Consider the following 72089-nt stretch of genomic DNA (forward strand, 5'->3'; position numbering starts at 1 on the left):
GCTTACAGCTCCAGTTAATAATTCCTGGGTGTGACAGTGTTTAACCTACAAACTACTTTGGAAATCCTCTTGCCTGCCTGAATAGGTTTTTCCGGCCACATGTGATTGTTCAGAGCCTCCCAACTGTGAGAGGCAGGAGATGTTCTAAACTGTCTAAACACAGAGTCCTTTGAGTAGTTAAAAGATTGATTAGAAATTGTATTGGTGAAGGGTTTTTCACTTACTTATTGGGCCAATGTTTGCTGCTAAGTCTCCATACTCCTTACCTACTGTGTCCTTGGCAGTGTATTGATTGATATAATGTGTGTATAGAAATGTAAGTAGTAGCCTCAATGTTTGTAACCTTGGACCCTTGAGTTAATTCTTTTCTTGATTGAGCCCACCTCACCTTTGCCCTATAGGAATGCAGCTTTGTCCAATGCTTTTTTTGGAGGCTGGTGCCTGACTTTGGAATAATCACCTTTAGAGAAAGATAAGTTTCTTAAAATGTTAACAGGCCTCCTGGCCAGAAGATGATGTAATTCACCTGAACTTTTGCATATGATAAGTTTGAAAGCCTGGCTTCGATTAGGACCAGGAGCTGCTGTCCTTGCATGACTCCACCCCTTCCCCCATTATCCTCTATGCACAATTTAAGGTATAAAAACTACTTTGGAAAATAAAGTGTGGGCCTTGTTCACCAAAACTTGGTCTCCCCATGTCACTCTCTCTCAAATTCTGCCTGAGTCTCCATCTGGAGCGCAGAACCCTCCATGCTTGCTAATTATGCCTGGGCTTCTAAGACCCGACCGGGGAGGCCTCAGTGTCTCCTCTCCTTCGGGAGAAGGAAGGACACCTGCGGCCGACGTAAGTGGTGCAAACTTCTTGTCTTGAAGTTTTATTGGTCTCCCACGTAAACCAAGCTACTCAGCCTCTTTTCTCCACTGAATTTCCTCACTGAGCTATCCTCATTCTATTACTCTTTATATCTTTGATAAATATTTAAATAAATAGGTCACCTATGCCGTCTCTCTGAATATCCTGGATCAGCCGGGGCTGGACCCCGGCAGTAAGTAATGCTGCTATTAACATGGGAGGGCAGATATCTTTTTGAGACACTGTTTTTATCTTCATTGGATATATTCTAAGAAATAGAATTGCCAGATCATACCATATAACAGTTCTGTTTTCTTTTTCTTTCTTTTTTTTTTTTTTTTTTTTTGAGGATCCTTCATACTGTTTTCTATAGTGACGGCACCAACTTACAATTTCACTAATAGTGCACACATGTTCCCTTTTCTCCACATCCATGCCAGCGTTTGTTTTCTCTTGTCTATTTAATAAAGGCCATTCTAACAGGACTGAGGTGATATCTCATTGTGGCTTTAATTTGCTCTATCCTAATGAGGCCACCTCATGAGAAGAGTTGACTCATTGGAAAAGACTCTGATGCTAGGAGGGATTGGGGGCAGGAGGAGAAAGGGACGACAGAGGATGAGATGGCTGGATGGCGTCACCGACTCGATGGACGTGAGTTTGAGTAAACTCTGGAAGTTGGTGATGGACAGGGAAGCCTGGCGTGCTGTGATTCATGGAGTCACAAAGAGTCAGACACGACTGAGCTACTAAACTAAACTGAACTGAATGACTAGTAATGTTGAGCATCGTTTTATGTACCTAATAGCATTTCATATATCTTCTTTGGAGAAATATATACTCAGGTTCTTAGCTCTATTATTTTAAATTGGGATATTTTTGTCTGCTTTTTTTGCTTGTTTTTTGTTGTATGTATTCCTTATATATTTTGTATATTAACCCCTTATCAGCTATGTGGTTTGCAAATATTTTTTTTCCGTTCTGCAATTTCTTTTTTCAATTTGTTGATGACCACTTCTGCTTTGCATAATCTTTTTAGTTCAATGTAGTCCCACTTGTTTATTTTTATTTTATTGCTTCTACATTAGGTGTCATAAAAAAACATTACAAGATCCAGGTCAGAGAGCTTTATTCCTGCTTTTTCAAGCAGTCTTGTTGTTTCAGGTCTTACATTTAATTCTTTTATATATTTTAGTTAATTTTAGCAAGTGCTGTAAGATATTGGTTCTGTTTCATTCTTATACATGTGAATATCCCAGGACCGATTAATGAAAAAACTATCATTTTTTCCAATGAGTATTCTCAACTTTCTTGTCAAATATCAGTTGACTATATATAGTCGGATTTATTTCTGTGCTCTTGATTCTGTTGCACTCATCTGTTTGTTTTATAATAGCACCATACTATTTTGGGGGCAGGAGGAGAAGGGGACGACAGAGGATGAGATGGCTGGATGGCATCATTGACTCAGTGGACATGAGTCTGAGTGAACTCCGGGAGTTGGTGATGGACAGGGAGGCCTGGCGTGCTGCGATTCATGGGGTCGCAAAGAGTCGGACACGACTGAGTGACTGATCTGATCTGATACTCTTTTGATGACTATACCTTAAGAGTATAGCTTCAAATCTGTAAGTGTGATGACACCTGCCTTGTTCTTTTCTCAGAATTTCCTTAGCTATTCAGGGTTCTTTGTCATTACACATAAATTTTAGGAGTTTTTTTTTTTCTAATTCTATAAATATTTAATTGGAATCTTGATAAGTATTGCATTGGAATCATAGATGCCTTTGGATAGAATAGGCATGTTAATAATATTAATTCCTCCTGGACCTAGGTATCTTTCCCTTTTTTTGTGTTTTATTCAATGTCTTGTAGTTTTTAGATTAGAGATCTTTTATCTCCTTAGGTAAATATATTTCTGTGTACTCTTGGTGCTATTATAAATATATATATATATATATATATATATATATATATATCATTGCCAATAGAGAATATTTTACTTATTTCCTGCAAATTTTGATGCCTTTTATTTCTTTTTTCTTCTGTGATTTTCCCAGCTAAGACTTTTGATACTGTGTTGAATAGGTGTGGTGAGAATATGCACCACTGTTTTGTACTTCTTTCACCATTGAGTATGATGTTAGCTGTGCATTTGTCATATAAGGTCTTTATTCTATTGAGGTATGCTCCTTCTATGCCAAATTTATAGAGTCTTTATGAGGAATGGATGTTAAATTTTGTTGAGAGACTTTTTTACATCTATTGAGATTATCATATAACTATTTCCTTTCATTCTGTTAAAGTGAGGTATTAATTGATTTGTGTATATATATATATATATACATATATATATATATATATATATATATATATAGTATTGATTTCCTTCACTAGATGCCAGCTCTGGGATGGGCCACGTCTGTTTCTTTTGTTTGTTTGTTTGTTTTTTAATTGGAGGCTAATTACTTTACAATATTGTGGTGGTTTTGGCCATACATGCACATGAATCAGCCATGGGTATACATGTGTTCCCCATCCTGACCCTGCTTCCCACCTCCCTTCCCATCCCATCCCTCAGGGTCATCCCAGTGCACCAGCCCTGGGCACCCTGTCTCATGCATCGAACCTGGATTGGGGATCTATTTCACATATGATAAAATACATGTTTCAATGCTATTCTCTCAAATAATCCCACACTTGCCTTCTCCCACAGAGTCCAAAAGTCTGTTCTTTGCATCTGTGTCTCTTTTACTGTCTCGCATATAGGTTCATCATTACCATCTTTCTAAATTTCATATATATGCATTATTATGCTGTATTGGTGTTTTTCTTTCAGACTTACTTCACTCTGTATAATAGGCTCCAATTTCATCCACCTCATTAGAACTGATTCAAATACATTCTCTTAAATAGCTGAGTAATATTCCATTGTGTATATGTACCACAGCTTTCTTATCCATTCATCTGCCAATGGATGTCTAGATTGCTTCCATGTCCTGGCTATTATAAACAGTGCTGTGATGAACACTGGGGTACACGTGTCTCTTTCAAGTCTGGTTTCCTCAGTGTGTATGCCCAGCAGTGGAATTGCTGGGTCATAAGGCAGTTCTATTTATAGTTTTTTTTTTTTTTTTTTTTAACATGCAATCTGTTTATTTTTTTTTTATTTTAGTAAATTAAACATCTCAAAAGTTTCTCAGTTTTAATTTCCAAAGGAGTAAATAACAACAGGTATAATCTACATAAATGTGCTTTGACATCTTCAATAATTTTTAATAAATGAAAGGGGTCTTAAGGTCAAAAATTTGACAACTGCTTTAGTAAAGAATATATATATATATATATATATATATATATATATATATATATTTTTTTTTTTTTTTTTAACTTTAAATATTGTATTGGTTCTGCCACACATCAACATGAATCCACCATGGACATACACGTGTTCCCCATCCTGAACCCCACTCCCACCTCCCTCCCCGTACCATCCCTCCAGTTTTTTAAGGAATCTCCACACTGTTCTCCATAGTGGCTTTACTAGTTTCCATTCCCAGCAACAGTGTAAGAGGGTTCCTTTTTCTCCACACCCTCTCCGCATTTATTGTTTGTAGACTTTCTGATAGCAGCCATTCTGACCGGCGTGAGATGGTACTTCATTGTGGATTTGATTTGCATTTCTCTGATAGTGAGTGATGTTGAGCATCTATTCATGTGTTTGTTAGGCATCTGTATGTCTTCTTTGAAGAAATGTCTGTTTAGTTCTTTGGCCCATTTTTTGATTTGCATATATTGATGCATACTTGCATCTCTGGGTAAGTCCCACTTGATCATGGTGAATGATCTCTTAATGCCCTACTGAATTCAATCTGTTAGTATTTTATTGAAAAATTTTGCATCTATATTTTCCAGGGATATTGACCCATAATTTTTGTTTCTAGTAGTGTTCTGGTTTTGATATCGAGATAATACTAAACTCATAAGATGAGTTTGGGAGTGTTTCATTCTCTATGATTTTTTTTTTTTTTTTTGGAATAGTTTAAGAAATAGTGGTGTTAATTCTTCTTTATATGTTTGTTAAAATTCATCTTTGAAGCAATATGATTCTGCTCTTTTCTGAGAGACTTGTTTAATGATTCAATCTCCTTAAGAGTAAATGGTAGATTCAAATTTGCTATTTCTTCCTGATTCAATTTTATAAGTTGTATGTTTTTTAAGAATTTTTCAATTTCTCCTAGGTGATCCTATTTGTTGACACATTGTTGCTCATCTTTCAAAGTTTTTGATTACTAACTCAATTCTTTGTGTATTGGACAAATATTGCATGGTCTGTTCATATTATTTCTTTCTAGTTCAGTTTTGACAGGCTTTATGATTCTAGGGAATTATCCATTTCTTCCATGTTATCTACCTTTTTTTTTTTTTTTTTACTTTGATGCCATATATCTTTTCATAGTAGTCTCACTGGTTTCTTTGACGTTCTCTCTCTCTCCCTCTCTTTTTTGATCTTCATTTTGTTATTTTATACTGCAATCTTTATTGTTTCCTTCTCTTTCCTAACTCTGGGTTTGCTTTGCTCTAATTTTATTAATTCCTTGAAGTGCAATTTTAGGTTTTTTATTTGTGATATTTCTAATTTCTTAATATATGCATTTGTCACTATAAACTTTCCTCTCAGAACTGCTTTTGCGATGCCCCTAGGTTTTGGTGATTTGTGTTTCTATTTTCAAATGACTTTAGATATTCTTTGATTTTCATTTTGATTTCTTTGACCTATTGGTTGTTTTGAAGTGTGTTGCTTTGTTTCCACATATTTGTAGATTTTTTTCAGTTTTCCTGTTGATATCTGGTTTCATATTAGAAATGTGTGGTCAAACAAGATACTAGATATTATTATTTCAATCTTTTTACATTTGCTAAGATTTATTTTATGTCTTATATGATCTATCCCTGAGAATGTCTTGTGTGTACTTGAGAAGAATATGCATTCTGCTGTTGTTGGATGGAATAATGTATAAATGTCTTTTAGGTTCACTTGCTATAATGTATGGTTTAAATCCATTGTTTCTTTCTTGGTTTTCTGTCTGGATGATTCATCCATTTTTGAAAGTGGGGTATTAACATTTCCTGGCTTCCCTGGTGGTTCAGTGGTAAAGAATCTGCCTGCCAATGCAGGTTTGATCACTGGGTTGGGAAGATTCCTTGGAGAAGACAATGGCAACCCACTCCAGTATTTTTGCTTGAGAAATCACGTGGACAGAGGAGCCTGGTGGGCTACAGTCCATGGGGTCGCAAAAGAGTTGGCCATGACTTAGGGACTAAATAACAATGAATTAAATCCCCTGCTATTATTGCATTGCTGTCTATTTCTCTCTTCAGAACTATTGGTGTTTACTTAAAATATTTAGGTACCTCAATGTTTGGTTTGCACATATTTATGATTATTACATCTTCTTGATGCATTAATTCTTTTAATGAAGCATATCTTAACTTCTCTGTCTCATGTCCTTTCTTTACTTAAACTCAGTTTTGTCTGATATAAGTATAGCTACCCCACTTTCTTTTGGTTTCCACTTTCATATCTTTTTTAATCTCTTCACTTCAGGTTTATGTGTGTTCTTAAATCTGAAATGGGCCTCTTTTAGGCAGTATATAGTTGGGTCTTGTTTTTCTTTTTTAAACCCATCCAGTCACTATATGACTTTTGATTGATAAGTTCAATCCATTTATATTTATACTAATTATTGCTAAGTAAGAACATATTTATAACATCTTATTAATAACTTTCTGACTATTTTGTATTTCCATTGTTTTGTTTTCTCTCTGTCTCTACATACTTTTATAAATTGGTTAGTTTCCATGGTGGTATTCTTTGTTTCCCCTTTCTTTGTCTTTTGTAGATCTAGTCTAGGTTTCTGAGTAGTCCATTTCCAGTTAATAGCAACTTATCTTTGCATGCCTATAAAAGCTCCACTCTTTTACTCTTTTCATATAATTGATGTTACAATTTACTTCTTTTTATGCCATGTATTTGTTTATAATACAATTTATGGTAGCTATAGTTATTTTTTCTACTCTCTTCCTTTTTTTTTACTATAATTGAGCAATTAATACAACATCCTAATATAGAGTTATGGTTTTCTGAATCTGACTTTCATCTTTACCAGTGTGTCATGAACTTTCACAGGTTTTCCTGCCACTGATAAGTGTTTTTTTCATTTCAGCTTGAAGAATTTTCAACATTTCTTTCAAGGCAGGTCTAGTGGTGGTGAACTCCCTCAGCAATTGACTGGGGAAACATTTATTTCTTCCTCTTATCTGAAAGATACCATTGTCAGATAAAGTTTTCTTGGTTGGCAATTTCTATCTTTCAACATTGGATATATCATTCCACTCACTCCTGACCTTAGAGTTTCTGCTGATACTCCAGTATCTTCTTTTTTTTTTTTTTTTTTTGCAGGATCTTCTCTTTTGCTTCAGAAGCAAAGCTGAGAGAAAGATATTGGGGTGAGAGTGATAGCCTAATTATAGCCTACCCCTACGAAGGAGCAGTTGTTCTATTATTCCTTGAAGATGTCCAAAAAGGCAAATTTAAGCCCTTAAATAAGGGCTATGACTATAGATGAATCAGAAAATTTTCAGTAAGGAATTAGATGAAGAGAACCTAGCCAAAAAAAGTAGAAGAAATATGGTCTTGGAAAAATCAAGTAAGTGGTTAAGACTGAGGAAGTACTGCTGAAGAAATGGTCTGTGTTCAAGAAAGTTATAGTTCACCTCCCACCCCTCAAACACACATCACATCCTTTAATTGTTGAGGAATAAATAAGTTGAAAGAGCCACACTTACTTGAGAATTCATCTTTTACTTTTTTCCCCTCAAAATATAGTACAGTGATGGCAGTGGGATCACTTCTGAATTGGCTTCAGGAAGGCACATAGGAGGAATGCACTTTATTTGAGGACATTTAAAGTGTGGGCAAATCCCATATTTAAATCCCATTATGTTCTTGAAGTCTACTAAAACATCAGAAATTTCTTCTTGGGAAATCCTTTACCACTTTCTAGGAAAATTTCTCTGCAGCAGTCAAAATGTGTAATTTATAACAACTTTGTTATTTCAGAAGACACTTGGGCCTCCTGAAAGGAATATAGTGAGATGAGAGAGTTGCTAAAGTGGAAGGAAGATAACTAAGATGAGAGGAGAGCCAGAGACAATTGCCCTGACTTCACTTTTTGTTTTATTTCATTGTTTATGGAAATATGTTTTGCTAAGAGCAGAAGGATACAGTGAATGATAGCTTTTCCTCTGCTAAACCATACGGAAAATCAAAATATTGAGTCTTAAAAACTCTTAAAACTAAATAGAAAACATTCTTTCTTTCTCCTCATCTCCTTTTCTTCCCAAAAGACTATACTCTAACAAGTACAAGTATTTAAGTCATTAGAATAACTTGGTCAACAAGTGAGGATAGGGAATAATCTTAGCAGAGTGTGGATAGTAAAGATTCTGTTTATGGGAAGAGTGGAGGGCAAGTGTAAGGTAGGTTGGGGAAGTGGTTTATCTTTCCATTTGAAAATAGTATGCAACACTCCAGAGAGAAAGGGAGAGTAGAGCCTCAGAGAACTTACTATCCATGTAGTTGAGAATACTGACAAAGATTCTCAATTACATCAGTTTGCTGAAAAACTGGCTATATATACATGGAATTCTGGGGACAGAAATTTTTATGCAAATACAAAGACCATCTTTATTATAAAAATGTGTATTATAAATTATAAATATAAATACATTACAAATCAACATTTTCACAGTGTATTGGGAATAAAAACAAAAAGATGATATAAAAATGAAGTTGCACAAGAGTTCCACTTATGCACCCTTTCAGACCAATATAGTTTGTTCTGTTGTCCATAGGGCAGATGGTTCCTTTTCATGGAATTACAGGTTAACAGAATTAGTTGCTTAACCAAGTGACAATGAAAATGTATACACCATTTTAATATAATAATAATAACAATAATGAGAATAATAATAACATGGAAATCACTCCAATCAGTCCCAGATGCCTTGGTGGAGTCTGTACTGGCCTTAGAATAGTATGTCTGGAGCAAAGCTGGACCAAAAAAATTACTGAGGACTCTAGAGGCTACATGACTGGCTGCCTCTAGACCTTACTCTGGCTTGTGAATGTAGCCTGATAGTTGCCACTTAAAAGTAAAAAAATAACTTGTATCTTTTTGTTCTGGCCTAAACTTAGTATAGGCCAGGTATTAGTATAATAAATAGGTATTTGTATATATGTATGTATATATATATATATGGCATCCCCATCATGGTAAGCAAAGTAGGTATTTATTTACCATATGTAATCTGAAAGGCACTGCTCTAAGACCCACTTTCTTCAAAATATCGTTCTTTCTAGTCTGTTTCAGTGCTTTTAATCACTCCATTAAAACAAAATATTTACACTTTGAGATAAAATTCATCCCTAAGGCCTAGAATTCAGATATTTTTAGGCAAATTAATATTAAGCTAACATTAGTCCTTAGTACCTTAGTGTGAATAGACTGATCAGTTACTGACTAGAACAAGGGAATAGAAGACAAAGCATATTCATGGTGAAAAGGGGTTAATAAAGTAAATCACAACATTAAATACAAACTTAGATGGGCAAACCTGAAGAGAAGTGGTAGTTCTTAGCTAAGCAGCATAAGAACACTGGACACTTGTTCTCTCTGTACTTTTCTCAAATGACATAAATAATTTTCAAGGACTCCTGGACTGCTTCATAAATGGGCTCTAACCTCAAAATTTCCTCTAAGAAGTTCAGTAATCTCCTGGAAATATTTTTTCCTCTTTAAGATAACAGGTATGTTTAAAGTGAAATTAATACATTAATGAAATTAAATCACAGGTCTCCCCCAAATGACCCTAAAAGTGTAGTTCATGATAATATAGAAACTAGTAAACACATATTATATAGACAAGTTTCTCATTACAAGTACCCACAAAATTATTACTTCTGATCCCATTACAACACTAAATTATGGTCAAACACAAATCACTTTAAAGCAAATAGACTAGACATAGTTACAGTTACTCATTTTAAAACACAATTTACCACTTTTTTAGAACTCATTTAGCACATCCTTACCATGAACAATTAGGAGATAGATACATACACTATTGCTAGCAGTAAAAAGTCAGTCTTCTAACAGGATAATATTTTCATAACAAAGTACAAGCAAATCAACACTTGTCTAGAGAAAAGATTAGAAATTTTTCCATTCATCTAAGATATTAGAATTCACTTTGATTTCACTAATCCCCCCAAAAGTCTTAATAGCATAACTGTGTGTCTAAAATAACTCCTTTCCTGTATATATGATGGAGCTCTTCTTTGATTTTCACATTCCTTCCAGGCCAGAATTATCTGTGTTATATACCTCACAGATTTTAATTAAAGCATGTTTTAAAAGTTAGAGCTGTTTGCCAAAATATTTTTCAAAGTATTCTAATATTTAAGACCTCAGGTTTAATTGCTACTCATATTCTAGGTCTGTTTCTTGCATACTAGATCTAAACAGGTATTACTAGGCAAGGCATTTTAACAGGTGCCCGATGTCGCCAAAATTAATCTTCTGCACTTTTCTCAACAGGGGAGAAATTGACTTTCCCAGTTGCCTTGGAAGAGGCTGTACTGGCCTTAGAATAGTATGACTGGAGCAAAGCTGGATCAAAAAAATTACTGAGACAGGCATGAGTCTACATGCCTGTCTGCTTCTAGATCTTACTCTGGCTTCTGAATGTAGCCTGATAGTTGCCACTTAAAAGTAAAAAATAACTTTTATCTTTTTGCTCTTGCCTAAACTTAGTGCACTGTTTCTTGTATAGGCTCAGAAAGTGCAGTAGCCTCTCAGGTATCTCAATGTCACTCTAGAAGCATAGTGGACACTTTCTTTATTTGAAAGATATATATGTCTTTAAAGGTGCTGTCTGGAAATAGTTTAAGAGAATCAGAACTGTGATTATCATGCATATGCTTTCTCCTGGACCTTTAAAGACAATGTGGGTCACATTATATGAACTTTGATAAGCTACCTGCCCTGGATAGATTAAATATGGCAATTTATACAGTCATAGACAGTATGTGAATTAGTTTCTTATTCTTATTTTAAACATATCAGAGGCCTTAGTTCAGATTTTCATTCTATTAATCGATGTCATAGATGATTTTTCATACTGATACTTAAATGAAGGAAATAGCTATTTGAGTCTTCAGACTCAAGAGTATAATCACATATAGAAGATCAAAATGGTCCATGTTTATAACACTGTTTCACAAAATAATATATTGCCTATCCTACTTAAAGACAACTGAAAAAAAAGACAACTAAAACATGATATTGGGATATAAACTGTGATTACTAGTATAAATAGACAACTACATTGTTTCTAAATATAAAGAAATTCAGTGTCCATTGTAACAAAACCAAGTGCTTAAAATGAGTTCAAGCTAATTATCTCTCTGTATCTTAGGTTCACAGATAAAACTACTGACTCCTGCTGAAAGCATGTGCATATAGTATGTCACTGAAATTTTAGAGCTTAAATCTTAAAGACTTTATGATAAATTACTACAAGGACATATCAACATTAATGATAGTGGAATATAATGCTCTAAATAGATTGTGTTATGAAGACATGAAATCTTCATATAGATAAGATAGAGCATAACTGAAAAGCTTTGAGTGCTTGCTGTGATTACTTCCCAGTAGCTAGGAGTATTGCAAATATGTTCTAATATACTTCAGTTCACATCCATTTTTTTTTTAATTTAACATAATTCAGTTGACACGATTGATGTGGTGTGGTTGCTCACAAGTGATTTTGCATGGAGTTTTATGTTATCATGCAACTCTTGTCTTGAAAGCCGTCTTCTGAACTCATCAGTGGTAAAGTAGTATATGATTGGGTCAAGGCAGGAATTCAGACTAGCAAGACACAAGGCAACAGAATGAAATATTAGAATCACCCTTCTGGCTAGGCAGCTTTTAATTTCATTGGACTTGACCAGGAAATCTAAAGGAAAACTGAAGTGATAAGGTGCAAAGCAAATTAGGAAAACTCCTGCACATATTAGAATCATCTTCAAGGCTTTCTTTTTCTCTCCAAGGTCTTGTGCAACAGGATATTTATCTTGCAGTGATAAAACTGTTTTCCAGGTGCAAAACAGGACAATCAGAAGAGGAGTGATAAACCCAATCAACTCGCCAATGGTCATCATGACAACAGACTGAGCTAGATTGACATTCCTGGTAGGAAGATCCACAAAGCATTTGGTTCTGTGGCTAGGGGTGTCATCATTGCTTCTGAGGAGAGGAAATAGCAGACAAGCAAGGCAGATTATCAACCAGCCAGAAATGCTGATGTATAGGTCATACTTCTGTTTACAGTCATGGAAGCGAAAGGGGTACAGGAGAAACCAAAATCTCCGCACACTGATGCAGACTAAGAAGTAGATGCTTGCATACATGTTGACATACTTCAGATAGAAACAAAACATGCAGAGGCCAGACCCGAATGGCCAGTCATGATTCAAATAGTAAAAGATCCTCAGGGGCAAGGAGAGGACTTGTAGTAAGTCAGCAATGGCCAGGTTTATCATAAATATCACAGCCCGTTTGGTTTCTTTCATATAGCCATAAAATACCCACAAGGCTAATATGTTCCCTATGAGACCTGGCACAAGAATGACAGTGTATGTCACAGCATAGATGAAGTATCGGGAATCTGTGTTGTCTCTATTGATCTCAGCACACGTGTCATTAGCAGTCATGTTTGTTTCTAGAGAAGCTGCCTTTGCTAAATGGTGGTTAAAAATCTAAATTTACAATCTACTACTGCTCTTTCTGAAAGATTGATCATCGATGGGCTGGAGAAACTGAATATAGAATAACTTCCTTTTTATTGCATTGGTCAGAGCTTCTAAACATGATTTGGGGGCTTTTCAAAGAACTACCTGCATGTTTGCTTTGAATTTGTCTACATTAACTACCTGGAAGTCTAATGTGCAAGCACAGATGACAAGCTATTATAACTTCCCCTTCTTGTTACTCAGTTAAAAGGCCTTCTGAGACATTATGAGGGCTGATCCTCTCCCATTTGGATCATGAATGTGCCATATAGAAGCTCTTCAAATTCCCATACGATGATAGTCATCTCTTTACTGGTGTTTGGCAGGTTGTTTTTCTCTTTTTTTGGCTCACATAGAAGAAAGGTTTACTCTAGTACTTAGTGTGTCTGCAACTCTTCAGAGATGATTGACTTGGATGGGTCAGCTTCCTGGGACTTTCTCAGTTATGTGTTGAAAACAAAGTCAGAACTGCAAATGAAAAAAAAAAAAAGAAAGCCAATTATTATCTTGCAAAAATAATAAATTTTTAAAAGTTAATTACAATTTTAATTTAAAAAATCTTGTTTTTGCAAAAACAAAAAAAGCTTATGTGTAGAAAAATCTATTACCATTAATGGAAAGTTCTGACATGAGTAAGGGTGATAGACACAAGTTCCATAAGGCACTTTAGAATCACAAGAGAGTATAGCTAGAAGGAATCTGAGAAGTAATCTAGCTCCTTACTACTCAAAATATGATACATGACTCAGCATTACTTAAGAGTTTATTAGAAATGCAGAAGAATCTCAAGTCCTACCTGGAACCTGCTGCATAACAATCAGCAATTTAAGAAGAACCACAAGTGATTCTTAGGCATGTTAACATTTGAGAGGCTCTGATATAGACCACAAACATCACTGATTATCAGACTCACCTGGGGAAGTTTAAAAAAAATTATAGCTTTCCTTAGACTTCCCAGTGTTTCCCCCAGAAATTCTGAGTCAGTGTTTAAGGCCTGGAATTTGTATTTTTAAAAGATCTCTATATAATTAAGATACAGCCAACCCAGCATTTGTCCTTGAATCATCATTCAGAGGCCACTGATTTGGTTCAAATATTTCCCAGATGTCTGAAAATAAGTGGGCAACTAGCCTCTCTTTAAATACTTCCATTAACATGGGTTATTAAGACACTTTTCAATTATGCAAGACAACATCAGTACAAAGATTCAAAATTTCCAGAAAGTTGACCCAGTTAGGTCCACAATCTTTGTTCTAAAACAAATTTTAACTTAAGGGCATGGATAGTTACCTCAAGGCTGCTGAAATCCAGGAGGACGTAACTGACTTTAAAGATATGAGGGAAGAACAGAAATGAAATAGGAATTATAAAACATCCTGCTTTGGATTATCAAATCCATGTGGCTTGAAGTAGGCTTGATTCAGCCCCTGAAGGAATTATTATTGTTATTATTTTGCCTCAATTGCCTGGTAAGTAGAACAGCACATTTTGTTCAAGATATGTTACATACTTTAATTAAACATCCTGATGAATGATATGAACTAGGCATGCAGATTGATGAGGTTAAATACTTCAGATTTCTCATATAAGGAAATAGAGAGATGGTGTCATAAAACACAAAGAAGCATGACTGTAATAATAAAAGTTGATGCTGAAAGAGTGGTTAAAATTAGATTGTTTAGCCTCCAAACTGAAATATATCTTTGAAATATTTTCACAGGTAGTGACTTTGATTATGTGGCAGGCAAAATTAGGTGGACGACCAAAAAATCACAAACCCTGGTTTTTCAACCTCCTTTTAACTGTTTATGTATAAAAGTCATGTGTGCATGTATGCTTAATTGTGTCCAACTCTTCAACCCTATGGATTGTATCCCATCAGGCTCCTCTGTCCATGGGATTCTCCAGACAAGAATACTGGAGTGGGTTGCCATGCCCTTCTCCAGGGGATCTTCCCAACCCAGGAGTTGAACTTGCATCTCCTGTGTCAAATGCATTGAAAGTGGGTTCTTTATTCACTGAGCCACTGGAGAAGCCCATATATAGAAATCATCACCTGCTAATGTCACTGATTAGAAATCAGAAGTTAAAAAATATATCTAGTAACCTCTAACGAACATTCACCTCTCCTATCACAGTCAGTGGCTTTAAATCTACATGTCAATCTTGAGCAGTCGCTCTTTTCCTGAATATATATCACCTCTTCTTTTGGACATTTTATCATCATCTCAGAATTCAACTTATGAAAATGAAGCAATATCTATTTATACAAAATCCATTTCCTTCAAGGATGTGTACAAATGCACTATTTTATACATTCCTAGTGAATATTTTAGTTTCCAATATTGACTAAAGAGCAGTCTAATTATACTTACCATCTTAAAATGTTGACAAATTTTTGCTCTTGAAGCTCTTATTTCTGGGAAGTGATCCTGGATGAGGACATAATGGTAGTTCCTATTATAAGATCTATAGGTGCTATTATAGACTCTTGTATAATGTCTACAATAAACATTATATATGTACTAAAATGAAATATGGCATATCTTGTCAGATCATGTTGTGTCTTTGATAAATCTCCTAATGTATTTTCATCTCACTCAGAGAAAAAATAAAAGTTCTTACAACAAACAGCCTATGTCACCTATCCGATCTGGCCCCTGGTTACTCTTCTGACCTCACCTTCTATGATTCTCCCCTTTGAACTCTGCTCCAGCAATTCTATCATTCTTGCTGTGAGGTGAACAGACCAATAATATTTTCATCTCAAAGCATTTGAATTGGCAGTTTCCTGTACCTGAAATGCTTTAACCTAGTTATGTATGTGCCTTACTTCCTTGCCCCCTTCAGATCTTTACCCAAGTGGAACATTTTCATGAGTTTTTCTTTCCCCTATCTGCCTATTTAAAACTGAAGCTCACCTCTAACACTTCCTATCTCCCTTTAGTATTTATTTTACTCATTTCCAGTCATAACTACCATACTCTTTGATTATTACTTATTTTGTTTTCATATATTTTCCCTACTAGAATGCAAAGTCCAAGATAACAAGGATTCTTGTATATTTTGTTTACTTGCCTTAAAACAGCACCAAGGACTGTGGAAAACACAAGTAAGTGCTCAGTATTTATTCAATGAAATACTTTCAGTAAATAAAATCATTTGACTATAAACATCAATGTATCTTATACAAAAATCATCATCCCTCGAAACTTCAAACCAGTTTTTACTCCTGACTTCTTCACTGCTGTTAAGCTCATCCATGTTTTCCCAGGTTGTCTCAAAGTCTTGGAGGCATTGACTCGTTGTCATTTGTTTTCCATTTCCAAACTGGTTCCTGAGGGGAAGATAGTGTACTATGGGGGAAATAACATATGTTTAGGAGTCAGAATTATTTGAGTTTAAATTCTTGCTTTTTAAATTAATAGCTGTGCAACTTTGGTTGTATCATTAAACTTCTCCAATTCTTTAATTTCTCATTGATAAATGAGAATAATCATAGTACCTAACTTAGAGAGTCAATGTGATAATTGAGCCACCCTACATAATAAATTCTCCAAGCCATGCTTCAGCAATACGTGAACCGTGAACTTCCAGATGTTTAAGCTGGTTTTAGAAAAGGCAGAGGAACCAGACATCAAATTGCCAACATCCACTGGATCATGGAAAAAGCAAGAGAGTTCCAGAAAAACATCTATTTCTGCTTTATTGACTATGCCAAAGCCTTTGACTGTGTGGATCACAAAAAACTGTGGAAAATTCTGAAAGAGATGGGAATACCAGACCACCTGACCTGCCTCTTGAGTAATCTGTATGCAGGTCAGGAAGCAACAGTTAGAACCGGGCATGGAACAACAGACTGGTTCCAAATAGGAAAAGGAGTATGTCAAGGCTGTATATTGTCACCCTGCTTATTTAACTTATATGCAGAGTACATCATGAGAAACGCTGGACTGGAAGAAGCACAAGCTGGAATCAAGATTGCCGGGAGAAATATCAATAACCTCAGATATGCAGATGATACCACCCTTATGGCAGAAAGTGAAGAGAACTAAAAAGCCTCTTGATGAAAGTGAAAGTGGAGAGTGAAAAAGTTGGCTTAAAGCTCAACATTCAGAAAATGAAGATCATGGCATCTGGCCCCATCACTTCATGGGAAATAGATGGGGAAACAGTGGAAACAGTGTCAGACTTTATTTTGGGGGGCTCCAAAATCACTGCAGATGGTGACTCCAGCCATGAAATTAAAAGATGCTTACTCCTTGGAAGGAAAACTATGACCAACCTAGATAGCATATTCAAAAGCAGAGACATTACTTTGCCAACAAAGGTCCATCTAGTCAAGGCTATGGTTTTTCCTGTGGTCATGTATGGATGTGAGAGTTGGACTGTGAAGAAAGCTGAGCACCGAAGAATTGATGCTTTTGAACTGTGGTGTTTGAGAAGACTCTTGAGAGTCCCTTGGACTGCAAGGAGATCCATCCAGTCCATTGTGAAGGAGATCAGCCCTGGGATTTCTTTGGAAGGAATGATGCTAAAGCTGAAACTCCAGTACTTTAGCCACCTCATGTGAAGAGTTGACTCATTGGAAAAGACTCTGATGCTGGGAGGGATTGGGGGCAGGAGGAGAAGGGGACGACAGAGGATGAGATGGCTGGATGGCATCACTGACTCAATGGACATGAGTCTGATTGAACTCCAGGAGTTTGTGAGGGACAGGGAGGCCTGGCGTGCTGAAATTCATGGGGTGGCAAAGAGTCAGACACGACTGAGCGACTGAACTGAACTGATAGTACATAAGTGCTTAATTACCAACATTCTTATTTTTACTACTTTCTGCAACTGCATTATTTTTCATAATCATATTATTCCTTAAATTGCATTGTTTTTACTCTAGTTCAGGCGTTTATTAATTTATCTCTCTACCTCTTCCTTTATCTTTTTCCTTTAAATGAGATCCTTAAAAAGCACTAATGGCTTCCTTTTGCCCAACAAATTACAAAATACATAGTCTGGAAATCAATGGCTTCCTGGAAATCAATAGAGTGCCATCAACGTTTAAAATTTTGTCTTCCAGTGTTCTCATGTGCCAAGAACTCCAGCCAAACTGAGCTCCATACCATTCAAATTGACTTTTTCTTCCTCAACAAATAGATTTTGCTCATTCTGTTGCCCAGCTTGGAATATCATTTTTTTGTTTTGCATAGCAGTCCTACTTATTTATGAAGACCTCTCTCAAATTTCCAGTTCTTCATGGAAACTTTATTGTTGTTGTCCTAACTCCTTTTAAAATCCCCATTTATACTTCCATTAAAGCATATACTTCTGCTTTTTGGTTAGTAACTCGTTTTATTTATGCCTCTGCCCCTTTTCACCCCACTCTACCACAACAAGGCCAGAAAATTCTTGAAGTCTGGGGTTTAGTCTTATGTACTTCTATATCCTCTGGAACACTTAGAACTATGTCTTGAATGTATTGGGTTCATCCAATATTTATTAAGCAAATAGTTATTCAGCATTTATCATTTGCCAGGCAATGTGCTTGCTACTTTCACTTTTGAAAATCTTCAGAGTCAAATAGCTTACAGTATTTCCAGGAAACCTGCCCAGCAACTGTGTCTAAGAGCTGAATACAGTTCAGTAAGCAAATACTTTTAGAAAGTCTTTACCTGGTTAATTCTTCTAGAGAGAATGTTCCATCAGAATTTTTATTTTAGAAAGAGGTATTCTGTATACATACCATATCTAATCATGTTCCCAACTTCCCTTATCTCTGGCATCTATGACTCCCCAATAGGCCAGATACATGAAGGGAGGAAATATCTTTGTGTGGACAGACAAAGCAGCTATCTACAGTTATTATTTTACTGGAAAGTTTCACTTAGCCAAGTCTAAATGTTTCTTTTCAGATCTGAAGCACAGTTCCTCTCCAGCAGATTGGGCATCTTGTTCCTCTGCTCTGAGTAGTGCACTTTTAATTATTTGGAGAAAGAGGGAAGGTCATCACTCAATTTCACATCACCAATGATAATGCCCAGTCATGTTGCTTTTTCTCAAATATCATAGTTCACAATCACTTCTCATCCTAGAGACCAGGGCATACCAACTGATATTTGATTGGGGGACTGCAGAAGGTGTTGAAATCTGTACTGATAATTAAAACTTAGTTTAGCCACTATCCACTTTCTTGTTTCTGCCATTCATTAAAAAACTTAGTTTTTTCTTAGACAGCTCTCATGTCTTAGGGTCTTGCTCTTATCCACGTGATTTATAGGTGTCTATGTTTAGTCTTTCCTTTTTTCTTAAACAAAGCTTCTCAAAATATGATCCCTGGGCAAACATAGTGCATATAACTTTCTATTTAAAATACAAGTAACCATTTTACAAAGTTCAATTCTACACATTACATTTAAAATATTTTCAGTTTTATAGAAGTGATGAGAAGATCACAAGCTGTTATGGTGGGAAAACTGTACGTATTTCCTGTTCTCAGTGCTGACAGGGCTGTGGGGATTTTCCTCAGCTCTTTTGAATGTTCACCTTGTGTCTGAGGCCATACATGAGCATTTGGGCAAGAAAGTTTTTTTTTTTTTAAGTAAAATTATAAGCTTCCAAAAAATAAACTAAGGTCCAAGATAATCAAGTCTTTCTGCCCACCACCCCCCCCTTTTTTTTTTTTTTTTTTTTGCAGCTCTTTCTTGCAATTTTCTGTTTGAGAGTGTATCCAAACAAAGTATCCAGTGCTTCACATGATTAATAGTCTGTGAAAGTGGATAAGTAAACCAGTCCATTCTGAAGGAGATCAGCCCTGGGATTTCTTTGGAAGGAATGATGCTAAAGCTGAAACTCCAGTACTTTGGCCACCTCAGGTGAAGAGTTGACTCATTGGAAAAGACTCTGATGCTGGGAGGGGTTGGGGACAGGAGGAGAAGGGAACAACAGAGGATGAGATGGCTGGATGGCATCACCGACTCGATGGATGTGAGTCTGAGTGACCTCCGGGAGTTGGTGATGGACAGGGAGGCCTGGCGTGCTGCGATTCATCGGGTCGCAAAGAGTCTGACATGACTGAGTGACTGAAATGAACTGAACTGAAACAAACCTTATGAGTTTTAGTAAAAAGGGCAAGCATGAAGTCGAAAATTAAACCAGTCTCCAGGACCTCAGTCCAGGGTTGGCCTTGCTTTGAGATGTAGGTAACTACCTACTGTGATGTAAATTCACGAATTGCCCAAACTCCTTGCTTTAAGAAAGAAGAAAGAAAAAGCCCTTTCCCATTTGTTGGCTGGAGTCCAAACTCCTTTTTCTTAAGGATAAGCCTTTTGCCTTATACAGAGAGTTTTGGCTTGGGATATCAGCCTCCCACCTTTAAAGATAGAGTCCTGTAATTTAAACCTAGTAACTTTTCTTGAGGAATGTCACTACTTCATACAAACTCAGAATTTCTGGATCATGTTGTAATAGACCTCAGAACTTTTGCATCCTTTGCCTTTCTACTCAGTGTATCTGATGTTTCTGGTCTTGGTACTTAGTAATTTCAACTTTCCACCATTACTTGTGTTTTACTTGTAATTTGGAGCCATTTCTCCACACTATATTATTCAAAGTGTATAGTATTTTGTTTATTAAAAGGAAAGTAAATGTGGAAGCTTCTCAGAAGACACTGGGGTCTTCAGAAACTTCATAAAGGATCCTTATGAAAAATTATTTAGAATTAAATTTTAAATACTAAAGTACAAATGGCAAAAAGGAATTAGTTAGCCCTCAGTAAAAAGCCCTAAAAAGTACTCATAGAGACTTCAGTAACTACTCTGAAAAATTACCAGAGAACATTTGATATCCCAAGAACAAGGCAATTAATCTGACAAAGGGCAATCTTAATTTTGAATTTTAAATGGCAGATAATGTATATTGTCCAAGAAGTGACCATATACCAGGAACAATTACTGTGGTCCTACACTTCTCCTTTCAGCAGCAACAAACTGAGTCTTCTGGAAACTCTTGGCTCTTAGAGATATCTTTCTAATTATTGACACTAAAGTGTCACTGAAAAGGAAGATTATTGGATTCCTTGACTAATTTTCTAACAGTGACAGAAATGCTATGACAGGTACATGTCCCTTGGCTTTAGATGGAAGCAGAGAGGATGGCACATAACTGCTAATGCATCTTCTTCCCATATTCTTCTTTTTTTATAAGCCACCACATTTGAGAAAATAATTATGAATATAAAATGTTAGTAGAGTAGGTATATGTTTCCTTTGCTTTGTCTCCAAAAGGAAGAGTATGGGGGTGTTAAGTGGGGCAAGTCCCAGACCAAACTCATAGACTCTTGTGTCAAATCTACTCTACTCATGATCTAAGAACAAGGTAATGACATATTCACCTGGAGGTCACTGTAGCCCAAATCTGGAATAAGGATGCCTCAGGTACAAAATATCAAACATCAGATTATTCTGTAGGTCCTCACCAGAACTGTTGTCATATATGTTGGAGATGGCATCATATATATGTTGATTGAAAACAAATAGTGAAAATTGGGTAATATAGAACCCTTTCATATGACACTCTTTTCATCCCACACCAGTCTTTAAAGTACTGAATTCACAAATATCCAGACATTTTACTTTTCTCTAAGACAGGGCTGAGGTGTCCTAGAAGGATCACAGACTCCATCTGAAGTTAAGCCTGGGATTATGTCAGCCCCTGGAGCTTGATGCATGGCCAATAGTTGATTGGAATTTTGTATATTTGTTTTCATTTCATAATGCTCTGTTAGTAAATAAGGTAATTTTTCAGTGAGTGGAAATATTTGTAAGATTGGTATATAATGAAGAACAAGTCAATGTCCTTCATTAATCTTATTCTTTGGCTTTAAAAGCAGATCTATAGCATTCACTGTTTTCTAGCAGTCTGTAGTAGTTGAAAAGCATAAAAAAGAAACCCTGAAAATCCCTTCTTCCAAAGTCTTTTGCAGATGTTATTACAGAAAGATGATTAGATTCTATTCTGTCTTGACTCAAAACATAGTGTTCATACGTAAAATGAATAGGTAAGCAAATAAAGAATACCCACCAGCAGCTGCAAACTTTTTGTACCTTTCTAGCATAGTATCAGTAGCACTTAGCAGTATTTCAGGAGGAACAAACATTCATATTTTATCTCTGTTTACAACATTTTAGCATAAGCAATAGCCCAACTTCCTTTTTATTATGTTAAATAGCACACCTTTCTTATTTTAGATGAACATATTTCTACAGATATCTTTATCAGATACAGGATAAAGCAAATCATGAACTTATGCAAAATCTTTCAAATATTCACACTGATGGTTTAAAATATCTGACATTCAAAGCTCTATTTTGTCTCTTTAGCATGATCTCTTATTATACTCTTCCAAATGTCTTAGGCTTTCACCATGCCAGGCTGACCTTGAATATATTGTGTACCTTTTAATGTCTCTCTCTCTCTTTCTTTTAATTTAGTCTGAAAGTTTTTAAGGTCCAGTCCCCCACCCTCATTTTCCCACTTTGAAAAAAAAAAAATCTTGATAGAAAAGAGAATTTTGATAATTTCATTTCTTCCTCCAAGACTCTGAGTCATTCAGATTGGAATTAGCTCTCCTTCCCAGGTGGCACTAGTGGTAAAGAACACTACTGCCAGTGCAGGAGACACAGGAGGCTCGAGTTCGACCCCATTTCTGGGTTGGGAAGATCCCCTGGAGTAGCAAATGGCAACTTACTCCAGTATTCTTGCCTGGAGAATCCCATGGACAGAGGAGCCTGGTGGACTACAATCCATAGGGTCACAAAGAGTTGGACATGACTGAAGTGACTTAGCATGCATACAAACCTTCTGATGGGGCCTGACTAATAGTATAGTTAGTTGTCTATATAACTGCTAAATTGTTAGCTTTTTGTGAACAGGAACTCTGTCCTAATCATCCACATATCTGTCACAACACTTCAGTCAGTTCAGTCACTCAGTCGTGTCTGACTCTTTGCAACCCCATGGACTGCAGCATCTTCCCTGTCATCACCAACTCCCGGAACTTGCTCAAACTCATGTTCATCGAGTCTGTGAAGCCATCCAACCATCTCATCCTCTGTTGCCCCCTTCTCCTGCCTTCAATATTTCTTAGCATCAGGGTCTTTTCAAATGAGTCAACTCTTCACATCAGGTGGCCAAAGTATTGGCGTTTCAGCTTCAGCATCAGTCCTTCCAATGAATATTCAGGACTGATTTCCTTTAGGATTGACTGGTTTTGATCTCCTTGCAGTCCAAGGGACTGTCAAGAGTCTTCTCCAACACCACAGTTCAAAAGCACCAATTCTTTGGCACTCAGATTTCTTTATGGTCCAACTCTCACAACACTTAGACCAGTACTAAATGCTCATTGGCAGACCTTTAGTAGATGCCTACTAAATTTGAATACAAATTCTCCTGCATGGCTGTAGGATATTTTTTTTTCCAATTATCCAGTTTTGTATAATTTTTGAAGTATGTCACTTAAAGGCTCTTGAAATTATAAAATCTAAAAACATATTTAGTGATTTCCAGCTATTGTTTTAATAATTGATAGTGGCTACTGCAAAGCATTTGAAGATTACCAAACCTCTTTTTAAAGAATTTCCTTTTTTTATTTACTGAGGATCACATCTGAATTTTTTAATAGCAGGAAAATTTGTTCTTCCTTCTTAGTCATCTCTCAGTGGATAAAATAATTGTTCTGGATGCCATACCATTGAACTGATTATGATTTCATCCACAGTTTCCTCAAAACAATCAAATATATTCATATAAGTGTTTGGAGATCAAATTGAAGAAATTTCAAAAACAATCAAAAAGAAAATCCCTCCTTCATGGCAACAGTGACCCGGCTAATCTTCCATGCTCACCTATCATTTAAAAAATAATTCAGCTACAATGTTACCATATTTACCTGCAACCTCTGAACTAAGGCAGAATTGTTGTTGTTATGTAGTCACTAAGTCACATCTGACTCTTTTACTACCCTATGGATTGTAGCCCGCCAGGCTCCTCTGTCCATGGGATTTTCCAGGCAAGAGTATTGGAGTTGGATTGCCATTCCCTTTTCCAGGGGATCTTCCTGATCCAGGGATTGAAAGCGTATCTCCTGCATTAGCAGGCAGATCTTTACCATGGAGCCACAAGGGAAGCCCCGAGGCAGAGTACAGAACTCAAAACAAACTTAGTGCCTTTTTAAAAAATCTCAACTTTCAGTATACATTTAAACAGCTGAATTGTATTACAATTAAAGGAAATGCAAATAAAATCAACTCAAGTTTAAAAAATATTACCCTCCTACCACACACACACACACACACACACCAGAATGGAAGAGCATACTTCTTTGTGGTAATGTGGTGCTATTTTTATTTTTTTTTAAACCACCACCTGCTGCTTTCTTTTGGCAGGAAATGACAACTCCCTCCCCCATCATACCCAGGGGACTTACCAAGTACTGAAACTGTGTTGAACAAGCACTTGTTCCTAAAACCTGCAGTTGAGAAAAGATTATATTTTTCCCTATTACATTTACCTGCTGGCTTGCTCACTTTTATTTCTGACATAAGGCAATTGCTTACATTTCTGTCATTATCTAATCAGAGTACAGCTGGATTTCTGGATACCTATATGCCTAGGGAATTAATTTGGCCTAGAGTGAGTTTAGAAGCAATTTAGGCAGAAGCTTGCTCTTTATTTATTTCTTATATCTTTCCCTTAAATGTGTCTTATGGAAGGCTAAAGAGAGAAGGTACTTCTAAACCAAAACTGGTGACAGTAAATAAAAGGATTATTTCCAGTGAATGGTGTTATTTTCAGTGCTTGGCTGGTTTGAGATGACTCTTTATATCACTGGATTGAAAACTAAGTGGCTCACCACTTCTTGATATTCATTTAAATTTAATCATTTCATTTTCTTCCTGTTTTCTTTGCAACATTTTAACAATTGTTTGTTTCAGTGATTGACTTCAGTGACAGAGAACTGCAAATATGAGAAATATGATTCTTTTCATTTTAAGATATTCATCAAGTGTTAATGTGCTTCCATCATTAGTTCCATGACTGGCCTCTTATCTAACTGCCCATCGATTATTTTGACAAGACTTCACAGATAAGCTAAGAGGAAGAAATGGCTAGCAATCCTAAATAGCAAATTTATCTAAAACTGGGACCCTTCTTTTTCCTTGTCCTTCTCAATACTGGGCAGATCATTGATATCATTAATAACTCAAAATTTAAACTTTAAAGTTTTCTTTAATCCCCTTCTTCACTCTGTCCTATTTCTCTTCTCTGCCCCCTGTTTAGACTGCAACTTACTTCATCTGACCTTCTCTGTCACATTGTTATTTTGGTTTTTTCTTATTTCTAGTTCTATCTGACTTTCTCATTACTTTCACAACATCTTCAACTGTATTATCAACATATCCTACATACCACACACCAATATATTCATCTCTAGTAAATTTCCTTTGCCTGGGAGCATGAATGGTATTCTCCATTTGAACTTATTTATCTGGGAAAAGTAACCCAAGAAACACAATGCAGCACATGCATGCTTTTAACATTTAAGACTTTGGATTCCTTACAGTGGTAATATATTTTAAAAATAAAGTTATCACAAACAACAAAGTGTAACTATATTCAATATCTTATAATAACCTATAATGGAAAATAACTTGAAAACACACACACACACACACATAGTCATTTTGCTTTACACCAGAAACTAACACAGCATTGTAAACCAATTATACTTCAATAAAAATAAAAAATAAAGGACATCTAGGAACATCCTACAGCTAAAATTTTATTTAATGGTGAAAGACTGAATTCTTTCCTCCTAAGATTGAGAGTAAGTAAATAATGTCTGCTCTCTTTCCTTCTATACAACATTGTACAACTTGCAAATGCAACCAGGCAAGATAAAAGAAAATAATGCATTCAGACTAGAATGGAAGAATCAAGATAATCTTTGTTTTTAAATGACATGATTGTCTATTTAAAAATACAGTAAAAAAACCTGCCAGTTAAAAAAATGAATAAAGCAAGGTTTCCAGAAAACATGTCAATAAAGAGATATCCGTTTATATTTATGTACTATTAATGAACAGTTGGACACTGAAACTTAGAAAATAATGTTTATAATACCATCAAATTATGAAATACTTAGAAATATATCTGGCAAGTGATGTGAAAAAGCTGTACACTAATATTTATAAGATGTTGCCGAGAAATTAAAATGCTTAAATAGATGGAACAATATGTTTCAAAACAAACAAACAAATTTATCAGTAAGCAAGCAACCAATTGAATTTGTCTTTCCTAGGCTGTCACTTTGAAAAGTTATATGCTTATTCCAATTACATTCCTATTGCTCAGGAACATTTTGGAACTCTCCTTTAGAATTACACTCAGAGTTTGCCCCACATACTTTAGAATAATCCTGTGGTGAAAAGTCTTTGTCTTTTAATGGTAGTTGAATTTTGGAAACAGTTAAAAGTTATTCAGAAATAAGTCTGAAGAATGAAGTTTAAGGATCAAGTTAAAAATGCCTTTTTTGGCCAAAAACAAGATATGATCACAGTGTATTAAGACTCAGTTTTCTTAATTAGCTCAACTCAGTCTCAAAGATAATTTCAAAGAATAAGTTATAAGACTATTTGGTGAAACACGACATCACTATTAGGACTTCCTTGGTGGCTCAGATGGTAAAGTGTCTGTCTACAATGCAGGAGACCTGGGTTCAATCCCTGGGTTGGGAAGATCCCCTGGAGAAGGAAATGGCAATCCACTCCAGCACTCTTGCCTGGGAAATCCCATGGACAGAGGAGCCTGGTAGGTTACAGTCCATGGGGTCGCAAAGATTATAAGCATATAGCTTTGAAAAATGAAGATCTGAAGGTGATACTCATTAAAAATATAAATGATGATATACTTCCTTAAATTAATAATAGCAAAGGTAACTTAGTGAAATGAAAATAATATCAGATTGAGAGTGAGAAAACATCAGTTCTTGTTTCACTTCTGCCATTGAATATCTGTGTGACCTTGAGCAAGTCAATTTATCTGGGCCTCCATTTTTTTCTTTGAAATATGTAGGTTAAGCCAAATAATGTTTAACAGCACTTCTAGCACTAGTATGTTGTCCTTTTAGTTCTGAATTTTATTTTATTATTATTATTACTATTTTTGGCTGCACCACATGCTTTGGAATCTTAGTTCCCTGAAAATGGCTTGAACCCATGCCTGTTGCATTGGAAGCACAGTATCCTAACCAGTGGACCACCAGAGAATTCCCTTACTTCTGGATTTTAAATAGCTCTGGCATTCTATGCCATATATATATGTTTTCATGTTAGTGTTAGTCATATCATTCAGACTTTTAGTGACCCCATGGACTGTAGCCTGCCAGGCTCCTCTGTCCATGGAATTCTCCAGGCCAGAATATTGGAGTCAGTATCCATTCCCTTCTCCAGGGGATCTTCCAAACCTAGGATTGAACCCATGTCTCCCACATTGCAGGCAGATTCTTTACCATCTGAGCCACCAAGGAAGCCCAAGAATACGGAGTGGATAGCCTATCCCTTCCCCAGAAGATCTTCCAAATCCAGGAATCAAACTGGGATCTTCTGCATTGCAGGCAGATTCTTTACAGGCTGAGTCGTGTTTTCATGTACATGCATATATAATTATGGCACAATATGTAAATATTTTACAAATAATGAGGCATCATTTGTAGTTGACAATAAAATGGACTCTGGAGCCAGTCTTTGTGTTTCCAAACTGAGGCTCTGCAACTGACTAGCTCTTGAATTTGGGCAAGTAACACAAAGATTTCTACATTTCAATTGCCTCATCTGTAAAATGAGATAACAATGCCTTTCTCTATGGGTATGAGGAGTTGATATTTCTAAGATTCTACACCAAGTGCTATATAAATATATTAAATAAAATGAACAAATTCTTAGCATTACACAGTGTAAAATAATTATAAATATTCATAAATGTGTGGCCAAAAACCAAATGCTAGCTAATGTCTCCAGGAGGAAATCATTTAAACAAATTACATAAATTACAAGTTGCATACCTATTAATACAAATTGCAAACTACATACCTATTAATACAAAGAATTTATTGTTATTTGTCTTATTTAGCTTTTTGTTTGTTTGTTTGCTAATTGTAGTAGTTGAGTATTTCTCTTTTTCTCTCTTGAGCCTGAGGTTATATCTTGTTTATGGACTTTTATGGTTATTCAGAAATGAAAATGCATTTGAATTGTCCTTAGTTAATTTGAATTTTATATCATGATTGGAATTCAGGCTAAAGCAGCACTTTCATTTGTAATACTTCCCATGGAAGTATGGTCCATTAATTGAGCCAACAGATATTTATTTCACAAAAGACAATAGAAATATATCAGTAGCGGTGTAACCTACTCAACCTATCACTAGTCACTGATTTATGATTGTTACAAACATTATACATTTTGGACAGTTGCCTAAATTTTTCTCTTTGTCTTACTGAGCTCTCCAGTTATGCTCATCACCTCAGGGGAAATGTCTCAAGTAATCTTGAGAAGAGGCTCTTCCGCCTTTTATGAGAAAGTACAACAAGAAAGCAAGGATGGAGTGGCTTCAGGTTGGCTTTCACATATCCATAAATCCATACACTAAATACTTGTTAGCCATGCACACATTAACATACAAATGATATGTTCACTACAAAGTATTGTATTATTTATTAAAACACTGACCTCATGGTTAGGAATATAACCCAAAGCGACCATATTTAGGGGCTTTTTTTTTTTTTATCCATGTTTAAGTGATCTGTGTAGTCATTTTGCACATGATTTTTTATTATGTAAGTTTCAGGTATATGACATTATAATCAAACATTTGGATAACTCCAAAATGTTCACCACTACAAGTCTAGTTACCGTCCTTCACAACAAAGTTGACCTTCTTCATCCATTTCAACCACTCCCCCAACCTCCTTCCCTTCTTATAACCATTAATGTTTGCTGTATCTACAAGGTACAGGAATTGAACATAGACCATAGGAGCATGCGTACAAAGCCACTTCAGTCATGTCCAACTCTTTGTGACCCTACGGACTGTAGCCCACCAAGCTCCTCTGTCCGTGGACTTCTCCAGTCAAGAACACTGGAGTGGGTTGCCATGTCCTCCTCCAGGGGATCTTTGTGACCGAGGGATTGAACCCACATCTCTTATGTCTTTTCTATTGGCAGGCAAGTTCTTTACCACTAGGGCCACCTAGGAAGCCCATATCTTTTGGATTTAGTTCAGTTCAGTCACTCAGTCATGTCCGACTCTTTGCAACCCCATGGACTGCAGCACACCAGGCTTCCCTGTCATCACCAACTCCCAGAGCTTGATCAAACTCATTTCCATCAAACTGGTGATACCATCCAACCATCTCAACCTCTGTGATCCCCTTCTCCTCCTACCTTTAATCTTTCCCAGTATCAGAGTCTTTTCCAATGAGTCAGTTCTTTGCATCATGTGGCCAAAGTATTGGAGCTTCAGCTTCAGCCTCAGTCCTTCCAATGAATATTCAGGACTGATTTCCTTTAGGGTTGGCTGGTTTGATCTCTTTGCTATCCAAGTGGCTTTCAAGAGTCTTCTCCAACACCAGAGTTCGAAAGCATCAGCTCTTCAGTGATCAGCCTTCTTTATGGTCCAACTCTCACATCCATACATGACAGTGGGAAAATCATAGCTTTAACTATATCGATCTTTGTCAGCAAAATATTTTGGATATTAACCCCTTATCAGATATACTGTTTGAGAATATATTCCCCCATATAGTAGGCTACTTTTTTGTTTTGAGAATGGTTTCCTTAGCTGTACAGGAGCTTGTAAGCTTGATGTAGTTCCATTTGTTTACTTTTGCTTTTGTTTCCTTTGCCTTTTGGTGTCAGATCAACAAAATCATTGCTAAGACTGATGTCAATGAGATTACCACCTATGTTTTCTTCTAGGAATTTGATGATTTTAGATCTTATATTCAAATTTTTAATTCATTTAAGGTTAATTTTGTATGTTGTGTAAGCTGGTTTCATTTGTTTGCATGTGAAAGTCCAATTTTCCTACCACCATTTATTGAAGAGACTGTCATTTCTCCACTGTTTTGCTCATTTGTTGTGAATTAATTGTCCATATGTGTGAGCTTATATCTTAGCTCTCAGTTCTGTTTCATTGATCTGTGTGGCTGTTTTTACACCAGTACCATACAGTTTGAATCACTATAAATTTGTAGTAGAGTTTGAAATCAGGGAGCATGATGCCACCAGTTTTCTTCTTTCTCAAGGTTATTTTGGCTATTCAGGATCTTCTGTTTTTTTTTTTTTTTCTTTACTTTTAAACTTTACACTATTGCATTGGTTTTGCCAAATATCGAAATGAATCTGCCACAGGTATACATGTGTTCCCCATCCTGAACCCTCTATTTGATACAAATTTTAGTATTAGTTGTTGTAGTTATGTATTGTACTGCATTGTTTTAGTTCTATGAGATATGCCATTGAAATTTTGACAGGCATTGCACTGAAGCTGTAGACTGCTTTGGGCAGTATGCACATTTTAACAATATTAATTCCTCCATTCCATGAGCATAGAATATCTTTTCACTTGTTTATATCTTCTTCCACTTCTTTCATCAATGTCTTATAATTTTCAGTGTATGGGTATTTTAAGTCCTTGGTTAATTTTATTCCTAGTATTTTTATGCAATAATAAATGAGATTGTTTTCTTAATTTCTCTTTTTGATTGCTCATTAATAGTATATAGAAACACCACAGATTTCTGTATATTGATTTTGTATCCTGTGACTTTTGTGAATTCACTTACTTCCAAAAATTTTGGGGTGCAGTCTCTAGTGTTTTCTATATACAGTATAATTTCTTCTGAAAATATTAACAGCTCTAATTCTTCCTTTCCAATTTGGTCGCATTTAATTTATTTCTCTTGCTTAATTGATGTGGCTAAGACTTCTAATACTATGTTGAATAAAAGTGATGAAAATGGAATCCTCATCTTGTTCCTAATCTTAGAATAAAAGCTTTCAACATTGAATATGATTTTACTTGTGGTTTTGTCTTATATGGCCTTCATTGTGTTGCATTATCTTCCCTTTTTAACTATTTTGTTGAGATTTTAATCACAAATGTATGTGGAATTTTTTTTTCAAATGACTCATGTATCTATTGAGCTCGTCATATGATTTTTATCCTTCATTTTGTTAATGTGATGAATTGCATTGATTTATTTGTATGTGTTGAGACATCCCTAAATCTCTAGTATAAATCCTAATCAATTGTGGTATATAATCCTTTTAGTATATTATTGAATTAGATTCACCAATATTTTGTTGAGTTTTGCATCTATGTTTATTAAAGATATTTTCCTGTAGTTTTCTTTTTCTGTTGTATCCTTGTCTGGTTGTCATATCAGGGTAATCTTCAGTTCATTAAATACATTTGGAAGGATTTCTTCCTCTTCAATTTGTTGGAAAAGTTTGAGAAGGATAGGTATTAAATCTTCTTTTCGTGCTTTGTAGAATTTATGATTAAAGGTATCTAATCTTAGACCTTTGTTTATTGGGAGATATTTTTAACTTTTTATTTTATGTTGGAGTATAGTTGATTAACAATGTCATGTTAATTTCATGTGTGCAGCACAGTGATTCTGTTATACATATGCATGCATCCATTCCTTTTCAAATTCTTTTCTCATTTATGTTGTTACATACATTGAGCAGAGTTCCCGCTGCTATATAGTAGGTCTTTGTTGGTTATCCATTTTATATAGCTGTGTGTACATGTCAATTCCAAAGTCCCTGACTAACCCTTCCTTTTCAGAGATTTTTTATTAATCCTTCAGTCTCCTTATTGGTAATATGTCTATACAGATTTTCTATTTTCTCATGATTCAGTCTTGAAAGATTATATTTTTTCTAGGAATTTACTATTTGTTCTCAGTTGTCCAATATTTTGACATACAATTTTTCATAGTAATCTCTTATGGTAATTTGTTTTTCTGTGCCATCTGTTATAACTTCTCTTTCGTATATTTTGAGCCCTCTCTCTTTTTTTGATATGTCTAGCTTAAGGTTTGTCAATTTGGTTTATACTCATGATATTTTAGAGTAAGCTTAAGTATTAGATATTTTCACTTCTGATTGTTAGATATCTAGGCTGATTTTTCAGTAATACTCTTCTTTTAAGAATAGACATCAAGACAAAGAAGCCAATAGAAGCATACCAAATCCCCCCCATCTCTAAAACCTGTTCTTAGCCTAAGATTATTGATTTTAAGCTTACCAATCAGTGAATAGATGTTTGCCTAATATGTATGTGAGTCACCTATAGCTACTATAATCTTCCTTTCCAGCAAATGGAATACTCTTTCTCAACACACACATATTATTCTCTATTGTATGACTAGTGTGGCCAATGTGTGTTGAGTAATAATAATAATAAATATATATATATATATATATATATATATATATAATTTAAACTTATTCTTCCCTTTGTCTCAGATTCCAATATGACTCAATGGGACACTATTAATAAAAATAACATTCTATCAAATACTCTATAAACTGTGGCCTTTCATGTTCTATAAGATTACATTTATTGCCTAAGATAAATGTAATTTACCTGGTCATCACCTGGTAATCTGTCAAGTGGACCAGGAAATGTGAGACAGGCTCTTAGTGCCTTTCCAGGGCCCACAGAGTGTAAGCACACTCTTTTAAGGATGATGAAAAAAGAGAAGTCAAGGTAATGTTTGAATACCTACTGTTTTCTCCAGTGCCATTAAAATTCTTTAATCAGAGCAACAGGGTCTCTTTAGGAAGCCATTGGGAATCCGGCTGCTTTGATTCATTCGTGCCTGAAAGAACATAGAAGAACCATGGTCAAAAACAGTGGGAACAGCATTCTCACAGAAGGCTGGCAAATTTCAGAAAGCGGATGCTTAGAACCTAGAATTAGATTACTGTGGACAAGTGAGAGCATGAAAAGAGTTACCTTAGCCCTTAGTGACAGCAAAGTAGAGCGAGCAGGAATCCATTTACTACCATCTGACATCTCTTTTTGACTTAGTAGCTTTTTGAAAGGGTATAAGTGGATAAGGATGTCAGTGCTGGGTTCACAGTCCTTCCTTGTTCATAAGGAGCTCCTCATTTTGATGAGCTCCCCAGGAAAATCTCAACAACTTGTAGTCAAACTCACAACACACTTGGAATGTAGAAACTGACTTTTTCTCAGTTAGTGATTTTTCTGAGTTCTCGTGACCACAGCTGTTTAATTAGTGAATACACATATAAGGAAACCAAGCTGGCCACTGGCTGTTAGCACAGCCGGTGCTAAGAAGAGAGACTAACTTGTATGCAAAACTACCTTACAGGTATCCTTGCAATGATTATAGATGTCTTCCTACGTAGGGTGATTTAGAGGCATCAAAAAACCACACTCCACATCTGCTCCTCTCTGCTCCACTTTACCCAATGATTTCTTGCCCAGACTTGCCACTTTGCCTTAAATACACCAGTATAGATGCTATCCTTTAGGGCACTTTGTCTCCAACAATCTCCTATTAAAATAAAAGTGCTACAGGGAGGATTTTCACATTAACTGATTAATCAATCAGATAAGCTAGTTTTCACCATAAAAGGTGAATTGGATGAAATACAAATATATATGTATACTTTTTTACTTGGAAGAAGAAGGAAAATAAATGAATGCAGAGGCAGATAGCCTTACATGGTGCGATATAGTAGGATTACCTGAGAAGCCAGATTGCAGAAGTTTTAGCAGACATTTATACAATAGGAAAGAGAGAGCAGGAAAGACAAGAGGTAGGCAATAAACATAGCAGCTGCCACCTAAACAAGTTTGATTCAAGCTAGTCTTTTCTCATCAGATTGCCAGTTCCTTCAGGAAGGGGATCCTTTCAAAGAGACTACATATTAGAGTTCAAACACCAGGGTCAGTTGGGGAATATCTCTCTCTCTCTCTCTCTTTCTCTCTCCTTCTCTTTCTCTCTTGCCCTCTTTCTCCATTCTGTAAAATGAGTATAATAAATAATGCCTGTTCCTGGGGTATATTATTAAGATTACATGAGGTATACCAAGTAAAAGTCAGTAAGAGTATGCTTGACACACAATAGATAGCCAATGCATGTTGTTTGTCTTTTTCTTCTTGCCTTTAAGACATAGTAATTAGGATGCTAGGCACACAGAAACTCCTCAATATAGGCTTTAAAATGGCCTGATGAAGAAAATTAATAGTGTAGATAAAGTAGACTGAAGTTTTTTCTAAACTGCTTTGTCATTAAAAGAAGGTAACAATGTGAAAGAAATAGACATGAGAAGACAATGAGTAAGCTGAATGCATTCTCAGATGCCCCAGAATCCACAGAAGTCTGTCATGGTGGCTTTGAACCAAAGCCCGGACAGGAAGTTACAAAGTTATGATCTCTACTGGTACTTTGTTAGAAGGTAAAACAAGAGCTATCCAAGTTCAACTATACCACCAAAGTGGGGCAGATATCTGAGGACAAACTATAGGGACATAATTCAGTGACTGAGCAGAGTCACAGATTAATCATAAACTCTACCAAGAAAATCCAGCTGGCTAGAAGTAGATTCTAAGATGGTAAATATTCTCAAGAACTATTTTTTAAAGTCATTTAAATTATTGTATTTCATGGACAGGAGTCAGGCAAGGTATAAACAAGTGGATTTTTACTTTGGAGTCACTTCATCGATTACTTCTAAAAGAGCCATATACTACAGAAGTATTCTGCTTTACTTGCTGGATTTTTCAACTCCCAGAACAGGTTACTTAAGCTGAGAGAAAGCAGGATGTAGGGGAATGAACACTGGCCAGGCACTGGATTCCTGACTTCTAGTTTTGGCCATATCAGTAATTAGTGATATAATCTTAGGAAAGTTCCTTCCATCTCTGGGACTCATCTTTTTTTGTGTGTAAAATGAGAGACTGAATTATCCCTAAGGTTCTGATATTATAAGTCTAGTAGAAAATTGGATTTGGCAGATAGACTCAGTCAGTGGCACCCCACTCCAGTACTCTTGCCTGAAAAATCCCATGGACGGAGGAACCTGGTGGGCTGCAGTCCATGGGGTCACAAAGAGTCGGACATGACTAAGCAACTTCACTTTCACTTTTCACTTTCATGCATTGGAGAAGGAAATGGCAACCCACTCCAGTGTTCTTGCCTGGAGAATCCCAGGGACGGGGGAGCCTGGTGGGCTAACGTCTATGGGGTTGCAGAGTCAGACACACTGTAGTGACTTACCTTACCTTACCTCAATTCTAAATAAAAATTGGAAAAATAAGAAGAAAATTTGTGTTCTTTCTTTCCAGTACTTCATCACCTCAGGTCTGATCAAGAGGCCTCATATCACAAGCCTACCTGCCTGGATTCCATATCCAATCCAAGATATACAATCTTAGGCAGACTTTCCTGATTTGCACAAACTGAAAGAGGAGAGTGAAAAAAGTTGGCTTAAAACTCAACATTCAGAAAACGAAGATCATGGCATCTGGCCCCATCACTTCATAGGAAATAGATGGAGAAACAGTGGAAACAGTGTCAGACTTTATTTTTTTGGGCTCCAAAATCACTGCAAATGGTGATTGCAGCCATGAAATTAAAAGACGCTTACTCCTTGGAAGAAAAGTTATGACCAACCTAGATAGCATATTGAAAAGCAGAGACATTACTTTGCCAACAAAGGTCCGTCTAGTCAAGGCTATGGTTTTTCCTGTGGTCATGTATGGATGTGAGAGTTGGACTGTGCAGAAGGCTGAGCACCGAAGATTTGATGCTTTTGAACTGTGGTGTTGGAGAAGACTCTTGAGAGTCCCTTGGACTGCAAGGAGATGCAACCCGTCCATTCTGAAGGAGATCAGCCCTGGGATTTCTTTGGAAGGAATGATGCTAAAGCTGAAACCCCAGTACTTTGGCCACCTCATGTGAAGAGTTGACTCATTGGAAAAGACTCTGATGCTGGGAGGGATTGGGGGCAGGAGGAGAAGGGGACGACAGGGGATGAGATGGCTGGATGGCATCACTGACTCAATGGACTTGAGTCTTGGTGAAGTCCGGGAGTTTGTGATGGACAGGGAGGCCTGGCGTGCTGCGATTCATAGGGTCACAAAGAGTCAGACACGACTGAGTGACTGAACTGAACTGAACTGATTCCCATCGAGGGGCTTCCTGGGGGCTCAGTGATAAAGAATGCACCTGTCAATGCAATAGATGTGGGTTCAATTCCTGGATTGGGAAGATCCCCTGGACAAGGAAATGACCACCCACTCCAGCATTCTTGCTTGAAAAACCCCACTGGCAGAGGAGACTGGTGGGATACAGTCTATGGGGTCACAAATAGGGTCACTATCTCTGCTTTTAAGCTGAGAAATTAAGCTAGTGCATTAATGATAGAGAACTATAAGACATTATCCAAGACCTTCGCAAAAAACATGCAGACATTTTCCTAGCAGTTTATTATTAACTAAATCATGGAAATTTTGGCAGACCTAAGCAAAATGAGTGTGGTATCATAGGTGGAGAGTAAGAGAGAGGTTTTAATTAGACTCTTTTTTGTTTAGTAGCTAAGTCGTGTCCAACTCTTTGTGCACCCATGGACAGTAGCCCACCAGGTTCCTCTTCTACACTGGCAGGCAGATTCTTAACCACTGAGCCAACAGGGAAACCTGCTAATCAGGTTAGAGCCCTTATTTCCTACACTAACACTGGTTCAGTAGCCTATACATGGAGTAAGTAATTCAACAATTTCAGACAGCAAATATTTATTGAGCATTTGGAACGCCATGCTGTTTACATCAATACACCCAAAGATGACATAATGATTCAGTGAGCCTTATTATAATTTTTAAATTTCTGGCAGGCTGAGCATTTAAAATAAAGATTAGACTACTAATCTTTATTAAATCTCTATTAATAACCTAATAATCCCTATTAATGATTTAGCTATTACAAACAAGGTAACTGAAGTAGGGGATTCTTCCTGAGTTACATAGGAAGCTAATAACTAAGCCAAAACTACAGCTTAAGTTTTAATTCAAAATCCGTGTGTGTGTGTGTGTTTATCTACATCACATTTTCTCTCAACTGTGTATTCTCTAATATGTGTGTATCCACACATATTTCTCTTCCCTTCATACAGTCTAATCATTTGAATGAAAACTTTATGTATATTATTAAGATTGCCAACTTACTAACTAATGGTGAATGTAAAGATCAGCAGAAATAAATGTCTCTCATTTTTCTTTCTGCAATGACATGGAAACCAGCGATCTTTATGCAAAAACTCATCTATTCTTTCCTCTTTCTCATCTCTCTCCATATCCCACTCCTCACACATAGAGAAACACAGACACTCAGACATCCATTTCTGCTGACATACAAGACTGGAAGAAATTAACCAAAATGAGACAATTGTTCTTTTTTTCCTCTTTAGCGCCTTTCTTGATGCTATAATTTGTTAAATTATCAAAGAAAAAGGAATTAAGCAATGAGATGAGCAATATCATAAAGTAAGTCAAGTCACCATGCTAGATGCCACTGGAGATAAAAAGAAAGGAGACACAGTCTCTCTCCTCAAAAGCTTGTAGACTGGTAGCAGTGACATGATAAACAAAACAAGAGAAATTAGTAAAATCAAATACTAAATTGAGCAATTCAAATGTCAAGCTATGTAAAATCTGCCATATATTTAGGGTACAAACCCACAATAGTTTTTAGCATGGTTAGGCCATTCCATAAGGTATTCTTCTCCATCCGTGTCTCTATTTCTGATACCACAAGTAAGAAAGTGTTAGTCACTTAGTTGTGCCCAACTCTTTGCGACACCATGGACTGCAGCCCTCCAGGCTCCTCTGTCCATGAGATTTTCCAGGCAAGGATACTGGAGTGAGTTGCCATTTCCTTCTCCAGGGGATCTTCCCAACCCAGGGATCAAACCTAGATCTCCTGCACTGCAGGCAGATTCTTTACTGACTGAGCTACAAGGGAAGCCCAAGGCATTTCTAAAAGCAGTGATTTCACCAATCCATAAAACTCATACAGTAAGTCTCCTACATATGAATCTTCAAGTTGTGAACTTTCAAAGATGCAAGCATGTGTTCCAACAACATCAGGCATGAGTGAAATTGAGGTTTGCCCTCCATTTTATATTGCTGAAGATCCTTCAGCTCTGTCATCTTCCACCTTCTCTCCCTCTTCCAGTCAGTAACTCTTCTTACCTGTTCTCTTGATGGCAGCCCCTGTATGACAGTTACTGTACTGTCCTACTGTTCTTCCCAAGGTATTGTATTGTAAGATTGAAAATGTCTTCTCTATCTTTTGTGTTTGTTTTTTTATGTATTATTTGTGGGAAAAGTATTATAAACCTATTACAGTAAAGTACTATATAGCTAGCTGATTCTGTTAGTTGGATACTTAGGTTAACTTTGTTGGATGTACAAACAAATTGGACTTACAAACGTGCTCTCAGAAAATAACTCGTTTGTATATAGGGGACTTACTACACTTCTCTTTCTCATTTATTCTGCTCTAATGTGTATAGCTATTATCCTTCTTATAAGCATTTCAAACTGCAAACTTGACCAAATGTAATGCTCTCATGTGCTGAAGGAAATCTGTCAGATGAAAGACAGGTGCAACCTAATTTTCCCAGTGTGATTTCAATCCAAGCACACATGGCACTTTTACAAATTGTGTAGAGGAACTCTGACCAGAGGAATGCAAAGTATCTATTAAGCATTAGCGTGATGATTCATACTCTATAGAAAGAGGTACCCTTTATCACACAGCTTTTACAGACAGAGAAACTGAAAACAGGAAATTTTGCTGTCTTGTTCAGGTTATACCCCAAACCAGTCCCAAAGGAGCACACCTTGAAGCTCATGTATGTAACTGGTGCCTGCAGAAAGTATGATTTAGAGTTCTAAATCAGGTGTAGATGTCTTAAGTTCTTTCTTTTGTTTCTTCTTGGATAAAGAAACATAGACATGGGTGGGGGATGAGGGGGCATTGCAGAGATAAGAAAGACATGAGGGGATAACCAACATTATCAGGAGATGAACTATCTTAAAACTTTGTTCCTCTGATTTTGTTTTGTTTTGTTTTTTGTTATTGTTGTTTATTTTAAACTTTATTTTATTTTTTTAACTTCATAATATTATATTGGAGAAGGAAATGGTAACCCACTCCAGTGTTCTTGCCTGGAGAATCCCATGGATGGAGAAGCCTGGTAGGCTGCAGTCCATGGGGTCGACCGCACAGAGTTGGACACGACTGAAGCAACGCAGCAACAGAAGCAATATTGTATTGGTTTTGCCATATATCAAAATGATTTTTACACAGAGTTCTGTAACCTGGTGGGTCAGATATTATACCACTGAACTTCTAAACTTATATATGTTAGATTACAACTAATTCTTTCTGTAATATAGCCATAGATTGTGCTCTGAATCTGGGACATACATCCTGTAACACCAAAGCCTTGATCTTAAGGAAAAAAATGATTCACTAATATAAATATAGCTCTACTTTTTCTTCCGATGGTTGGTGCATGCATGCACAGTTGTTCCAGTCACGTCTGACTCTTTGCAACCCTATGGATGTAGCCTGCCAGACCCATCTGTACCTGGGATTATCCAGGCAAGAACATTGGAATGGGTTGTCATTTGTTCTCCAATGCATGAAAGTGAAAAATGAAAATGAAGTTGCTCAGTCGTGTCGGACTCCTAGGGACCCCATGGACTGCAGCCTACCAGGCACCTCCGTCCATGGGATTTTTCAGGCAAGAGTACTGGAGTGGGTTGCCATTGCCTTCTCCAGGGTGTTTTTTTTTTTTTTTCTAGGAAAGACTCAGACACATAGGAATGGCCTAACCAGGCTAAAATACTTTTTGTGTCACATCAGCTTAAATGTAAATGTGGATAGTGAGTCTCTGTTTAATGCAAAACACAATGTATTTTCTAAATCGGTTTTGTATATTCAGGTTTAGTGTGGGCTATTTTATCTCCCTCAAGTAAATAAGCCCCATGAGGGCAGAAGCTTTATCTTATATGACTCCTATTATTATCCATACTACACTGAAAAAGTAGTCATCACACCATATAGATTGGTTAAAGAGAATTAAAGTACTTCATCTATACTTTCTATGATCTCTTTTTTTTTTTTTTTTTAGTAAAATCTCTTTATTTTAAAAATGACAAAATTATCACCCCAAGTCCATGGTTTACATTAGTATTCATTTTTGGTTATGTACGTTCTATGGATTAGGACAAATGTATGTATAATGACATGTATTCACTATGATAGTATCAATACAGAAAAATTTTTTTACTGCCATTAAAATCCTCTGTGCTCTGCCTACTATTCCTCACTCCTTCACTGATCTTTTTCTTGTTTCCACACTTCAGATGATAATGATGCATTAATTTAGGTTCACCGATGGTAACAAATGTATCACTCTGGCGGCGGGGGGGCGGGGGGCGGGTGTTGAGAATTGGGGAGGCTGGCATGCCTCAGGGCAAGGTGGGTATGAGACATCTCTGTATCTTCCTCTCAATTTTTTCTCTGAACCTAGAACTGCCCTAACAAAAAAAATAACAAAGTCATAAAAAATAACAAAATGGAGACTTTGGGAGGCTAAGTGACCTGCCCAAGGTCACAGAGCTGGTTCCCAGTGGACCAAGACTAGAATGCAGGGGCCTGATGTTGCAAGTTTTATGCACCGCACATTGCTACCCTGCATCCCATAATAACAATAAAAAGTCAAGAGATACTTGGAAATAGAGGAGGATCTCCTCTAGGTCCAACTGAATCACCCACTTGCTGCTCATGGGGAGAAGTGGGGCAGGTACTAAAATTTACATCTGGGTTCTGTTTTAACACCCCCCACCCTACCCCAACCACACACACCCTGGCACCTCCACACTTCTGCTCTTGCTGTGCTCTGCCTGGAAGACTTCCTTCTCCATCTTCAGCTGCTACTTGCTCCTGAAGGTGAAGCCTCCTCTGGGCAGAATGAACTCCTTTCTCACAATTCTCAACTCTGAGTACTTTGCAAATAACTCAGTCATAGAATACTGTAAATACTGTGTAAATACTGTACTCAATGGTTGCTTATTAGCCCTCCAATTAGACCCTGAGCTCCGTTAAGCAGGACTAGATCTTAAATTACCTTCGCATTTCCAGAGACAAACTCTGGGATGGAGTACCATTTATGTGCTCAGATCTAAAATTTCTTTTTTCCAGAGTACAGTTTAAGACTAGAAAACATTATCAAACAAAAATAAATATTGCTTCTACAATGAAGCAGCTGATAGAATATATGGAATATTGTACGTTTAAGAGTGCTGGTAGGGGACAAACTATGTTATTATGAGGATATACAGATATTCTTTCCTTCACATTAGAAACATGATTGACAACAGAACTGTAGTTTTTCGTTGTTCTGAAACTGCTAATAACCATTTAAAAATAATAGGTAATCATTTGCTTTAAAAATAAAAGAATCATACAAAATATATAAAGTATATAAAGAACAGTTTGGTCCTTGGTCATGGTACTTGCTGGGAGTCATTTTGGAAGGTTATAAGGCCATCAGTGATGAGGAGGCACAGATTAAATAATGAACCTGGAAACGTCTGGTTTTACATTGTGATCACATAAAAACAAGGTCAGTCACGAAGTTATTGCTTATAATCCCTGCTACTTTATGATATTTGGCAAAACTAATACAATTATGTAAAGTTTAAAAAAAAAAAATCCTTGCTACTTTAGGACTAAAATTACATTTAAATGTACTAAAGCAAAAAAAAAAAAAAAAATTACAATAATCTACTTTGCAAGTGTCAAATAACCAACTGTTTGATTCAAGATTTTAAAAAAGGAAATGAACACACACCACACAAAGATGGTTAAGCTGTTTTTTCCTACTACCTACACAATGTATAATAGTGCATAATTAGAAATAAATTTTAGGTCAAAAAACTTCACCTTTTTAAAGTATCTTTTGCTCCACTTTATAGGTTCCTGTGATTTGTATTTTCCCTAAAACACAACATTTGCTCTGTTCATTTATCTCATAAGGACTTGACAGAAATGCAAATATATGCATATATAAAAGTGGCTAGCTTAGATATGACAGCCCTTTTTAATCCATTTTTATTTCTCATTTTATGTGTTATACTCTCTTATTTCCTAGTTTACTCAGCCCAAACCTAATAAAAGGACAACCTATTTCAAAATTGGTACAACTTGATTCCTTCTGCTATAAACTCTGTTGATTTCAAATGGAAAGGGTCAAAATAGTGTGATGTGACATTGTCATATAGAGACAGCCTAGTGTAATGGAAAAGGCTTTGACAACCAACAAAATTGGGTTTGAAATTTTTTTTTAACTAACATTTAATTTTAATTTTTTTTTTTTTTTACTTTACAATATTGTATTGGTTTTGCCATACATCAACATGCATCCGCCATGGGTGTACACGTGTTCCCAATCCTGAACCTCCATCCCACCTCCCTCCCCATACCATCTGTCTGGGTCATCCCAGTGCAGCAGCCCCAAGCTTCCTGTATTCTGCATCGAACCTGGACTGGCGATTCATTTCTTATATGATATTATGCATGTTTTAATGCCATTCTCCCAAATCATCCCCCTCTCCCTCTCCCACAGAGTCCAAAATACTGTTCTATACATCTGTGTCTCTTTTGCTGTCTCGCATACAGGGTTGTCGTTACCATCTGAACAAGACAGTTGTAAAACGTTGAGTAAGTTATTTAATTTCTTTCACATTGCTTTTCTTCATCTATAAGATGGGGGGAGATAATAAAGTTATTATTGAGAAGTAAGAGTTATTGCCCAATGCTTAGTGCACATCATAAGTGCACAATAAATAATAATCATTTTTATTTTTGATGGTATAGAACTCAAAAGCAAAGTTAGGGCTTGTAGTAGATAGGCTTTAAAAATTGGTTAATCGTAGGCTATAGGTAGCTTATTAATTATTTAGCAGTTTTTTCTGGAGTCATTACTAGGAAGATACATGATTTTGATTAGGGCATTAGTTCCTTGGGGAGAAAACAGCTCAAGGATAGCCTGAATTTGATGTTGACCCTTAGACCACAGAGTTCACAGCTTGAGCTTTGAGGAGGATTTTGGAACCACTAAATGTATATCTAAACTCATAAATCATATTGGAAAATTCTAGTTATTTTTCCTTTCTTATAAAAACTAGACTGGTCTCCCAGAATTGTAATAATAGAAGAAAGAGAAAGACTCGGAATTTTTCATGAGGATAATGAAATCAACATGCTTAAGAGTGAGATTGAGCAAATCAAAATTAACTTATATTCCAAAATGAATTTTTCAAATCTAAAAAAGGGTAATGTGAAATTAAAATCTTATTTTGAAAACACACTATTAGACAATCCATCTTTTTTAATGAAAATGTTAAAACTTCATGGGAAAAGAGAATAAACTATCATTGCATAAGAGTATTGTCCATTCTTTGGCCTAATATGACAAGAGAGTTAATGCACGAATTCATTACTAGATTAGAATTAAAATTTCCAAGGCAGTATCATAATTCTTTGGAGATGAGTTTACTAGGATGATTCACCTTTCATTTACATTTCATATCAAAATATTTGCTTCAAGTTCACAAATATGTGACTAAATGAAAAGGCTGGGGAAAAGACTGCATCTTTATCCAATGTATTAAAGCATCCTGCATATTGGGGATCACACTGCATTTGGATACGAGCCAGCATGATTAACCATAATGCCATATTTTCCAGATATTTGTTTAGTATAAGTTTTTATTCTGGCTCTATATGTTTTTCCCAAGTCCCAGTCAAGGAGCAACTTATAACCCAGGTTAATCAACCTTAACATCTCTTCCTTATTGAATGATATCACAGGGATTTTCAATTTACTGATTCCCAGAGGTCAAGGAGCTTTAAATTTCCTCAGCGATTTTTTTCCCCTAGAAAAGACTCAGATACACAGGTGACATTTCTTAATGTTCAGTTATTACAACTATAATTTTGAATCAAGATGCTTATTAACAAGTAATTCTATGTAAAATACATTCCAAGCCATCTTCTGTGAATTCTGAGAAATAGCACTCTTGTCTCTGCTGATTGCAAAATGTCTTTACAGTGCTTTGATTAGTCAAATTTCATGGTCCAAAATTGAATGAAGTTTACACTATTTTCTGTGACCAAAAGGCTCTTCTAGCAAGTGGCCAGAGAAAAGCTGAGCAACTCAAAATTCAGAGTATGATCACACACTCTGTATAACTCAGTCCCAAAAATCTACTTTCCCTAATTAACCCTAATTGTGAAGCTAATTGATAGCTTCACAGTATGTCATATTCTTATTGTGCTTCAGCTAGGTAGAGCATAAATAGAGTGAATTTATCATATCCATTGATGTGAAATTAAAACAATTCATTTTTTTAAGACCTGATAAGATTTGGAAGTCATAGACTTTCAGAGGGAAAGACATTACTGTACCTGATGTCTTGACATGGACTGTGCTTGATTTTGATAATCAAACTGGGTATTTCTATCATCAGTGGCTCTTCCACAGAGAGATTAATGCTAGGTTAAGTGACTGAAATTTCCCTTATTATATTAAATAAAATTAGTACTACCCAGTTTTATGCTTAGCATTCTTAGAAAAAAGAGGTCTACTTGTACTTTTAGAATTAAAAAAATATTAAGATGAAAGGAAAAAATGATTAACCAACAACAAAACAAGAAAAAAAATTAGATACCAATCAAAATTGAATCAAAAGAGATAGAAACAGATGTTATTAACATTATTATTATGGAAATATGGAGAAAATGGCAAATATATCTTTAGAATATTAAATCAGTAAAATTCTTGGTTATAAAAATTAATAAGGAGCAGGATAACATAGATTTTAAAATCCCCTCTGCACATCCCTACCACCCAAGAAAAAAAATAGAAATTTCTAAATTATTTTTATACTTACAAATTTAAACTAACCTAGTATATTGGACAAAAACAGGAAGAGAACAACACTGTGTCTACTAAAGAAAAGTTTGCTTATTGGACCCAAGTTATGATCTTCCTTTATCAACATTAACTGAATTATTTAGATAATTATTTAACTTTCCACTGTGAGAGGCATGTATAAGCATAACTTTATCTTAGAGTACCTCTGATAGAATTTTAATAAAAGTTATCTAACTTTGTCATATCATTGTGTTTAAAGATAACACCAGTCTTTTGTTTCAGATTCTTTACAAGAATGTCTAGTACATATCCTTGATTCACTAGTATCACAATATATTATTGTCAAGTTGCCAAGAATGTTCATTAGTTTCAACAATTTCATTTTACAAGAAGAAAAGAGAGAAAGAGATTTTCAACTTGTTATAGTAAATTTAGAACACAAATTTTTTCTGTAGTTTGGAGCCACTGTCTTACTCATCTTTGTAATCAAGATGGCTTAATTATATCCATTGATGTGACCTTAATTACAAATATCAAGAAAACATGTCCTTTTGCAGTTTTGAAATTGATTTTTTTTAAAAATGAAACAAATCAGATAAATAATAAATCAGTCCATATTGTGAATAGCATTCATTTTCCAGCAGAGCAAAATCTCTTGGAAGAAACAAATATATTGTCAATTATTAAGAAAGGGATTTAGGTATCTGATTGGTGCCAAAAGTGTCTATCAGAGAAAGACAGAAAGCATGCTTGTTTCTCCTTTTAATTTCAGCTATCTTAGTGCAAGGAGATCAAACCAGTTAATCCTAAAGGAAATAAGTCCTGAATATTCATTGGAAGGACTGATGCTGAAGCTGAAGTTCCAATATTTTGGCCACCTGATACAAGGAACTGACTCATTAAAAAACACCCTGATGCTTGAAAAGATTGAAGGCAGGAGGAAAAGGGGAAGACAAAAGGATGAGATGGTTGGATGGCATTACCAACTCGACAGACATGCATTTGAGCAAACTCTGGAAGTTGGTGATGGACAGGGGAGCCTGGCATGCTACAGTCCATGGGGTCGCCAAGAGTCAGACACAACTGAGTGACTGAACTGAACTGAACCTAGTGTTAAAGGGGATAATTGAGTTCATTCATTCCTAAGAATCCCTAGGTGGAAATTCAGTGAACTTTTTGGAAGAGTCAATGACCCTCATGTGTTTATTCACCTTTACAATGTTCTGTACTATATTTGCTGGCCCCAACAGAATAGATACACTAGATGGTTCCTGTCTCACAGAAATGTTATTGTAAACATTAGCAAGGCAGAGTGGTACATGTGTTCACAAGTGCAAAGAAAATTTTTGTAATTAAAAAAATCTTCCTCTGGCACAGACTTCTTGGAGGATGGCATTTATGTATTCCAAATATTCACTAGTATGGAATCTTTCCCTGGGCTAAAAAATTTAAATCCCATCTATGAGATTGGTGCTTTTGCCACCATATCTGAGATTTACAGCAACTAAAACACTCAGAAATATATACTCTTTGCTGAATGACAGAAAGCTTTCTAAAAAATAAATGTAAGCTTTGCTAGTTGAATAAAATTATAACCTTTTTCTTCCTTGGAAATATTATAGCATTATAATATGAAGCCCTTGCACACAACTGTCAACAGCAGAGAAGAGAGAAGGAAAACCATTTGGAATTTAATCTTGGGTCTTGTTGCACCATAAGAATATATAATTTCCTTTCTTTTAATCTTGGGATGCAATTTCTAGTGGTTACATGCTATTGATAGACTCATCACTTAAAATTTGAGTGTGAGTGTGTTAGTTGTTCAGTCGTGTCCAACTCTTTGTGACTCCATGGATTGGGGCCTGCCAGGCTCCTCCATCCGTGGGATTTTACAGGCAAGAATACTGGTTTGGGTTGCTAGTCCCTTCTCCAGGGGATCTTCCCAACCCAGGGAGTTTGAAATTTTGAAGGTATCTTCATTAATATTTTCTCTTTGAGCATAAAAGAAAAACAACATGCATACTAGAAAACAATTTCACTTACATTTTTTCAAAATAAGTTGTCAATTATAAATGTATAAAATGCAAACTTAATTCAAAATTATTTTATCTGTTGTTGACTTTATAAATATACTGATTATTTATTCTCATAGATACAGCTTATGTATGAGCAACTGTGTCTGTTATCTTTCTTATTTCCCCTCTCATTAGAGATATGTTTTTTCTTACTGAAATGTTTTGTTTGAAAGAGAATTCTCTATAGCTAACATTTATTATAATTTAAATTATAATTTAGAGTGAAAATATGTAACTTGTACAAGCTAATAGGAACACACATTCATGTTGATAAGGGTCTTCTTGTTTTCTTATTATAGCTCATTTTGAAAAAGACACAAATGTAATATTTTGGCAGGTAAAAATATCATCTCCAAAGAGTTATAGCAAAGAGTAGATAAAAACAATCCTGAACATTCATATAAGCAACTCTACTTAATACAGAGTTGATTAAATCATGAATGTCCATAAGGCTATTTTTATTCAGTATCAACTGATGGAAACACATTATGAAAAACCTCTCTATGTCAAACTTATATTTCTCCAAGTTCAAAGATTCTTCCTCCTTCCCACCTCAGGTAGCCAACTGTACAATTATTTTTGTTTGTGCAAATACCAAGGAAATGACATACAAGGATGGTCCAGGTTTACTACATCCATGCCACCCTTAGATCTGACAGTTTGCCCAGAATCTGGTGTAAAGAGGTCAGTCGAAGAGATCAAAGGTGAAAGGCACAGATAACAGCTAATATGCATTTAAAAAGTGGAGCTTACCATTTCAACTTCTTTCTGTTTTCTCCAGAGATATCCAAATAATTCATGTATGAACCACTCCAACATGGATGCTACTGATCAATTTAAGCGTTTCTCTTTGTTCTGAGAAAAACTAATCCAATCTTTCTTCACTACAAATCCCTACCAAAAAAAAAAAAAAAGAAGAAAGAAAGAAAGACACAAGAGAAACAAAGGAGGGATAAAGGTTGGAAAGAAAGCATAAATAGAAAACAAAATAAAAGAAAAATGAAGAAAGCAAGAGAAAAAAGAAAAAAATTATCTGCATTGCCTAACCACTATCATATTGAAAAACATGATAGTGAGATGTCAGAGTGAAATATGCAAGCCACTCTGAACACTGAACATTTCCGTTTTCCACGGGCAGCTTGAACTAACATTTGTGCATGTTCTCTCTCTCTCTCTCTCTCTCTCTAATTAATGATGCAGGACTAACACTATGGGCTACACATACAGTCTGCAAAGCTTTACACTTAACGGAGAAATTCTCATTTCTATTTATAGGACCACAGTGCATTGTCTTTCAATCTTGTGGTTGCACTCAGCTTTGAGACTGTGGTAATACACAGCCTATTTGTGAATGCAGCCTTTTTCTGAAACTAGGTTTCCTTTGGCCACATGCATAGATAGTGGATGACTGTAATCTTTACTACTATCTTTTCTCACAGACCCTCAACTACTGTGTTCAAGTACCAAAGTGGACACACCCTGTCTAAGGATGTCCCTTCACTTCAGTTCAGTTCAGTCACTCAGCCGTGTCCCACTCTTTGTGACCCCATGAACTGCAGTACACCAGGCTTCCCTGTCCATCACCAACTCCCAGAGTCCACCAAAACCCATGTCTGTGGTGTCGGTGATGCCATCCAACCATCTCATCTTCTGTTGTCCCCTTCTCCTCCTGCCCTCAATCTTTCCCAGCATCAGGGTCTTTTCAAATAAGTCAGCTCTCCGCATCAGGTGGCCAAAGTATTGGAGTTTCAGCTTCAACATCAGTCCTTCCAATGAATACCCAGGACTGATCTCCTTTAGGATGGACTGGTTGGATCTCCTTGCAGTCCAAGGGACTCTCAAGAGTCTTCTCCAACACCACAGTTCAAAAGCATCAATTCTTCTGCACTCAGCCTTCTTTATAGTCCAACTCTCACATCCATACATGACTACTGGAAAAACCATAGCCTTGACCAGACAGACCTTTGTTGGCAAAGTAATGTCTCTGCTTTTTAATATGCTATCAAGGTTGGTCATAACTTTCCTTCCAAGGAGTAAGCGTCTTTTAATTTCATGGCCGCAATCACCATCTGCAGTGATTTTGGAGCCCGGAAAAATAAAGTCAGCCACTGTTTCCTCATCTATTTGCCATGAAGTGATGGGACCAGATGCTGTGATCTTAGTTTTCTGAATGTTGAGCTTTAAGCCAATTTTTTCACTCTCTTCTTTCACTTTCATCAAGAGGCTCTTTAGTTCTTCTTCGCTTTCTGCCATAAGGGTGGTGTCATCTGCATATCTGAGATTATTGATATTTCTCCTGGCAATCTTGATTCCAGCTTGTGCTTCCTCCAGGCCAGCGTTTCTCATGATGTACTCTGCATATAAGTTAAATAAGCAGGGTGACAATATACAGCATTGACGTACTCCTTTTCCTATTTGGAACCAGTCTGTTGTTCCATGTCCAGTTCTAACTCTTGCTTCCTGACCTGTATACAGGTTTCTCAAGATGCAGGGTTAGGGTTAGTACTGGATACAATCTCAAAAATGACAGCATGATCTCTGTTCGTTTCCAAGGCAAACCATTCAATATCACGGTAATACAAGTCTATGCCCTGACCAATAATGCTGAAGAAGCTGAAGTTGAACGGTTCTATGAAGACCTACAAGACCTGCTAGAACTAACACCCAAAAAAGATGTCCTTTTCATTATAGGGGACTGGAATGCAAAAGTTGGAAGTCAAGAAACACCTGGAGTAACAGGCAAATTTGGCCTTGGAGTACAGAATAAAGCAGGGCAAAGGCTAACAGAGTTCTGCCAAGAGAACACACTGGTCATAGCAAACACTGTCTTCCAACAACACAGGAGAAGAATCTACACATGGAAATCACCAGATGGTCAACACTGAAATCAGATTTATTATATCATTTGCAGCCAACGATGGAGAAGCTCTATACAGTCAGCAAAAACAAGACCAGGAGCAGACTGTGATTCAGATAATGAACTCTTTATTGCCAAATTCAGACATAAATTGAAGAAAGTGGGGAAAGCCAGTAGACCATTCAGGTATGACCTAAATCAAATCCCTTATGACTATACAGTGGAAGTGAGAAATAGATTTAAGGGACTAGATCTGATAGATAGAGTGCCTGATGAACTATGGATAGAGGTTTGTGACATTTTACAGGAGACAGGGATCAAGACCATCCCCATGGAAAAGAAATGCAAAAGAGCAAAATGGCTGTCTGAGGAGGCCTTGCAAATAGCTGTGAAAAGAAGAGAAGCGAAAAGCAAAGAAGAAAAGGAAAGATATACCCACTTGAATGCAGAGTGCCAAAGAATAGCAAGGAGATATAAGAAAGCCTTCCTCAGTGATCAATGCAAAGAAATAGAGGAAAACAATAGAATGAGAAATAGTAGAGATCTCTTCAAGAGGATGTCCCTTAGGTAGCTTGAAATAGGAGAGGTCAAGCTAGGGATGACCTCTGCCTAGAGTATTCTTTTATGTTTAAATCTTCAAAGTCTTAACAATGAAATAAATACCCTACTACTTAAGAGGTTTGGAGATATTTAACTCACCATATCCTGTCCACCCACTCCCCATTTCCCTCAGAACCTTTGTGACCAGGAACTGTAGGTAAGCACTCATTTCCTTTCAGTTTAGGGAGGACTGAGTGAAAAGAGGCTTGTTTCCTGTAGCCAATATTCATAACCACAATCTCTTGAAGATGGAACCTTGGAGCCCCAGAGTTTAGCACCATACTGTATTAGGCACCTAATACTTTACCACTGGGCTTCCCCAGGGGCTCAGTGGTAAAGAATCTACCTGCCAATGAAGGAGATGCAGGACATGTGGGTTTATCCCTGGGTTGGGAAGATCCCCTAGAGGAAGAAATGGCAACCCACTCCAGTATTCTTGCCTGGAGAATCCCATGGACAGAAGAGCCTGGCAAGCTGTAGTTCATAGGGTTGCAAAGAATTGAACATGACTTGGTGAATGAACATACACACACCCTACCACATTACCACCATTAGAACCACTGGAAGATGAACAAGAGACAGCTAAAAGCACTTCCCAAGATTTGATTTTTAGATCAGAGAGAGGGCATTTTTCATGTAGGCCATAGGAGAAAGAAGTATGTTAGTGCAGGTCCAGTCTCACACCAGGACATATCTGTGTGATATACTATATGGAGAACCTGTAGGGCTCTACTTTAAAATGCTTCCTTCACTAATGTCTGAAACACCAGCCCTTTGGAGGTAAGCATTTCTTCTTTTTAAAGTTGATTTTCCAATTCTGATGCTCACTTAAAAATGTACTTACTTAAAATCTTAGTGTAAATGATTTAATTAGAATTGAAAAGACAGAAGTAGATAGTGGGAACAAGTCATAAAGGAAAACTGAAGAGATTCCAGGATGGGAAAACTAAGCTTCCAAAAATAGTCTTTAATGAATTTACACTATGATACCTATGGTGAGAATAGTCCTGAGCTAGTTGGGGAAAAATAAAGGTGGGGGGAGAGTAAATTAATCTAAATTTTCCTTAAGTCAGGTATGCTGACAATAGACCAAAATATATTACCCCTGCTTTTTCTTTTTATTCTGTACTCCAAGGTCTGGCAGAATATGGGGGTAATGCTGTGTTTGTTTATTTTTTAAAAAGTTTCTATTTGCTTTGGGTTTCTCTAGAGTTTATTATGATGCTCTTTCCCTCTCATACTCCATTCAGCAAATATTTTCAAAATTGCTAAATGAAAGACAAGTGGATCAAATGCAGCTTGGGAGGAGAGAATGAGGGGGAAAGTGTGGGAAACAAGTGATAGCAAAGGGCAGGGTACCACGTCCGAACAAATTTTTAGCATCTAGTTAGCCAGACAAGACATTATGCAATTGCCACAAATATGAAGCAACATATATGTGATAAGGGTCTAATAATGTCACATTTAAGGTTGCAAGATTTCACAGCAGAAGTAAGGTAATGACTGGAGTGAGAAATGGAAATTCAGGATGGAACTCAGGAAAGTATTACAGGGGAAGGAGAGAGTAGGCTGAGTCTACTAAGAATGGCAGGATTTCAATAAGAAATATTCAGTTCAGTTCAGCCACTCAGTCGTGTCCGACTCTTTGTGTACCCATGGACTGAAGCATGTCAGGCCTCACTGTCTATAACTAACTCCTGCAGTTTACTCAAACTCATGTCCACTGAGTCAGTGATGCCAACCAACCATCTCATCCTCTGTTGTCCCATTCTCCTCCTGCTCTCAGTCTTTCCCAGCATCAGGGTCTTTTCAAATGAGTCAGCTCATCACATCAGGTGGCCAAGTTTGGAGTTTCAGCTCCAACATCAGTCCTTCCAGTGAACACCCAAGACTGATCTCCTTTTGGATGGACTGGTTGGATCTCCTTGCCGTCCAAGGAACTCTCAAGAATCTTCTCCAACACCACAGCTCAAAAGTATAAGTTCTTCAGCGCTCAGCTTTCTTTGCAGTCCAACTCTCACATCCATACATGACTACTGGAAAAACCATAGACTTGACTAATGTCTCTGCTTTTTAACACACTGTCTAGGTTGGTCATAACTTTCCTTCCAAGGAGTAAGTGTATTTAATTTCATGGCCAAAATCACCATCTGCAGTGATTTTGGAGCCCAGAAAAATAAAGTCTGACACTGTTTCCCCATCTATTTGCCATGAAGTGATGGGACCGGGTGCCATGATCTTAGTTTTCTGAATATTGAGCTTTAAGCCAAATTTTTCACTCTCCTCTTTCACTTTCATCAAGAGGCTTTTTAGTTCCTCTTCACTTTCTGTCATAAGGATGGTGTCATCTGCATATCTGAGGTTACTAATATTTCTCCTGGCAATCTTGATTCCAGCTTGTGCTTCATCCAGTCCAGCATTTGTCATAATGTACTCTTCATATAAGTTAAATAAGCAGGGTGACAATATACAGCCTTGATGTACTCCTTTCCCGATTTGGAATCATTCTGTTTTTTCATGTCCAGTTCTAACTGTTGCTTCTTTACCTGCATACAGATTTCTCAGGAGACAGGTCAGGTGGTCTGGTAACCCATCTCTTTCAGAATTTTCCACAGTTTGTTGTGATCCACACAGTCAAAGGCTTTGGCATAGTCAATAAAACAGAAGTAGGTGGTTTTCTGGAAATCGCTTGCTTTTTCCATGATCCAATGGATGTTGGCAATTTGATCTCTGGTTTCTCTGACTTTTCTAAATCCAGCTTGAATATCTGGAAGTTCACTGTTCATGTACTGTTGAAGACTGGCTTGGAGAATTTTCAGCATAAATTTGCTAGCATATGAAATGAGTGCAATTGTGCAGTAGTTTGAACATTCTTTGGCAGTGTTTTTCTTTGGGATTTTAATGAAAACATCTTTTCCAGTCCTGTGGCCACTGCTGAGTTTTCCAAATTTGTTGGCATATTGAGTGCAGCACTTTCACAGCATCATCATTTAGGATTTGCAATAGCTCAACTGGAATTCCATCACCTCCAGTAGTTTTGTCTATATTGATGCTTCCCTATGGCCCACTTGACTTCATATTCCAGGATGCCCAGCTCTGGATGAGTGATCATAGCATCGTGAGTATCTGGGTTGTGAAAATCTTGTTGTATAGTTCTTCTGTGTATTTTTGCCACCTCTTAATATATTCTACTTCTGTTAGGTCCATACCATTTCTGTTCTTTATTGACCACATCTTTGCATGAAATGTTTCCGTGGTATCTCTAATTTTCTTAAAGAGATCTCTAGTGTTTCCCATTCTATTCGTTTCCTCGATTTCTTTGCATTGATCACTTAAGAAGACTTTCTTATCTCTCCTTGCTATTCTTTGGAACTCTGCATTAAAATGGGTATATCTTTCCTTTTTTCCTTTGCCTTTCTCTTCGTTTCTTTTCATAGCTATTTGTAAGGCCTCCTCAGACAACCATTTTGCTTTTCTTTTTTGGGGGGATGGTCTTGATCACCGTTTCCTGTACAATGTCATGAACCTCCATTCATAGTTCTTCAGGCACTCTGTCTATCAGATATAATGCCTTGAATCAATTTCTCACTTCCTCTGTATAATTGTAAGATATTTGATTTAGGTCATACGTGAATGGTCTAGTGGTTTTCCCCACTTTCTTCAATTTAAGTCTGAATTTGGCAATAAGGAATTCATGATCTGAGCCACAGTCAGCTCCTGGTCTTGTTTTGCTTCTCCATCTTTGGCTGCAAAGAATATAATCAATCTGATTTTGATATTGACCATCTGGAGATGTCTATGTGTAGTCTTCTTTTGTGTTTTTGGAAACGAGTGTTTGCTATGACAAGTGCATTCTCTTAGCAAAACTCTGTTAGCCTTTGCCCTGCTTCATTCTGTACTCCAAAGCCAAATTTTCCTGTTACTCCAAGTATGGAGGAGGAAATGTCAAACCACTCCAGTATTCTTGCAATAAGAACCCTATGAACTGTATAAAAAGGCAAAAAAAAAAAAAAAAAAAAAAGACACTGAAAAATGTGCCTCCCAGATGGAAAGGTGTCCAATAGGTTACTGGGGAAGAGAGGAGGACAATTAGTAAAAGCTCCAGGAAGCATTAAGCAGCTGGGTCAAAGTAAAACAATGCTCGGTTGTAGATGTGCCTGATGATAAAAGTAAAATTCAATGCTGTAAGAACAGGATTGTATAGGAACCTGGAATGTTAGGTTCATGAATCAAGGTAAATTGGACATAGTCAAGCAGGAGATGATAAGAGTAAACATCAACATCTTAGGAATCAGTGAACTAAAATGGATGGAAATGGGTGATTTTAATTCAGATGACCATTATATCTATTATTGTGGGCAAGAATTCCTTAGACGAAATGGAGGAGCCCTCATAATCAACAAACGAGTCTGACGTACAGTACTTGGACGTAATCTCAAAAATGACAGAATAATCTCTGTTCATTTCCAAGGCAAATCATTCAATATCACAGTATTCCAAGTCTATGCCCCAACCATGGATGCTGAAGAAACTGAAGTTGATCAGTTCTATGAAGACCTACAAAATTTCCTGGAACTAACACCAAAAAAGATGTCCTATTCATCATAGGGTATTGGAATGGAAAAGTAGGAAGTCCAAAGATACCTGGAATAACAGGGAACTTTGGCCATGGAGTACAAAATGAGACAGGGAAAAGACTAAGGGAATTCTGCTAAGAGAACACACTGGTGATAGCAAACACCCTTTTTCAACAACACAAGAAATGACTCTACACTTGGCCATCACCAAACCGTCAATACCAAAATCAGATCGATTACATTCTCTCTTTTTTTTTTTTATTCAGTTTTAATTTAAAAAAAATTATACATGTGTTCCCCATCCTGAACATTCTCTGTAGACAAAGATGGAGAAGCTGTATACAGTCAGTAAAAACAAGACCTGGAGCTGACTGTGGCTCAGATTATCAGCTCCTTATAGCAAAATTCAGGTTTAAATTAGAGAAAGCAGGGAAAACCACTAGGCCAGTCATATATGACCTAAATCACATCCCCTATGAATACACAGTGGAGGTGACAAATAGATTCAAGGAATTAGATCTAGTAAACAGAGTGCCTGAAGAACTATGGAAAGAGATTCATAATATTGTACAAGAGGCAGTGAAAAAAAAAATCCCAAAGTTAAAGAAATTCAAGAAGGCAAAGTGGTTGTCTAAGGAGGCTTTACAAACAGCTGAGAATATAAGATAAACCAAAAGAAAGGGAGAAAGTGAAAGGTAAACCCAACTGAATGCATAGCTCCAGAGAATAGCAAGGAGTGACAAGAAGGCCTTATTTAATGAACAATGCAAAGAAATTAAGAAAACAACAGAGTGAGGAAGACTAGAAATCTCTTCAAGAAAATCTGAGATATCAAAGTAACATTTAATCCAAAGATGGGCACAATAAAGGACAGAAACAGTAAAGACCTGATAGAAGAAGATGAGATCAAGAAGAGATGGCAAGAATACACAGAAGAACTGTATAAAACAGTTGTACAAAAAAGTTAACCTGGATAACCGGGATGGTGTGGTTACTCAGCCAGAGCCAGACATTCTGGAGTGTGAAGTCAAGTGGGCCTTAGGAGGTACTGCTGCCAACAAAGCTCGTGGAGATGATGGAATTCCAGCAAAGCTATTTAAAATCCTAAAAGATGATGCTGGTAAAGTGCTGTACTCTTTATGCCAGCAAATTTGGAAAACTCAGCAGTGGCCACATAACTGGAAAAGGTCAATCTTCATCCCAATTCCCAAGAAGGGCAAAACTAAAGAATGTTCAAATTACCTGACAGTTTCACTCATCTCACATGCTAGTAAGGTTATGCTCAATATCCTTTTAGCTAGGCTTCAGCAGTACATGAAATGAGAACTTCCAGATGTTCAATTTGGGTTTAGAAAAGGCAGAGGAACCAGAGATCAAATTCCCAACATTCACTGGATCATAAAGAAAGCAAGGGAATTAAAAAAAAAAAAAAATTGCCTCTGTTTCGTCGACTGTGCTAAAGTCCTTCCTTGACTGTGTGGATCATAACAGACTTTGGAAAACCCTTAAAGTGATGGGAATACCAGACCATCTTGCCTGTCTCCTGAGAAACCAGTATTCATATTAAGAAACAACAGTTAGAGCCTTATATGGAACAAGTGACTGGTTCAAAATTGAGAAAAGAGTATGAAAAGACTGTTTATTGCCATCCTGTTTATTTAACTTACATGCAGGGCACATCATGCAAAATGCTGGGCTGGATGAGTTACAAGCTGGAATCAAGACTGCCGAGAGAAATATCAACCACCTCAGATATGCAAATGATACCACTTTAATGGCAGGAATTGAAGAATAACTAAGGAGCCTCTTGAAGAGAGTGAAAGAGGAGAGTAAAAAAGCCAGCTTAAAACTCAATATTAAAAAAACTAAGATCATGGCATCCGGTCCCATCCCTTCATGGCAAATAGAATGGGAAAAGGTGGAAGCAGTGACAGATTCCTCTTCTTGGGCTCTAAAATCCCTGCACATGGTGACTGCAGCCATGACATTAGAAGACAATTAATTCTTGGCAGGGAAGCTATGACAAACCTAGACAGTGTATTAGAGAGCAAAGACATCACTTTGCTGACAAAGTTCTGTATAGTTGGGGCTATGGTCTTTGCTGATGCGAAGAACTGACTCATTGGAAAAGCCCCTGATGCTGGGAAAGATTGAAGGCAGGAGGAGAAGAGGATGAGATGGTTGAATGGCATCACTGATTCAATGGACATGAACTTGGGCAAACTCTGGGAGATGGTGAGTGATAGGGAGGCCTGGTGTGATGCAATTCACTGGGTCCCAGAGAGTTGGACATGACTTGTTGACTGAGTAACAACTATGTATTTGCATGTGTGTGTAAGTATGTGTGTGTGTGCATATAAAGTGAAAGTGTTAGTCACTCAGTCATATAAGGAGTGGATATTTTTTTTTTTCCTCTAATTTTATTTTATTTTTAAACTTTACATAATTGTATTAGTTTTGCCAAATATCAAAATGAATCCGCCACAGGTATACATGTGTTCCCCATCCCGAACCCTCCTCCCTCCTCCCTCCCCATACCATCCCTCTGGGCCGTCCCAGTGCACCAGCCCCAAGCATCCAGCATCATGCATCGAATCTGGACTGGCAACTCGTTTCCTACATGATATTTTACATGTTTCATTGCCATTCTCCCAAATCTTCCCACCCTCTCCCTCTCCCACAGAGTCCATAAGACTGTTCTATACATCAGTGTCTCTTTTGCTGTCTCGTACACCGGGTTATTGTTACCATCTTTCTAAATTCCATATATATGCGTTAGTATACTGTATTTATGTTTTTCCTTCTGGCTTACTTCACTCTGTATAATAGGCTCCAGTTTCATCCACCTCATTAGAACTGATTCAAATGTATTCTTTTTAATGGCTATTTTGAGTTAGATTTACTTAAAGAAAGACAAGCTCATTCAAACTAAGGATACAGATCTACAGATCAAGATAATTCTTTATTCATTCTCAAAAATTTAATTTTGAAATATAAAATATAGTAATGTGGAAGTAAAGGTTTGAGCTTTTATGATTACTTCAAGGAAATAATTTTCTTTTTAATAAATATTTCATTGTGAGGTAGTTTACCTCACAATTCTAAAATTACTAAATTTCAATTTAATATTTTTGTTGTGTTGTACATAAAATATTACATGGTATAATATAGATTATCATTAATATAATATCTGTTTTTCATATCTGCAATTTTAAATACCAAAGGTTCTCCCTTTCTAAGATTTTTCATTAGCTTAAACTTTCATTGGTTGTGATTTATTCATTGCCAGCATTTGTTTTAGCATTGTATATTCTGCAGAAAGCTTTATGCCTTTTTATGTAATTTTATAGAATTAACACATTATAATTCATGAAAATAACACATCATCATTTATAAATGTATAAGTAAAATGTGTTTTAATCTGCAATTAAAAGATTAAATATATTAAAAATAGGTACCTAAATTGTTTTCCTGGGGGAGTTATCAGTTAAAATGCTAATTATACTCATTCCTACTTTAAGTAAAACACTTTTTGGTGTGAAAGGAGAGGATATTTCATGATCTGAGGTTTGGCAGTGTTCCAGGCTCTATAATACCTGTTTTAGATTCATTATTTACTTATCAAAACAACCTTATATTTTAGGTACTATTTGTCCCCAATTTATAATTGGAAAAAGACAGGTTCAGAGATGTTAACTAACTTTCCCCAAGTTACACAGTTTTGATAGTCAAGAAATGCTGAGGATTGATTTGGAGTTTTGAAATTAAGATTTCAGGAGAGAGAATATCATTATTGATTCTCAGGATATAGTGGTACCTGTCGGCAAAGTATAATATTTAAACCAAATTCTATTAATTATTATAAATATAGAGACAATAAAAGTACTTATAAGTGCACATTCATGAGATGTTCAAGGCCAAAAGAAAAATTATCATAGTCTAGGTGTTATGGGATTATAGCATAAAGGAGATTCCATATTTAGGGAACTCCCAAGTCATTCTAAATGGACTGAAATATATCTCTAAATACCAAAATTTCAAGCAGTCTTAAGGTAGATAATCTACTCAACTCCCTCCTTTTTTGCCAAAGTTTTCATTTATATCAGATACCTGTATCTTTGTGTTTCTTTGGGGTAGAGTCTCTTATTTAATCATGGAAGAAGAGGATAAAACAGTATTCACATTATAGCAGTTTACTGAATCTAGCAAAAAAGTAGAGGGGAGTTAGTGGAAAGTTGTTTCTATTCCAGAGAAATAAATAATAAGAGCCAATTTATTCAAGATCATACTCATTTACAAAACCAAAGTAGTAAAGTTTAATTTGTTCATTGAATTTTCATCCTTTATCTAGATAATAAAGATATATGATCCAGAACACAGTGTTAAAAGTAATAGTGGTTATCATGTATTAAGACATGTTTAGGGCCTGAAGGGAGCCTATTTTATTATTTTGAAAATATCCAAGAATATTATACTGAAATCAACAGTTTAGATGTAAACGAGCATTGGATTTCCCAATAAGAACAGCACCCAAGGGAACATAGTAAAAGATCTACAGTCTAACCAGAATCCAAAGCAAAGGTGATTTTATTGTTTCTTATTTTAAGTCCTTATAATTATCATAAGTAGTTAGGAAGGGTGGGCTTCCCCACCTGCTCATGGTAAAAAAATCCACCTGCAATGCAGGCAACCTGGGTTCTATCCCTGGGTTAGGAAGATCTCGTGGATGAGGGCACGACAACCCATTCCTGTATTCTTGCCTGGAGAATCTCATGGACAGAAGTCGCAAAGAATCAGACATGACTGAGGCAACTGAACACACATGCATGCACAGTTAAGAAGGATATCTACTGTACTAGACCTTTAGTAATAAGGGATTCAGCTGAAGCCCAGCAAGATCACATTATACAGCCTGTATTCAGACATACACACATGGACAATGACTAACAGAGAAAGAAACACACTTATCCATAAACAGACTAGAAAGTCATTTATCTTGTATAATGTAAAACTCTGTGCAAATATTATAACACTCAAAAGCCCATTCACAAATCTGCCACCAGGTCTGATAAGTCAGTATTTCAGAAATGTTTTGTTGTTGTTCCTCTTCTGTGTCCTTTTTGCAAAAGCAAACTCTGTTGAGAAGCATAACATGTATAGATAGCCTCATATTCCATACTTTGTGTAGGTTAGTCAAGCAAATCTGTTCTAAGTAGAGACCCTGGCAGTTTCAGGACAATTAACAGGAAAGGAAGACTGAAAAGGAATGGAAATTATGTCCACACATAATTTTGCCTTGGGCCAAGCATGCTGACCACTTAAGAGAAAAAGTATTGGAGTAAAAGAATTCTTAGACATCTTTCTGTGCATGAGTTTTTACTGGTGGGCCATGCAGGAACTTCAGAAAGTTCTGGATTCTCTGAAAGTATTTATAAAATTTTTGTGTGTAAACATACATGCAACTTTGTGGGGAGAAAGTCCATATTTTAATCTGATACTTGGATGAGACTGGGGCCACCTTGGATTATCTGCTCTCAGGAAGTTCATCCTGGCAGGAAAAGCTTAGTGAGTTGAGAGTTTTCAGATAGTAATCCCCCAAAATGGTTACAAGCCACTAAACTGTCCAAACTCCTCATTTTACAGGTGAGGAAATTAAAGCCAAGAGAGTTAAAAATCTCATCCAATACAGTATAATCAGGATGAGCTCCATGGAAATTATTTTAAGTCTAATGAGTGCCTGATGAACTATGGAATGAGGTTCATGACATTGTACAGGAAAGAGGGATCAAGACCATCCCCATGGAAAAGAAATGCAAAAAAGCAAAATGGCTGTCTGAGGAGGCCTTACAAATAGCTGTGAAAAGAAGAGAAGTGAAAAGCAAAAGAGAAAAGGAAAGATATAAACATCTAAATGCAGAGTTACAAAGAATAGCAAGAAGAGATAAGAAAGCCTTATTCAGTGATCAATGCAAAGAAATAGAGGAAAACAACAGAATGGCAAAGACTAGAGATCTCTTCAAGAAAATCAAAGATACCAAAGGAACATTTTATGCAAAGATGGGCTCGATAAAGGACAGAAATGGTATGGACCTAAAATAAGCAGAAGATATTAAGAAGAGGTGGCAAGAATACACAGAAGAAATGTCCAAAAAGATCTTCATGACCCAGATAATCACAATGGTGTGATCACTGACCTAGAGCCAGACATCCTGGAATGTGAAGTCAAGTGGGCCTTAGAAAGCATCACTATGAATAAAGATAGTGGAAGTGATAGAATTCCAGTTGAGCTATTCCAAATCCTGAAAGATGATGCTGTGAAAGTGCTGCACTCAATATGCCAGCAAATTTGGGAAACTCGGCAGTGGCCACAGGACTAGAAAAGGTCAGTTTTCATTCCAATCCCAAAGAAGGGCAATGCCAAAGACTGCTCAAACTACCACACAATTGCACTCACCTCACATGCTAGTAAAGTAATGCTCAAAATTCTCCAAGCTAGGCTTCAGCAATATGTGAACCGTGAACTTCCTGATGTTCAAGCTGGTTTTCAAAAAGGCAGAGGAACCAGAGATCAAGTTGCCAACATCCACTGGATCATGGAAAAGAAAGAGAGTTCCAGAAAAACATCTCTTTCTGCTTTATTGACTATGCCAAAGCCTTTGACTGTGTGGATCACAATAAAGTGTGGAAAATTCTGAAAGAGATGGGAATACCAGACCACTTGATCTGCCTCTTGAGAAATTTGTATGCAAGTCAGGAAGCAACAGTTAGAACTCGGCATGGAACAACAGACTGGTTCCAAATAGGAAAAGGAGTACGTCAAGGCTGTATATTGTCACCCTGCTTATTTAACTTACATGCAGAGTACATGATGAGAAATGCTGGATTGGAAGAAACACAAGCTGGAATCAAGATTGCCGGGAGAAATATCAATAACCTCAGATATGCAGATGACACCACTCTTGGCGGAAAGTGGCAGAAAGTGAAGAGGAACTCAAAAGCCTCTTGATGAAAGTGAAAGTGGAGAGTGAAAAAGTTGGCTTAAAGCTCAACATTCAGAAAATGAAGATCATGGCATCTGGTCCCATCACTTCATGGGAAATAGATGGGGAAACAGTGGAAACAGTATCAGACTTTATTTTTCTGGCCTCCAAAATCACTGCAGATGGTGACTGCAGCCATGAAATTAAAAGACGCTTACTCCTTGGAAGGAAAGTTATGACCAATCTAGATAGCATATTCAAAAGCAGAGACATTACTTTGCCAACAAAGGTTCATCTAGTCAAGGCTATGGTTTTCCCTGTGGTCATGTATGGATGTGAGAATTGGACTGTGAAGAAGGCTGAGTGCTGAAGAATTGATACTTTTGAGCTGTGGTGTTGGAAAAGACTCTTGAGAGTCCCTTGGACTGCAAGGAGATCCAACCAGTCCATTCTGAAGGAGATCAGCCCTGGGATTTCTTTGGAGGGAATAATTCTAAAGCTGAAACCCCAGTACTTTGGCCACCTCATGTGAAGAGTTGACTCATTGGAAAAGACTCTGATGCTGGGAGGGATTGGGGGCAAGAGGAGAAGTGGACGACAGAGGATGAGATGGCTGGATGGCATCACTGACTCGATGGATGTGAGTCTTGGTGAAGTCCGGGAGTTGGTGATGGACAGGGAGGCCTGGAGTGCTGCTATTCATGGGGTCGCAAAGAGTCGGACATGACTGAGCGACTCATCTGATCTGAATGAGAAATAAATCTCTCTTAATCTCTATCTCCCTCAATGTTATCTTTCTGAGGGTCACTGGTGAAAAAGGGGGTCCTCAGCGTGTTGAATTCAGGTTTATGCTGGTACTTTCAGATATGAGTAATGGTAGAAGAGGAGAGATGACAAAAAGGGAAAGGAAATGTTGAATAAAGCACAGATTCTTCAACCTAGAGAATATGGCATTCTGTATGAAAAATTTAACTTTGTAAAATGTAAATGAATAGTAGTGAAAAGCTGCTCCCCTTGCCACTATGTAGGGAGAAGGTGAATCCCTGGTCCCCTGTCCCAAAAGGCCATGCTCCCTGTCAAGTAATTAATAGAATACTCAATAGATGAATTCAAAGTCATTTCCCCCTTTCTGGAGCCTCCACATGTGTCTCATTGCTATTCCTTTCCTCTACCTTCCATATGCCTTGACTAAGGAAAAGAAGCATAGACACTTGAACTCTCAGGGATTATCATCTCAATTATTATCTCTATCAAATCATCCTCTGCCCTACCCTACATGTTTTATTCAGGACACTTTCATATGTAAGGGACAGAAACCCAATTAAACTGGATTTTTAAAAAATGTGTTAGCTTATGTACCTGGAATTTCCAGGACTTCAAGCATTGCTGCACTTAGGTTCTCAGACTATCAAAGCAGAGATATTTTTTGTCATATCTAAACTCTTATTTCCTCTGATTTGGCTTTATTCTTAGGTAGGCTATCCACAAGTGGTGATATGCTATATTCATAATAGTCCTGGAAGATAAGTAGAGCAGGTATTATTATTTGTTGTTTAGTTGCTAAGTCATGTCTGACTCTTTTTGTGACCCTATGGACTGCAGCCCACCAGACTCCTCTATCCATGGGATTCTCCAGGCAAGAATACTGGAGTGGACTGCCATTTCCTTCTCCAGAGGATCCTCCTGATCCAGGGATTGAACTCATGGTTCCTGCATTGGCAGCTGGGTCTTGTACCACTGAGCCTCCAGGGAAGCCCTGATATTGTTATACTCTCTTATACATGAGGAAAATGAACCACAGATGATTTAAATACCTAAGAGAATCGCTCAAAGTCACAAAGCTAGTTAAATATGGGACTGTATCAGACACTTCACATCATTTTAGACGTACGTTTTACTTCAGTTGTTGCTTAAGTAACTAAATGTAGGCAGATATAACCTGACAGCATCATGTAACAAGGAAACCATATATATATATATATATATATCTCACTTTGGCTCAGGATTTCTCTGTATAGCATGAGATGCCTACCGCAAACTTGAAACTGTGGTTGAGCTTCAGAAAAGGCTCATCACTGAAGATCCAAGAGCATCCTAAACAGGAATGGCTCTGATAAGATAAGTTTTAAATAGGAAAAGTCCCTTGCCTTACCCTATATACAAAATTGTAATCAATCACTTAGAGAAAAGGAGCAACGTGGCTAAGTAGCATCATATGAAGAAAAGACTGAGGAATTTCAGCTGACACTTGGCACAGGATCAGTGAGCAGTGAGCAATAATCATCATCAATAGCAAAAAATAAATTCCATATTAGGCTGAATTAATGAAAATAAACTATCTAGAATGATGGAGGTGATACTTACATTCTACTCTGAGCTAGTCAACTCTACTTACTGTTTATAAAGTTCAGGTGGCCCCAATTTGAGGCGAGACTACAATAAGAAGAGAACATCTATCAAAATAAAAAGGTACCAGATAAGACAGTTGAAAGAACTGAGGAAGTTTAGTGTGCAGAATCTGGGAATTTGGAATGGAGCACATGCCCTCTATCCTAAAATAAGTCAATGGCTGTTATACAAAAGAATAACAATATCTTATTCAGAAATCACTATACATCAGCTATAGAACCAAGCTATTTACATAAGCAGATTGATTAACACAATTCTAAAGGGAGATCAGGAAGCCATAAATGCAGATTTCCAAGAGACATATGCTTCCTAAATGTTAGAAAAAGAAACATTCAAGCAGTTATTTATGTCAAAATTTAAAAAGACAACCTAGGCAAGCAAATGAGTTCCTTGTCCCCCAGAAGTTATGAAAGTAGAAGCTAGAATATTCATAATGGGATTTGCTGTGCAGTGAATCAAAGCATCTACAAAATTCTTATGTTGAAGTCATAGTCCCCAATGTGATAACATTTGGAGATGAGGCTGGCCTGTGATGGGGATATTAAAAGTTAAATGAAGTTAAAAATATGGGCCCTTAATCCAATGGAGCTATGCTATGCTAAGTCACTTCAGTCGTGTCCAACTCTGTGTGACCCCATAGACGGCAGCCTACCAAGCTCCCCCGTCCCTGGGATTCTCCAGGCAAGAACACTGGAGTGGGTTGCCACTTCCTTCTCCAATGCATGAAAGTGAAAAGTGAAAGTGAAGTCGCTCAGTCGTGTCCGACTCTTAGTGACCACATGGACTGCAGCCTACCAGGCTCCTCCACCCATGGGATTTTCCAGGCAAGAGTACTGGAGTGGGGTGACATTGCCTTCTCCACCAATAGAGCTGGTGACATTATAAAAAGAGGAAGTGCTACCAGAGTACCTTCTCCCTTTCTCTCTGTTTCTCTCTGTCTCCGTCTCTCTCCCTTTGTGACGACACAGTGAGAATGCAACTATCTACAAACCAGGAAGAAAGCTCTCACCAGAAACTGAATCCTAAATCCTGCCAGAATCTGGACCTGGGACTTTCCAGGCTCCAGAACTATGACAAAATAAATTTCTGTTTTTTAAGACACCCAGTCTATTCTGTTATGTCAGCCTAAGCCTACTAAAGCAGAGATGCTGCAGAAGACTTTAAGCACATGAAGAAAACTTATGCCATGTCAAAGATTCCAAAATATTTTTAAAAACCCTTCTATCATTTTTTTTCATTTTCACTTTTTGAAGGAATCTGGAAATGCAGGAACACTGGCAAAAAAAAAAAAAAAAAAAACTCAAAGAGTTCCATGTTAAAATGTTATATATATATAATTCCTATGTAAAAGTGATTTAAATAAATAATTTGAAAGCTTTAAAAACATTTGGAAAAAATTGTTGAGCTCACTAATTCTTCTGATCCTTCCCAAACTTGAGGTACAATGATCACATAGTACAATAATTAAAACCAAAGTCTCTAGAGATCCACCTGTAATCTTAGACAAACAATTTAACTTCCCAGGGTCTGAATGTCCTCATTTGTACAAGGTGGATAATAATAGAGTCTACTGTATGGGGATATTGTGAGGCATATTTAAGTTAATATATTTATTACTGTTCATAGAACCCCATGAACAGTATGAAAAGTTAATATAAGCAAAGTACTAAGTAAGCATTAAATTTATGTTAGCTATTATTATTATTATCAATAACATTATTATACGAAGTCACAATGATAATTTGTAATAAGTTCTAAGCCCACTCTCAGAGTACTCTCAGAGTATGGCTACGAACTTCAGGTATCCAACAATAGCACAATAATTTCTTGCCATTTGAGGGTGAAAGAAGAGAGTTGAAAAGCTGACTTAAAATTCAGCATTGAAAATCTAAGACCATGGCATCCAGTCCCATCACTTCATGGCAAATAGAAGGGGGAAAAAATGGAAGCAGTGACAGATTTTATTTTCCTGAGCTCTAAAATCACTGTAGATGGTGACTGCGGCATAAAATTAAAAGATGTTTGCTCCTTGGATGAAAAGCTGTGACAAACCTAGCATGTGTGTGAGCTAAGTTGCTTCAGTTGTATTCAAATCTTTGTCACCCTATGGACTGTAGCTCCCCAGATTCCTCTATCCATGGCAAGAATACTGGAGAGGGTTGCCATGCCTTCCTCCAAGGGATCTTCCCAATCCAAGGATCAGACCCACATCTCATTATGTCTCTTGCATTGGCAGTCAGATTCTTTATCACTAGCACCAACTGGGAAGACCCATAACAAACCTAGACAACATATAAAAAAGCAGAGACTTGTAATGGGTCTGTTAAGATTTTCTATTTCTTCCTGGAGGAATCAACCTGCCTGACTTCAGACTATATTACAAAGATACAGTCATCGAGACAGTATGATACTGGCACAAAGACAGAAATATAGATCAATTGAACAAAATAGAAAGCCCAGAGATAAATTCATGCACCTATGGACACATTATCTTTGACAAAGGAGGCAAGGATATACAATGGAGAAAAGACAATCTCTTCAACAAGTGGTGCTGGGAAAACTGGTCAACCACGTGTAAAAGAATGAAACTAGAACACTTTCAAATATTATACACAAAAATAAACTCAAAATGTACTAAAGATGTAAATGTAAGATCAGAAACTATAAAACTCCTAGAGAAAAACATTGGCAAAACACTCTCTGACATAAATCACAGCAGGATCCTCTATGACCCACCTTCCAGAGTAATGGAAATAAAAGCAAAAATAAACAAATGTGACCTGATTAAACTTAAAAGCTTTTGCACAATGAAGGAAACTATAAGCAAGGTGAAAAGACAGCCTTCAGAATGGGAGAAAATAATAGCAAATGAAACAACTGACAAAGGATTAATCTCAAACATATACAAGCAGCACATGCAGCTCAATAAATAAATGACCCAATCAAAACATGGGCCAAAGAACTAAATGGACATTTCTCCAAAGAAGACATAGAGATGGCTAACAAACACATGAAAAGATGCTCAATATCACTCATTATCAGAGAAATGCAAATCAAAACTACAATGAGGTACCATGTCACACCAGTCAGAATGGCTGCTATGCAAAAGTCTACAAACAATAAATGCTGGAGAGGGTGTGGAGAAAAGGGAACCCTCTTACACTGTTGGTGGGAATGCAAACTGCAAGGAGATCCAACCAGTCCAACCTAAAAAATTCAGTCTTGAGTGTTCATTGGAAGGACTGATGTTGAAGCTGAAACTCCAATATTTTGGCCACCTGATGCAAAGAGCTGACTCATTTGAAAAGACCCTGATGTTGGGAAAGATTGAAGGCAGGAGGAGAAGGGGATGACAGAGGATGAGATGGTTAGATGGCATCACCAACTCAATGGACATGAGTTTGGGTAAACTCTGGGGGTTGGTGATGGACAGGGAGGTCTGTCGTGCTGCGGTTCATGGGGTTGCAAAGAGTCTGACACGACTGAGCGACTGAACTGAGCTGAACTGAGCAGACACTATGGATAACAGTGTGGAGATTCCTTAAAAAACTGGAAATAGAACTGCCATACGTCCCAGCAGTCCCACTACTGGGTATACACACCGAGGAAACCAGAACTGAAAGAGGCACGTGTACACCAATGTTCATCACAGCACTGATTACAATAGTTAGGACATGGAAACAACCTAGATTGCCCATCAGTAGACGAATGGATAAGAAAGCTGTGGTACATATACACAATGGAATATTACTCAGCTATTAGAAAGAACACATTTGATCAGTTCCAATGAGGTGGATGAAACTGGAGCCTGTTATACAGAGTGAAGTAAGTCAGAAAGAAAAACACCAATACAGTATATTAACACATATATATGGAATTTAGAAAGATGGTAATGATGATCGTATATGCAAGGTAGCAAAAGAGACACAGATATAAAGAACAGCAAAGAGACACAGATATAAAGAACAGCAAAAGAGACACAGATATAAAGAACAAGCTTTTGGGGAGAAGGTGAGGGCAGGATGATTTGAGAGAATAACACTGAAAGATGTGTATTACCATATGTGAAATAGATGACCAGTCCAAGTTTGATGCATGAAACAGGGCACTCAAAGCCAGTGCACTGGGACAACCCTGAGGGATGGGATGGGGAGGGAGGTGGGAGCAGGTTCAGGATGGAGGACACATGTACACCCATGGCTGATTCACGTCAATGTATGGCATAAACCACTACAATATTGTGAAGTAAATAGCATCCAATTAAAATAAATTAATTAATTAAAAAAATAAAGCAGAGACTTCCCTTTGCTGACAAAGGTGTGTATAGTCAAAGCTATAGTTTTTTCTGCAATCATGTATGGATGTGAGAATTTGACCATAAAGAAGGCTGAGTGCCTAAGAATTGATGTTTTCAAACTGTGGTGTTGGAGAAGACTCTCCAGAGTCCCTTGGACAGCTAGAAGATCAAACCAGTCAATCCTAAAGGAAATCAACCCTAAATGTTCATTGGAAGAACTGATGCTGAAGCTGAAGTTCCAATACTTTCGCCACCTGATACAAAGAGCTGACTCATTGAAAAAGACTCTGATACAGAAAAGATTGAAGGGAAAAGGAGAAGGAGGCAGTAGAGTATGAGATGGTTACATTGCAGTCCATGGGGTTGCAAAGAGTTACACATGACTTAGCGACTGAACAAAAACAACAGAGGTCTCATCATCTTCCTATTGACAAGGATAGGGCTTGTATTTCAGTAGCTCAGAACTGTGAAGGAACTAAAGAAAAAAGAGGGAAATTGATAAGGCTAATGTTAGATGTATATTTATTTAAGAAAATTTACCCGACTTCACTTTCTTTCATATTTGTATAGATTTACTTAAGTGTTATGTATTAGAAAAGGACTGAAAAATTAATTTCTCCCAACCATTGCCCAATCTCTACCTACCATTCTCCTCTATCCCACAAATTGGAATTCTATCACTAAAGTTGGGAATTGGCAAGGTATGACATGCAGGTCATATCTAATGTTTATGCCATTAACTTCATATTTATTTGAAGAGTGGTACACTATTACTATAATCAAATTTAGGACATTTTAGAACATTACTGGAATGCCAAAAGGAAACCATTAGCAGTCATTCTCCATTCCCTCCACACCTCCAGCCTGAAACCATCAATAATACGCTTTTTGTCTGTATAGATTTGTCTGTCCTGAACCTGTATACCTGAAATTTTTTTAATTTAAAAAAAAAAATAAAAAATAAAAAAAATAAATGGAATCATAAAATATGTGGCATTCTGTGACTAACTTTTTTCAATTTTCATAATATTTTCAAGATTCATTCACATTGTAATATGCATCACCACTCTAATATTTGTTTAATGCTTCATTGTTCAGATATACCACATTTTGTTTATCATTCATCAGTTGATATAAATTTGGATTGTTTTGAATTTTGGACTATCATGAATAAGGCTACTAAGAACTTTTGTGCAAATTTTTGTGAGTGGAATTTTTTTATTTCTTTAGAATAAATATGTAGGGATACAGTTACTAGATCCTATGGCAACTCCATTTTAACCTTTTGAGTAACAAACAGACTGTTTTCCAAACTAAATACACTATTTTGCAATCCCACAAGCAATATATAAGGGTTCCAATTATTACTGCATATCCTTGTAAACACGTTACTTTCTGTATTCTTTTGTTGTTCATGTATATTTATTTTTTAAATTTTATTTTAATTATAGCCATTATAATTGATATGAGTGTGCTTCCCTCAAGGCTCAGGGGTAAATAATCCAATGCCAATGCAGGAAACATAGGTTCGATCCCTGGTTTCGGAAGATCCCTTGGAGAAAGAAATGGCATCCCACTCCAGGATTCTTGCCTGGGGAATCTTATGCACTGAGGAGTCTGGCAAAGTCTGACACAGCTGAGTAACTGAGCTCATATTAATACTAGTACCACACGATCTTGATTACTGCTCCCTTGTATTAGGTTTAAAGTGAAAATTGAGACTTCTCTAAATTTATTTTCATTTTTTCATTTTCAAGATCAAGAATGCACTTCCATTATTGGGGTCATCTCTAATTTCTTTCAATGATGTTTTGTAGTTTTCAATGTACAAGTTTTCCACTTTATTGATTCATTCATTTTTATATTATTGCAACATATAGCAAGTTATATTATTATATAATAGATACATATCATAGTATTATAAAACAAAATTATATTATTAATTTCATCTTCAGGTTGTTTATTCCTAGGGTATGTAAATATAATTGATTTTTGTATGTTGATCTTATATACTGTAACCTTGTTTCTTAGTTTTAACTTTAGAACAATTAGCTCTAATATTAATTCTTATATATTTTTAGTAGAATTCTTAAGGTTTTCTTTACAGAAGATTATGTCATCTCTGAATATAGATAATTTCTTTCTTTCTGATTTAAATGAGTTGACTTCTTCTTATCTATTTGCCCAGGTTAGTACTATGTTGAATAGAAGTGATGAGAATGAATATCTATTTTGTTCCAAATAGCAGGGGAGAAACACTCAATTTCACATTCACCAAGAATATGATGTTAGGTTTGGATTGCTGATAGATGTCCTTAAACATGTTGAGGAAATTCCTTTCTCAAATTCCTTACTTTGTTGAGCAGTTTTTATAATGGTAGTGTATTGGATTTCATCAAATGATTCTTCTGTATCTATTGAAATAATTATATATTTTCTTTTTAATTAATGAGGTATATAACACTGATTTTTGGATGTTCAAACAAACCTTTCATTCCTGGTATAAGTATTATTTTTAATGATATGTAATATATTTTACATATTACTGGATTCATTTAGTGTTTTTTTTTGAAGAATTTTGCATCTATATTTGTAAGATATATGAGTGTTTTGTCTTCATTTCTTGTGATATCTTTTCTAACTTTACTTGTAAGGTACTACTGACCTCATAGAATGAGTAGGGCATGAAATGATTTCTCCTCTTCTGTTTTATTGGAAGACTTTGAGAAGGATTAGTACTAATTCCTCTTTAACTGTTTGGTAGACTTCACAAGAGAAGCCAATTAGTCCTGAGATTTTCTTTTAGGGAAGTTTTTATTATATATTATATTTGTTATATACATCTGTTCATATTTTCTATTTCATCAAAAATCAATATAGTAGTTTGTGTCTTTCTAAGAATGTGTCTATTTTATTGGTTATTAAATTTGTTGGCATCCTAATGTGTGTATAGAGAGAACATATTGCAACACAATAAAAGCTCTTCATGAAAACCCCCACAGCCAACATAATACTCAATGGTGAAATGCTGAAAGAATTCCCACTAAAACCTAGAGTTAGACAAGGATGCCCACTCTCACCACTTCTATTCAGTGTCATATTGGAAGTCGTAGCCACAACAGTCAGGCACAAAAAAGAAATAAAGGGTATCCAAATTGGAAGAGAGGAGGTGAAACTGTCATTATATGCAGATGAAGTGATACTACATATAGAAAAACCTAAAGACTATGCAAAAAATCTACTGGAACTGATAAAAAGGCTTAGTAAGGTAGAAGGATGCATGATTAATACACAGAAATCTGTTGCATTTCTATACATGAACAATGAGATAACAGAAAGGGAAAGCTAAAGGAAAACTCAAAACTTTATTTTTCTTAATTAATATATCTTAATTGGAGGATAATT

The 72089-nt window shown here is 36.6% G+C and overlaps 1 protein-coding gene across 13 annotated transcripts; it reads right to left on the reverse strand.

The window, feature by feature from the left end:
* Positions 1-8656: 8656 nt before the first annotated feature.
* GPR174 (G protein-coupled receptor 174) lies at positions 8657-48205 on the reverse strand. 13 transcript variants are annotated; one of them, XM_024988783.2, is made up of 6 exons: positions 47718-48205; positions 32631-32723; positions 16006-16131; positions 15151-15207; positions 14066-14100; positions 8657-13243 (listed from the first exon to the last, which is right to left on the reverse strand). In XM_024988783.2, exon 6 carries the CDS (start codon positions 12695-12697, stop codon positions 11696-11698), a length of 1002 nt encoding a protein of 333 aa, XP_024844551.1. In that variant the 5' UTR covers positions 12698-13243; positions 14066-14100; positions 15151-15207; positions 16006-16131; positions 32631-32723; positions 47718-48205; the 3' UTR covers positions 8657-11695. The 13 variants fall into 13 exon arrangements, with proteins under 13 accessions (XP_024844551.1, XP_059739699.1, XP_024844550.1 ...); XM_059883716.1 differs by having other exon boundaries at positions 14066-14202; XM_024988782.2 differs by lacking the exon at positions 14066-14100.
* Between the last annotated feature and the right edge of the window lie 23884 nt (positions 48206-72089).

The sequence above is a fragment of the Bos taurus genome, chromosome X (genome assembly GCF_002263795.3).
Source record: "Bos taurus isolate L1 Dominette 01449 registration number 42190680 breed Hereford chromosome X, ARS-UCD2.0, whole genome shotgun sequence".
Classification (NCBI taxonomy): Eukaryota; Metazoa; Chordata; class Mammalia; order Artiodactyla; family Bovidae; genus Bos; species Bos taurus.

Bases quoted from the DNA above. Each gene is read 5' to 3' on its own strand.
- GPR174 (XM_024988782.2), bottom strand. From the start codon at position 12,697: ATGACTGCTAATGACACGTGTGCTGAGATCAATAGAGACAACACAGAT.